We start from the raw sequence: 60,411 nt of genomic DNA, 5'->3' as shown, positions 1-60,411 counted from the left end.
GAGGTCATGACCTGAGACTAAGTCGGATGCTTAACCGACTGAGCGACCCAGGCACCCCTAAAGTTTATTTATTTATTTATTTATTTATTTATTTATTTATTTATTTAGAGATAGAGAGACAGAAGATGAGCAGGGGAGGGGCAGAGAGAGAGGGAGACACAAAATCTCAGATTCAACAATTCTATACATTTTTCAGTGCTCATCACAATAAGTGTACTCTTAATCCCCTTTATCTATTTCACCCATCTCTTCACCTACTGCTCCTCTAACAACTACCAGTTCTCTGTATTTAAGAGTCTGGTTTTGGGGTGCCTGGGTGGCTCAGTTGGTTAAGTGTCTGACTCTTGATTGCAGCTTAGGTCATGATCTCACAAACGTGGGTTGAGCCCTATGTTGGGCTCTGCACTGATGCTGTGGAGCCTCCTTGGGCTCTCTCCCTCTGTCTCTGCCTACCCCCTCCCCCCAATATAAATAACAAACAAACAAACAAACAAACAAACAAAAAAGAGTCTAGTTTTTGTTTTTCTCTTTTTTTCTTTGTTTTGTTTCTTAAATTCCACATATTAGTGAAATCATATGATATTTGCCTTTCTCTTACTGGTTTATCTTGCTTAACGTTATACCTTATAGGCCCATCCATGTTCTTATAATTGCTGCATTCTTTAAACATTCTTTAAAAAAACAAAACTAGACCCATAGCTCATCAGAAACAAAATAAAATTTTGCCTTACTGCTTTGAATAAATGTCACTTTAAAATTTTATCACAGGGGTGCCTGGGTGGCTCAGTTGGTTAAACATCTGACTTTGGCTGAGGTCATGATCTCTCAGCTTGTGAGCCCCATGTCAGGCTCTATGCTGACAGCTTAGAGCCGGAAGCCTACTTCAGATTCTGTGTCCTGCTCTGCCCCTCCCCCATTCATGATCTCTCTCTGTCTCTCTCTTTTAAGAATAAATAAACATTAAAAAAATAAAATAAAATAATTTTATCACAAATTTTGGTAAAAAAAATCAATAAAATCTTTAGTTTACTTAGTACACTTTCTGTGATAGAAGATTAGGATTTCATTCTTTAAATACTCCACATGCAGCATTCATCACCTTTTCCAATAGTAGATCATAGTTATTGGGTTTTTGGTTTCGTTTGTTTGTTTGTTTTGTGCATTTTAGGATAAATAAGTATTTATTTTTATATAGTTATGACTATGTAAATTTGGTTTACAATTAAGCCACATGAATATTAAGACTAAATTTGCCTCTTACACACATTTTTGTTTTTCCTGGAATTTACAATTGCCTTGGGTTTTTTGTTGTTGGTTTTCTTTTCATTCCCTCTTTTAGAAGTGTAAACCTCTCAAGTTGGTCAAACACAGTAGGTAGCCTATTGACCTCATGTGATGTCTAGCTGATCTGGTGGCAGGAGACCTGCTGCAAAGCTGTCTTGGCTTTCCTATATCTTCATCCAGGGAATTTCTTTGTTTCTCTTCTGTGTGGGTCAATCCTTTATTTCCTGGATACCATGTTTTGATTTTCCCTGGTTTCATGCTTTTTTTTTTTAAGTTTATTTATTTATTTTGAGAGAGAGAATGAGAGAGTATGAGAAAGGGAAGGGCAGAGAGAGGGAGAGACAAAATCCCAAGCAGGTTCCGCACTGCCAACGCAGAGCCCCATGTGGGGCTGGAACTCATCAACCATGAGTTCATGACCTGAGCTGAGATCAAGAGTTAGATGCTCAACCACCTGAGCCACCAAGGTGCCCCCTGTTTTGTTTTGTTTTTTTTTGTTTTTGTTTTTGTTTTTAAGTTTACTTATTTATTTTGACTGAAAGAGAGTGTATGCAAGTGGGGGAGGGTCAGAGAGAGAGGGAGAGAGCAAGCTCCCTGCTGTCAGTGCAGAGCCTGATTTGGGACTTGAGATCATGAACTGTGAGATCATGACCTGAGCTGAAATGAAGAGTCAGATGCTTAACTGACTGAGCCACCCAGGCACCCCACTGCTCTGTTTTAATACTTTACTATCTTACCAGCTTTGTGATGAAGGGAGCACAGAAAGTAAATTTCCTGTCTTTGCATGCCTGGAAACAGCTTAGAGGAGTATAGAATTCCAGATTAAAAATAATACTTGTTTAGAATTTTGAAGGCATTGCCCCTATTGTTTTCTAGTTTTTGGGAGTATTACTAAATCCAGTACCATTCTGTGTATGCAACTGACTATTCTGTGTATGCAACCTAATTTTCTCTCTGGAAGCCTTTAGAAGTTTCTCTTAATATTTACTTTGAAATTTCATAGTGAAAAACGCTTGGGTTTTTGATTTTCAAAAAATCTTTTCTTTTCTTTTCTTTTCTTTTCTTTTCTTTTCTTTTCTTTTCTTTTCTTTTCTTTCTTTGTTTTTTAATTTTGAGAGAGAGAGAGCAAGGACAGGGGTGGGGGGAGAGAATCCCAAGTCTCTGTACCACCAACGAAGAGCCCAGTGCAGGACTCAAACTCATGAACCATGACATCATGACATCATGACCTGAGCTGAAGTTGGATGCTTAACCGACTGAGCCACCCAGGTGCCCCCCGTTTCTTTTTTTTTTTTAATTTATTGTGTTAGGCCCTTTCAATCTGGAAAGTTCAGTTCAGGAAAATGTTACCCAGATATTTCTTTAATAATTTCCTACCAACTACTCTATTTGTTCTCTCTTTCCAAAACTCCTCTTAATCAAATATTCTATCCCCTAGATTGAACCTCTAATTTTCTTGTATTTATCTCTTATTTTCCATTCTTTGTATTTTTACCCTATATTCCAGGGTATTTCCTAAACTTATCTTAGAATCCTGTTACTAATTTATTTACTTCCATTTTCATACTTTTAATGTCTGAGAAGTCTTTTATTGTCTGAATGTTCCTTTGAAAAATAGTATCCTCTTCTTATATGATGGGTGCATTATCTTCTCTTATCTTTCTGAGGATATTCAGTTTTTTGGAACTTATTTATTTATTTATTTATCTATTTATTTATTTATTTATTTTAGAGAGAGAGGATGCATGGGTGGAGGAGAAGAGCAGAGGAAGAGAGAGAGAAATTTTTTTAATGTTTGTTTATTTTTGAGAGAGAGAGAGAAAGAGAGAGACAGAGCACAAGTGGGGGAGGGGCAGAGGGAGAGAAAGACACAGAATCCGAGGCAGGCTCCAGGCTCTGAGCTGTCAGCACAGAGCCTGATGTGGGGCTCGAACTCACGAGCCATGAGATCATGACCAAACCAAAGTTGGATGCTTAATTGACTGAGCTACCGAGCACCCCAGTGAGAGAGATTTTTTTTAATGTTTATTAATTTTTGAGAAAGAGAGAGAGAGAGAGAACGAGCAGGGGAGAGGCAGAGAGAGAGGGGGATCCAAAGTAGGCTCTATGCTGGCAACAAAGAGCCCAATTCAAGGCTCAATCCGACAATTCTGGGATTATGACCTGAGCCGAAATCAAGAGTTGGATGCTCAACCAACTGAGCCAACTTAGGTGCCCCTGGAATTTTCTTCTGATCCCTTCATTTTCCATTACTCTCTTGGTTCCTTTTCTTGTCTTTCATGTCTGAGGCTGCCTTCAACTCTCAGTTGATCCTTGGCTATCCGTTCTGACTTAAGTGTGAGGTCCAAAGAGCAATTGAAAGCTCAGAGAGGGTCCAGAAAAAGTCAGCTGGTGGGTCTTGCTGTGTGGTGGATGAGGGAGGAGCCAGTCTTTGAGTTCCCGTAAGCTTTTTCTCCTTGGTCATTGTCCCCCAAAAGGAATTTTCAAACCTCCTGACCCCGCTTTCAAAGGACTAAGAATTTCTAATTTTTTAAGTCTTTACAAGTTCTAAGGGTTCCCACTCCACACCTCATGAGTTTTAAAAATGGGTGGTTCGAGACTTGAAATCCATGACAATGACCAGAAAGCCATGGAGTATATTTGAGAAATGTGTCCCAGGGATAGGGAAGGTTGCTGACAGGGCAGGGATGAGAGTAGTGGCTGATGGCATGTGGTGGGGTGGTGATGCTTCGCAATTTATTGAATCCAGACAGTTCAGTAAACCAGTTATAACATAAAGTGCCATGCATTCATTCAACAAGTATTTACTGAATGCCTCTTCTGTGCCAGATTGTATATGAGTTTCAGGGAATAAAAATGAGCAAAACCAAAGGGATCCCTGCCCCTATGGATAGTCAAGTACGAAAAGCTTACTCTTTAAGGTGGAAACTCCACTTGGCTGCCAATAATGGAAACCAGAAATAACAGTGACTTAAATTAGATTGAAGTTTTATTTTTCTATCGTGTAAAAAGTCCATAGGTAGGTCGTTCACAGAAGCCCCATCCTCATCAGGGCCCAGGCTCCTTCTCTCTTTTTGTGTCACCATCCTCAGCCCATGGTTTTCCTTCTTGAAGCTAAGCGTCTTGTGAGGAAGCCCAAAGAAGCCTCTACAGAGAGCCACTGAGAAGCCCTGAGGATGTACGGAGAGGGTATGATGACCAGTCAGCCCTCCGCTGCTCCAGTGCCAGCGGTGTGACTCCAGCCACGTGAGACGCCCTGAGCCAGAGGACCCAGCCAAACCCTTGGGAGCCACAGACGCTGTGGCGATAATAAATGACTGCTATTTTGAAGTTTTGGAGGGCTGTGTTACATGGAAATACACAATCAGAACAACAGTGTATATCAAGTCTGGGAGGGGGCAAGGACAACCTGCCCTGACAGAAGAGTACATGCCTTAGTTGGTCTGTCTGGCTCACTTTTGTTCTGCTCCTGGGAAAATCCCCACTCTTGACCATCTGCAGAGTCCTGTGTGGGTGATAGATATCTTCTTCTTTTTTTTTAATTTTTAAATGTTTATTCATCTTTGAGATAAGAAAGAGAGAGAGAGAGCAGGTAAGGGGCAGAGAGAGAGAGAGAGAGAGAGAGAGGGAGGCACAGAATCCGAAGCAAGCTCCAGGCTCTGAGCTGTCAGCACAGAGCCCGATGCAGGGTTCAAACTCATGAACAGTGAGATCATGACCTGAGCCGAAGTGGGACGATTAACCCACTGAGCCACCTAGGTGCCCCCTAGTGATGCTCTCTCTTCTTGAGTGCTACACATCTCTGGCAGCTGCCTCTAGAGGGAGCCACTAATGTGTAGTGGGTCCAGGATGTTTTCATTTGTAGCGAGACTGTTGCCAGGTATGGATTTTTGTTTGTTTGTTTTTGTTTTGTTAACATAGTTTCATGAAATAATTATAGCTTCCAGTCCATTCTTAAACATGAGTTACTGTGGCCAAAGATATCATACTGAGGCTAGAAACTCATGATTTGCATATTGGCCTCTGTGGCCTGACCATCCCCCCAATTCTTTAAGGCTTGAAGGGGAAGGTAACCCGGCTAAGCTGATCTTTGCAGGTCTTGCACTGTTGGCAAGCACAGAACTCTTAACCAAAGGCGTTTGAAAAAGGCTTGGGGGCCACAGTGTTATCTCCTAGTGAGTGACTGTTTAGCACTTGCCATTCTCAACTGCTTCAGTTTGGGGTAGAGAAGCAATTGGCTTTTTCTTTCTTTAAAAAAAATTTTTTTTTAAATGTTTATTTATTTATTTATTTATTTATTTATTTATTTAAAATTTTTTTTTCAACGTCTTTTATTTATTTTTTTTGGGACAGAGAGAGACAGAGCATGAACGGGGGAGGGGCAGAGAGAGAGGGAGACACAGAATCGGAAACAGGCTCCAGGCTCCGAGCCATCAGCCCAGACCCTGACGCGGGGCTCGAACTCACGGACCGCGAGATCATGACCTGAGCTGAAGTCGGACGCTCAACCGACTGAGCCACCCAGGCGCCTCGCAATTGGCTTTTTCAATCCAAAAGCATCCATATAATGAGACTCAGTCAACTTTTATATTCCTGTGTGTGTGTGTGTGTGTGTGTGTGTGTGTGTGTGTGTAGGGAGAGAGAGTGCTTTCCTTAGTGGTGTTATTTCGTTTTCCTTTCCTTTCCTTTCCTTTCCTTTCCTTTCCTTTCCTTTCCTTTCTTTTCTTTTCTTTTCTCTTCTCTTTCTGTTCTTTTCTGCTTCAGACTGGTTCAAGCATAGTTTTGTGTCTCATGCAGAATTTTGCAGCAGCACCAACAAACCGGAACACAAAACCCTTGCTTAGTAGCTTTCTAAGGTACAATGAGCGACCGTTTGATCAAGTGGTTTGCAAATACCAGGCGTTTCCAGCTTTCCATATGGCAGTGGAACCAATCCTCCCCTAAACAATTGCCCAAAATACTTCCCCTAAGCAAACGCCACATTTCAGGGACTGTCGCTGACACTACTCCAACTTGCATCAAATTGGAACCGCGTCTATGTCTGTAACTGAGACTGGAAATAGCAGAGACTTAAACAAGATGGAAGTTAACTTTTCTCTCAAGAGAATGAAGTCTGGATGTAGACAGCCCGGGGCCAACATAGTGTCAGGACTTCCTCAGCTTTCCAGGTTCCTTGCAGTTCTCCATGTCTTCCATCCTCAGTGTGGCTCCAGATCACAAGATCCTTCCGTCGTCGTCAGGTCTGTGCTCCAAACAGGAAACAGAAAGTGGGGAAAGGGGAAAAAGATCAAAAGGACTAAAAAGGGTATATGCCAGCTGTCTGTTCCTTCTTGAAGGAGCGTTCTGGGAGGATCCATCCAGTAAACAGCACTCTTTTTCACGCTTATATGCATGGAATGTAGTCACATAGTCACAAGCGGCTGTAAGAGGTGGAAAATGGCATCTTTAAACCAGTTCCATTGCCACCCAAGGTAACAGATGCACGGGTAAACTTCTGGGATTGATGAATATATGTTCATTATCTTGATGATGGTGATGGTCCTATGGATGTATGCTAAGTTGAAACTTATCTAATACTTAAATTAAAAAAAAGAAACTTATCAAATTGTACATTTTAAATATGTGCAGCTCATTGTATGTCAGTTATGTCTCAGTAAATCTTTTTTTAAAATTTTTTTATAAATTTTTTTTAATGTTTATTCATTTTTGAGAGAGAGAGAGAGAGAGAGAGAGAGCAGGGGAGGGGCAGAGAGAGAGGGAGACACAGAATCCGAAGCAGGCTCCAGGCTCTGAGCTGTCAGCACAGAGCCTGATGCAGGGCTCGAACCCACGAACCACAAGATCATGACCTGAATTGAAGTCGGACATTTAACCAACTGAGACACCCAGGAGCCCCTCAGTAAATCTTTTAAAGTGTTGTATGCATATGAGAAAAGAAAATGTATTCTCTAGTGATTGACTGCAGGGGTTTATATAAGTTCATTAGGTCAAAACTTTAATTGTGTTGTTTGAATCTTCCATATTCTTAATGAAAAACATATTTATATATACTTGTTCTGTTTTCTTGATCCATCCATTAACTGAGGGATGTATGTTAAGATTGCCCACAAGTGTGGTGGGTTTATCAATCTCTCCTGGAAGGTTCTTTCAATTTTTTCTTGATAAAGTTGACACTATATTATTAAGAATACGGGGCGCCTGGGTGGCTTAGTCGGTCAAGCATCTGACTCTTGGTTACGGCTCAGGTCATGATCTCACAGTTTGTGGGTTTGAGCCCCGCATCGGGCTCTGTGCTGACAGCATGGAGCCTGCTTCGGATTCTGTCTCTCCCTTTCTCTCTCTGCCCCTTCCCTGCTCTCTCACTCTCTCTTTCTCTCAAAATAAATACATAAACCTAATTTTTTTTTTATTACAAAAGAACATATAAGGGTGCCTGGGTGGCTCAGTCAGTTAAGCATCTGACTTCGGCGCAGGTCATGATCTCACAGTTCATGAGTTTGAGCCCCGTGTTGGAGCCTGCTTTGGATTCTGTGTCTCCCTCTCTACTCCTCCCTCTCTCACACTCTGTCTCTGTCTCTCTCAAAAATAAATAAAACATTAAAAAATTAAAAAAATAAAAAAGAACATATAGACTTATAATTATCATGTCTGTGGTGAATTGAAACAAATCAATATAGTAGCTCTTTATCTGTAATTTTTGTTACAAATTTTATTTTATTTTATCTGATATTAATACATCTACACTAACTTTCTTTTGGTTAGTATTTGCCTAAATAGTATAATATATAATAGAAAATAGAATAATATTATAATAGAAAATAATATATTTTCTATTCTTCTACTTTTAACCTTTATATTTTTTATGTTTTAGGTATGTCTCTTGTAATCAATATATAGCTGGATATTACTTTTTATGATTTAGCCTAATAATTAAAAATTGCCTTTAATTGAAGAATTTATTTAAGTTGGTTATGATTATGATATCATTGCATTCATTTCTAGCAAATGTTTTTTGGTGGTTTTATTTATTTATTCTTTTAAATTTATTTTTATTTTTTGAGAGAGAGAGCAAGGGGGGGGGCAGAGGGAGAGAGAGAGAATCTTAAGCAGGGTCCATGCTCCATGTTGAGCCCAACTCAAGGCTCGATCCTATGACCCTGGGATCATGACCTGAGCCGAAATCAAGATTCAGATGCTTACCCAACTGAGCCACCCAGGTGCCCCTGTTTTTTGTGGTTTTAATCTGTCCAGAATTTTTTAAGTCTTTTACTTATTTTTCTCTTTTCTTGTCTTCTTTTGCACTATTTGGGTTCTCTTCCATTCCTTTTTTTCTCCCTACCTGCTTGGAAATGATGTACTCTGCTTCTATTTTACTAATATTAAAATGAAAAAATTTAACTTGAACATTTAATTTAACAATCAAAAAAATTAAAAAAAATTTTTTTAACGTTTATTTATTATTGAAAGACAGAGAGAGTCAGAGCGTGAGCAGGGGAGGGGCAGAGGGAGAGGGAGACACAGAATCCGAAGCAGGCTCCAGGCTCTGAGCTGTCAGCACAGAGTCTGACTGGGGGCTCCAACTCACAAACTGCGAGATCATGACCTGAGCCGAAGTCGGATGGTTAACCGACTGAGCCACCCAGGCACCCCATTAACAATCAATATTAAAACCCTAGAATAACCTTAATCAATCCATCCCAACTAATATGCAGTTATGCTCAAGATTTTAGTTCTGTCTTTTCTTTTTTTAAATTTATTTATTGAGAGGGAGAGAGAGCATGCACATGAGCAGGGGAGGGGCAGAGAGAGAGGGAGAGAGAGAATCCCAAGCAGGTTCCATACTGTCAGCACAGAGCCCAACACGGGGCTCCAACCCACAAACCGTGGGATCATGACCTGAGCTGGAGGCTTAACTGAGTGAGCCACTGAGGCGCCCAGTTCTACCTTTTCTTGTTTTCATTTTCTTTTAAGTTATACACGTGCATAATTTGGAGTTAAACAGTTACAATACTTGTCATAAACAACACATCCCAGCCCACTCTCCCCATTTTCCCCTACCTAGAAGCAACCACTTTCAAATACTGTACCTCAAAGTTTATCAATTATCTCCGCATCTCTGAATAGCATCTTACATTGTGAATACTTGATTTTTTACTTTATAATATGCATGGATTTCTAAACTGGAAGAGGAGGACTCACCTGTTCCATTTTCTCACCCTCCCTCCCCACTTCCTCCATATAATTATATAACAACTTTGGTTAAAGGACTATTCAGAATTTACATTATTTTGACTATGTAAATGCTATTCATAGATGTATCCCTATGATACTTTTCCTTCCTTGAAGTGCCTTTCTTCTTCTTGTTGCTGACTGACCCCAAACTCTTCTCCAACTGTCTGCATTTCCTCTGAAAGCACCCAATCTCACCTTCCCCCTGAAGTCTTTCCTGGAGGCTCCTGGCCTGATCCTCTCTGACTTCTTTGCTCTCTCCCCCTGTGACTTCCCTTTACTTTCATCCTGCGATTCTCCTTGCTTCTTGCCTGTGTCGGATCCCATTTCCCATATGCCACTGGACTTCATTTTTGGTTTACTTCTTGCTTTGGGCCAAAGCCTCTAGTTTTCTTTGAAAGAGTTGTCCTAGCCCAACCAACCCAACAACAAACATGAGCAGATCGGCCTGTGGTGCAGTGAGGGAGACCACAGACCAGAGGAACTGTCAGGTACCTCCCCAGAGGAAGAGATCCATGTACGACAGGACTTATGGCAAGGATAAGGCTTAGGTGAAATTAATTTTTTTAAACATTTATTTATTTTTGAGACAGAAACAGAGACAGAGACAGAGCGTGAACAAGGGAGGAGCAGATATAGGGAGACACAGAATCCGAAGCAGGCTCCAGGCTCCGAGCTGTCAGCACAGAGCTCAATGCGGGGCTCAAACCCACAAACCCGGAGATCATGACCTGAGCTGAAGTCGGACACTTAACTGACTGAGCCACCCAGGCACCCCAGGCTTGGGTGAAATTTGAATGAAACAGTGTTCTAATAGGCTCAAGGTAAATAGGGATCCGTGTAAAGAGGTCAATATCAGGGCTGGACTGTGAAGTAAACATTGATGTGGAATACTGTGTCCAGAAACCCCTTATCTGAGGCTCTACACCTGGGCTGTAAATCAAAACTGCTTCTCTGTCTCAAGGTGACTTGAATCCTTCAGGCAAAGAGAGAATGATTCACTCTCACTGACATGCTTTCAAACAGCAGTGTTTCTTTAGCCTATGTGTTTAGAGAACAGAGTTTCTCAGTGCGTGAGAAAGCAATAGTCACAGAAAGGGAGTTTTACGAACTTTATCGCTATGTACCTTGGGAGAAATAGTGTTTCTTGTTCACCTCAGGGGGTTTCTGTATCTCTTATCTCAGCCTCATGAATGGCAGGGCAGGTTTTACCTCCTCTAAGTTTTACTGTCTCGGGGTGTGTGGGAGATGATATTTTTGAGCCTTGGTGGGGAGCTGTTAGCTGTAAGGTTCTTTCTAGCATGATCTGGCCAGGCCTTTTCCTGGGGGAATCCCTGATGTCAGGATCTTTAGATCAGATCCTTCCAAGCAAGCATATTCCAGTCTCCTACTTGGAAAGTATGGTTCTGATTGCTAGCATTCTGGGTACTGAGTTTGGGGAAAGGGCTGGGGTTCTCAGAATTCAGGATGTAAATGTTCTTTTGGTCCTCCTTTTTTTTTTTAGGATGATATTCCTGCCCTCTCTGGAGCATTAAACTCCACCTTTCTGCCATGGTGGAGGAGGGACAGTCACAGAAGGGCATGGAATGGAGCAGGGGACCTCAGATACAACCCTCCTTAGAGTTTCAAATAGTTTTCCTATTTTCCACCCCGCCTTTAGCATCCCCTTCAGAAATACCTGGCGTTGCTGATTCCTGATAATCATGGGGTTCGGTACCTGCAATCTAACCAACTTGTCTTGCAGCTTTGGCCTCTGATGTAGAATTCAGTTTTCTTTGGTCTGTGCAGTCAGTTACGTATATCAATCTGCTTTCTAGCTCCCAGAATTTCACTTTCCATTCTCTTTGTCTTTGTGAACTTATGTCTTCTTAAATATTCTTTTATTATTGGGGGGCCTGGGTGGCTTAGTCAGTTGAGCGGCTGACTTTGGCTCGGGTCACGATCTCATGGCTTGTGGATTCGAGCCCCGCGTCAGGCTTTGTGTGACAGCTCGGAGCCTGGATCCTGCTTCGGATTCTGTGTCTCCCTCGCTCTCTGCCCTTCCCCCGCTCTCTCTCTCTCTCTCAAAAATAAATAACATTAAAAAAATTTTTTTAAATTCCTTTATTATCATTGCAGTAGATTTCAGGAAGGAGCAAAAACAAATGAGTATATATAACATATCCTCTACATCCAGAAGTCTGTCCTGCTTTTAAACCACATAAGTCAGGTATAGTCATTAGCTTAACCCACAAGTTTATTAATTTTTTTCTCACTGATTTTTGCTTCATAGACCTTCTTTCTGAGATAGTTTGTATTCTCCCAGAAGGCAATCCTGTAATGTCTTTCTTCTTCTTCTTCTTCTTCTTCTTCTTCTTCTTCTTCTTCTTCTTCCTCCTCTTCTTTAGGTGATTTTATTAAAGCAGAGGGACAAGACCCATGAGCAAAAAAAGAGCTGCCAATCCCATGAGAGTTCTTGTGGTGGAGATACACTGGTTTTCAATTCTCTGTTTCTGTTGGTGTAAAAATGTCTTTACTTCACCCTCACATGTGCACCCTCCAATGTGCAGGCATGTGGAGAGGATGAAGGGTTTTAAGCTTCTGAATATGATTAGCTTTGTTTTATAGAAGAAAATCCTCAGTTAGGGTAGGGCAAGGATAAGGAGTCTGTTGCAAACAACCAGGTTGGGCATGATGCTGGCTGGAACAAGGGTTGTGATTATGGGCCTGAGAGGTGGGTATGAGAATATTAAGGAGGTAGAATTGGCAGGGCTTGGTCATCATGGGTGATAGATAAGGAAAAGGGATGAGTAAAAGATGCCTCCCAGATTTCCGTGTGTGGGTTAGTAGTGTTAACTTTCCCTAAAATGTAAAACCAGGGATGAGACGTTTGGTAGAAAGAGGTGAATTTGGTTCTTATCGTGGGGTCTCGGGAGTGGGGTCTGTGACATTTCTGGGCAGCACTCTGGAACTCAGGTGGGAGATTGGAATGAGTGACACACACACAGAGCCATGGGGCCAAGGTGCTGATGCTTGTGGATGAGGTACGTAGGGGGAGGATGTGGATTGAAGAGGGTGTGTTGGCGTCAGGGAGTGTGAGGACTTCCAGTGTCTGAAGGCTGAGTCTACCTGGGTGAGTACTCTGGTGTGTAGGATGACACTGAGCAGACTTGGGCTATACTCTGCACACTCACTTATGGCCACTTCAGTGGCTCACTTTTCCCTTGGGAGCAACAGTCTAAAATAAACCACAAGAAGGCTTTTCCCTTCTTTGTCACCATAGTTCCACCTACCTGGTAACAAGGCAGCTGCTGGGAAAATTAGACAAATTTAAGCTCTAGGCAACAATATATGCACCAACACTGGGGACAAGCCTGATGAGTAGCACACTTAAGTGTGAGGGCTCGATTGGTCAGTGTTCAGTGCAAAAATCAAAATTCAATCTTAAGAAAGAAATTCAATGTATTGAATCAGGTGTTTGCAAAGTACTCAGAAAGGTTACAGGGGCAGGCTCTAGTCTGGGTTTCCAGGAATGATTCTCAGAAAATGGCGGAACCAGTCTGCCAGGGAAACTGCTATCTTTGTCATGATTAGGAAGTTGGGAGGATATCAGGAAGTTACTGGTTACTACTGGAACTATTCATTTCAAGAACACAATGCTACTACACTGCAATTTGGTGGGAGGAGAGGATGGTTTTTTCTTCTTTTCTTTCTTCTTTTTCTTTTTTTTAAAGAGAGAGACAGCACCCACGCACATGCACACACATGCTTGGGAGAAGGGGAGAAGGCAAGAGAGGGAAGGGAGAGAGAGAATCTTAAGCAGGATCCACACTCAGCACAGAGACCAACATGGGGCTCTAACCCATGACCCAGGAATCATGACCTGAGCAGAAATCAAAAGATGGACGCTTAATCCACTGAACCACCCAGGTGCCCCATGGATGGTCGTTTCAATAAATGGTGAATATTCATACGGGGCGGGGGGAACTATGATCCCTAACCTCACACCATATACATCCATTCACAATAGATCATTGAACCTAAATGTGAAAAGTAAAACAAATAAAGCTTCTAGGAAAAAAAACCACAAAAACTTCTTGACCTTAACCAGGACACAAAAACACTCACTGTAAATAAAAGGTTGATCAATTAGACTTTATTAAAATTAAGAACTTCTTGGATGAATTTTGAAAACATTCTAAGTGAAAGAAGCCAGGTATAAAAGGTCACATCTTGTATGATTCCCTTTATATTAAATAACCAGATAGGTAAATTCACAGAAACAACACAGATTGCTTGGGGGATGGGGAATGGAACAATTAATGCATACAGGGTTCTCTTCTGGGGAGATGAAAATGGCTGGAGTTAGATGTGGTGGTTATATAACATCATGGTTATACTAATGCCAGTCAATTGTTCAGTTTATTTATTTTTTTAAACAATTTTTAATGTTTATTTAAACATACAGAGACAGAGACAGAGAGATTGTGAGCAAGGGAGGGGCAGAAAGAGACAGAGACACAGAATCTGAAGCAGGCTTCAGGCTCTGAGCTGTCAGCCCAGAGTCTGATGCAGGGGCTTCAACTCACAAACTATGAGAGCATGACCTGAACCGAAGTCAGTCGCTTAACTGACTGAGCCACCCAGGCACCCCTCTATGATTTCATTTTATATGAAGTTCAAGAACACATGGAATGAATCAATGGTGATAGAAGCAGATAGTAATAATTATTCCCTGGGAAAGGCTAAGAGGGAGCTAGTAATGTACACACACACACACACACGTAGTAGTACCTTGTGATTAAACTACCACCACCTCTCTCGGTTGCAGCCATCTGTGCCCCCGCTCCCTTCCCTCTTTCCCACACTACAGTTTTCTTAATTCTTAATTTCAGTATTCTTGTCAATGAGCTTTCCAACCCTCTGGCCTCTCAGCCCCTTGATTGGCTCCTGAATGCCTATAGCTTACCCACCCTCTCCTCAAACCTCCAGCTCCTCCACCATTCTCACTGTCAGGGACGATTTTGCTTCTTACACTGCAGCAGCAACAAAAACAACTGGAGAGATTTTTACAGCTTCCTTGCCAAGCCCACTCACTCTGCCTTCCCTCCTGTCCTTATGGGTGAACTCTACATGTCCCTCCACTCGGGAACTAGACTGCGCCCCTCATCTTTTTAACCATCTGGCTCCAGAACTTTTTTCTATCTCTGCTGCAACCTCAGATTTTCCTCTCTCCAGGATCTTTCCCCTCAGTGTACTAACATAGTGAAATTCCTTCATCTTGAAGTAGTCCTTTCCTCACCTCTGTTTCCCCTCCAGTTATCACCCCTTTCCTCTCCTTCCCTCCTTGGAAAGGACTGTCCACAGTCACTGTCTCCCCTACCCCCTTATCATTCTTTTGAAACCACTACGTGCAAGCTCTTGTTGCCACTAATCCATCTAATCTGTCCTTATCGTGCTCACCCATAACCTCAATTTTGCTTAACCCATTCCATTGGTCAGTTCTCAGGCTTCATTTTATTTGATCTCTCAGTGGCATCTGACAGTTGATCATTCTTTTCTCCTCCTCCTTGAAACGCTTTTTTTTTTTTTTTTGGTGACTTTAAGGATACGATATTCTTCTGGTTCTCCCCCTGCCTTCCTCCCCACCAGATTTTATTTTTAAGTAATCTGTACACCCATTGTGAGGCTTGAATTTACAGCCCCAAGATTAAGAGTTGTGGCCTCCACTGACTGAGCCAGCCATGTGGGGCTCAATCTTATGAACAGTGTGATCATGACCTGAGCCGAGACCAGGAGTTGGACGCTTAACTGACCGAGACCCCCAGGCACCCCTGGTAACCATCAGTTTGTTCTCTATAGTTAAGAGTCTGTTTTTTGGCTTCTCTTTTTTTTTTTCTTGTTTTGTTTCCTAAATTCTACATGAATAAAATCATATGGTATTTGTCTTTCTCTGACTGACTTATCCCAGTTAGCATTATACTTTCTAGTTCCATCCATGTTGTTGCAAATGGCAAGATTTCATTCTTTTTTATGGCTGAGTAATATTCCATTGTGTGTACACACACACACACACCTTCTTTACCCATTCATGTATCAATGGATATTTAGGTTGCTTCCTGTTTGGTTATTGTAAATAAAGTTGCAATAAACATTGGGGCATGTGTATTCCTTTGAATTAGTGTTTTTGTATTCTTTGAGTAAATACCCAGTAGTGCAATTACTGGACCATAGGGTAGTTCTAATTTTTTGAGGAACCTGCATACTGTCTTCCACAGCGGCTGCACCAGTTTGCATTCCCACCAACAGTGCATGAGGGTTCCCATTTCTCCACATCTGTGCGAACACTTGCCATTTCTTTTTTATTTTAGTCATTCTGACAAGCATAAGGTGATATCTTATTGTGGTTTTGATTTGCACTTCCCTGCACATTCAACCCTTTTAAAAGTTAAGTCAGGCCACTACGTCATGTTTCCTTCGCATCCCACTCTGAGAAAACACCAAAGTCCTTCCGAAAGCATCTGGTGGCCTGACCCCACTCATCTCACCCCTTATCCCTCTGAAACATGCTCCCATCTCAAGACCTTGTATTTGTTCCTTCTTTCTGGAATGTTCTCACAGATAGCTATGCAGATAGCTGCATGGCTCAGCCACCAATTTTCTGCCTTTACTTGAATGCCACCTTCTCAGAAGGGCCATCACAATCCTCCCACACTTCCTGTACTCCTTCCATGCTTTATTTATTTATTTATTTATTTATTTATTTATTTATTATTTTTTAAGTAGGCTTCACACACAGTGCAGAGTCCAACGTGGGGCTTGAACTCACGACCCTGAAATCAAGATGAGCTGAGATCAAGAGCCAGATGCTTAGCTGACTGAGCCACCCAGGTACCCCCCCTCCTGCTTTATTTTTTACATTAAAAAAAGATTAATAGAGTATTTCTTAGAGCAGTTTTAGGTTTATAGAAAAATTGAGCAGAAATTACAGAGTTACCATATACTTCCTTCCCCCTAGTTTTTCCTCTAATTAACATCTTGTGTTAGTGCAGTACATTTGTTAAAATTAATGAACTAATATTGATACATTATTATTAACTAAAGTCCATAGTTTACAATAGGGTTTCTGACAAATGTATGATGTCATGTATCTACTATGACAGTATCACAGAGAATAGTTTCACTGCCTAAAAATCCACTGTGTTCCACCAGTTCATTCCTCCCTTTATCTGAACACTTGGCAACCACTGATCTTTTTACTGCTTCCACAGTTTTGCCTTTTCCAGAATGTCATATAGTTGGAATCATACAGTATATAGACTTTCCAGTTGGCTTCTTTCACTTAGTAATATGCAGTTAAGCTCCTCGCATTTCTTTTCATGGCTTAATAGCCTTGCTTAATTTTTCTCCTGGCAGATTCTAACATGCTTCTATTTATCTTATTTACCATATTTATTGTTTGTCTTCTCAGTATGTTTCATAAGGTCAGCAATTCTTGTCTGCTTTGTTCACTGCTGTATCCTCAGTGTCTACATTATTTTACTCCTAGATGGTGCTCAGGTATTGGTTGAATTAAAATATTTCTGGGGCGCCTGGATAGCTCAGTTGGTTAGGTGCAACATCAGCTCAGGTCATGATCTCACGGTTCATGGGTTTGAGCCCCACATCTGGCTCTGTGCTGACAGCTCGGAGCCTGGAGCCTGGAGCCTGTTTTGGATTTTGTGTCTCCTTCTCTCTCTCTCTCTCTCTGCCCCTCCCCAGCTGGGCACTGTCTCTCTCTCAAAAATAAACATTAATTTAAAAAAATAATAACAGTAACATTTTTTTATAAAAAAAATTTTTTTTTAATCTATTCATTTTTGAGAGACAGAGACAGAGAGCAAGCAGGGGTGGGGCAGAGAGACAGGGAGACACAGATTCCAAACCAGGCTCTGGGCTCACAGGCTCTGAGCTGTCAGCACAGAGCCCAACAGGAGGGGCTCAAACCCACCCACCAGGAGATCATGACCTGAGCCAAAGTCTGACACTCAACTGACTGAGCCACCCAGGTGCCCCTGAATTAGAGTATTTCTTAATTGAGTGAATAGTGCATCTAATTGAAGAACAAACTTCTATTCACAGCCCTCTTGACAAAGGAATCTGCGAAAGTGTTCAGCTTTCCAGACCTTTAGGACTTTCAACTCCACTGCCTTTGACCTTGGTTAAGGTACCTAATCTAACCTGTCTGTGCCGCAATTTCCTCCTCTGTAAAATGGAGATAATATATAGTACTTCCCTCACGCTGTTGTGGTAAGGATTATATAAGTTAATACATATAAAGTGCTTATAATAGGTCCCACACATAGTACGTGTGCATCAGTGGTAATTATTATTCCATGCAGGAAGACGCAGGGAAGGAGGTGGGAATGGAATGCAGTCTGGCCACATCCAGGAAGCTACTCTAGCTAGTGGTTCAGACATGGAAGAACACTGTGAGCCGGGGTAACTAAAAGCAGGCAAACCTCCACAAAGAAGGCGGCCGACTGGGGAGCACTGATTCCATTTGCCCATCACTTTACAAAGCACTTTTAGGTTCTGAACGGGTGTAATCCTCACAAAAACAATCATATGGGTGGATATTATAGTCCCTATTTTATCCATGAGAAAAATCGGTGCAGGGAGGTCGAGCGCCTTGCCCGATGGAACCATAGATTTCCATGGTGGTGGCCCGAAGATTTCCACTCAGAGACTCTGATTGACATCTCAATACAGTCGCTATTACCCGTGTAAAGTCTCGGGGCGCGTCGGAGAGTCCTAGGTCCAGAGGTCCAGTGACTCCTGTGCAGGATAACAGAACCGCTTTTAGTAATCGCGTCCCGGTGCTGAGCTGCTGCGTACGCGACCGGCTGTGGAGGTTCGCGGGCAGGCCAGCCAGCGCGCGAGGTGGCAGCCAGTGCTAGCATCTGTATTATGAATATCAAGGCAACTCATTTACGGAGGATCCCCACCCCTTCTCCCGCCTCCAGGGGGCGTGGCAACAAAGCGCGGGAAAACCGGCTTCGACTCCACCCCCACCCCGTGCTGGGGGCGGGGAAAAGGAGAGCCCTAAAATGGGAAATGGAAGCGAGGGTCGGTCCCATCCAGTCCCCGTGCTCAGGAAGCCTACCAGCATGCCGCTTTAAGATCCGTTTCGACATGGCTCAGGCCACGCCAGCACTCTAACGTCACCTCTCCTCCACTTCCGGTCTGCAAAGCCGTCCCGGGCTCCTGGTGCCGGTTCCTTCCACACTCATAACTAATCCCGCCCCCACTGCAAGCGCTCCTGCAGAGGGAGAAGGTAGGGGTAACGCCATCGCCCAGGAGCTGGCCCGCGCGAGAACCCCATCCGTGCAGGTTATATGACGATTTAGACAGTAGGAAGACTGCAAGGAACTGGTCAACCAGATGACGTAATGTTTTGGGTAACGTCCCATTTTGTGACTTCTGCACGGCATGACTGACATTGGGGTTTAGCTTGAGAAGACAATGCAAGCGGATCTACGCATCCGGGCTTCGTTCAGAGTCAACGAGGCGCTCCTCAAAGTGCCCACCAAATAGAAGCTGAGAGTTCTTTTAATTTGCATAAGTGAACTGCAGGCTTCAAGGATTGTGGCCAATAGGGAGTGAGGGGGCGGAGACTCACCTGGGATAGTCACCGCCTCTAGAGGGAAAGCAGGGGATCAGATTGGCTTCTTTCTAAGCGACTGTAGCGGAAGCCAGTCAGTTTTGAGATGCCCAGATGGGGCAGGTGGGCCCGGCGCAGCCAATGGGGAGAGGCATCTTCAGAAGGACTAGGTTCCTTGCCCAATGAGGCTGGGAGGACTGTGAGGGGCTAGTTCCGAGCGGCAGTACTTAAGGCCAACCCAGTGCGGGGCCGGGAGGGGCGCAGTGCTGAACGACGGGAGCGTGGGCCAATGGCGAGTGCGGAAGCGGGCAGCCCAGACCTGGAACGCGGAGGGAGCTGAAGGAGGGGGAGGCTGAACGGGAGAGAAGCAGGAAGTAGCGGCGGCCGCGGGGAGGGCGGCGGCGGTGGCGGTGGCGGTGGGAACAGGCGAGAGACCGCCGGGTCTCGGCCTGCACTTGGAGCGGAACAAGTAAGCATACCTGGGGTAATACCCGCCCTTGGCCCCGCCCCCGGGGGGGCGGGTAAATACCCCCGCCCCTCCCCCACTTGGTCAACTACCCCCTTCTCCGCGCCGCCCCCCTGGGGCGGCTTCTAGGAAGGCCCCGCCGGCGCCTCCATCCCTTGAGGCGGATGGGCGAAACTCCCAGCCTGTTGAAAGCACAGCCCCCTGCCGGGTAAACGTGGAGGGAGGGTCAGGGTCCCCAAGTCTAGGCGCCCCGAGCCCAAGAGGCGTCCGAAGCGCGGCCCGGTGACTGGAGGCTGCGGGATGTCGCGACCTAAAATGGTGTCCGTGTCCGGGGGCGGGGGCGGGGGAGCTGGGCCTGGCCGGAGCGGAGCCTGCACCCCGACTGGGTGCGGGTCAGCGTCCGGGCCCGGGCGGGACTCAGGCTCGCGCCCCGGTCCGCTGCGCGCCTTCGGCTCACTCGCGTCTCGAGGGATCCTCGGGAGTCTGCGGGAGGAGGAGGCTGTGCTGCGCCGGGACGAGGGGAGGAGGTCGGAGTTGGGACGGACCCCAGTCGGAGAGCTGCGAGTCACGCAAAGACCGTCCCCTCCCCACTCCTCTCTTTCCACGCGCCTTCCCTACTCCCGTGAAGTCCTGGGCCGGGAGGTGCTGCGCGGCAGATCCCGTGGGGCCTGGCCTGGCCGGCGCCCGTCCTTCCCTCCGCACGCTGGTGGGAGCGAGAGAAGCGCGGTGCGCCTCAGTTTCCCCCGCGGCTTTTCCTCTGTACACCCCGCCCCCTCCTCGAAACCCCGGACATCTCCCCGCGCCGGCCCTCGGCAGATGGCAGGGACTTAATTCCACCCGCTGCCCAGCTTGGCGGCAGCCTAATCGCCCCCGGCCGCCGGCCCCTCGCCCTCCTCTGCGCTGCAGGCCCCGGGCCAGGGGAAAGGGCAGTGGAGCCCCCTCCCGACCCAGGCCAGTTCACCCTCTTCCTGTTCAGCCCCTTCCTTTGGCGTTTGGGGAAGAACAGAAGGAAAGGGGTGGGGGGAGGGCCAGAGCCCAAGAGTTCAGGCACAACGGCCGCAGAAAAGGCCTCAGCCGTGGGGTGGTGGGGGTGGGGGGGAGCCTCTTTGGCCTTGAGCTCCCGCTGCTTGGTGGACTGTCCGCTCCTGGCTATCGCATGACCTCTAAGTCACTTGGACGCCAAAGGGGGAGTTGCTTGGGGAGGGTGAGTGGGCATATGTTTCCTTGTAGTCCCCAGTGATCTGTGCTTCACCAGCCCGCTTTTCTGGTGGCCAGGGTGGAAGGTAGCTCGGGTTTCTCCTGTTGGGGAGACAGCCAGGCAGAGGAGGGCCCTGGCTCTCCATCAGGGCAGAGGCAAGGGATGGAGGGCTGTGTTTAAACCCAGAAACTGCAGAATTAAGTAGGGGGTGATGAGGGGAAACTTCCCTTTCTTTCTCTAGTTGGTACCCTCTTCCTCTACCCTACCTTCCTCCCAGCATTGCCAGCTGCCACCTGCTGGGACTGTCTCCAGTTTCGGTCTAAAGGCTGGCAGGAGGTGAGAGAATTGGCCCTGGGAAGTGGCTTGCATCCTGGGCAGAGAATGTGTAAGGACAGAGACTTCTTCAGTTTCTTCCTCTTAGATATGGAAACACTTTTGAGGAGAAACTGGTGAGGAACAGACCCGGGTTCCCCACAAGCCCTAGGCTAGCCTTCTTGTTGGTTTAGTGCCACATGAGTCTTGTGGGATGTGTGTGTGTGTGTGTGTGTGTGCGCGTGTGTGTGTGCACGCGTGCGTGTGCGGGCGCGTACACTGGGCCAGGTTGGGGTTGGGCGAGACTTCCTGGACTGGTGTTGCCAAGGGAAAATGAAAAGGGGAGGAGTATGAGTTCGGAGCTCAGAGCAGAAGTGACAGGAGTGAGGGGGATTGGCTTTTCCCCTTTGTGGCGGCTGTGCTGGGTAAGTTACCCTGGAGTTTTGGCCCTGAGAGAGCAGGATCCAGGGAGAGTGGAAGGGAGGAGGGGCTGGCCCAGGGAGGGCCACGGGAGGGCAGAGGCACTCTGGGGAAGGTAGGTGAGCTAGCAGCAGGTGTTTGTGACAGGAGAGGCCTAGGCTGGGGCCCTTGTGACCAGGGTGCCGTCACGGTTTTCCCCTCTGTCTCTTTGTCTCTTTCTGTTCCTGTGTCTTATTCTTTCCATCTTGGTCTCTTGGGTGATTTCCCTCAGTCCACTTCTCCTTGGTAACCAAGCTAGATCTCCAGGTGCCAGTGATGACCCCAAGTCCCCACACTTAACCCCTGATTCTTCTCTCTGACCCCAGTCCTGGATTCTCAGTGCTTATTCCTTCCTAGCTCCTCCTTGACGTGACTAGTCCTTGTTTGTCCCAGCTGTAATAACAAATCTTCTGGGTTCTGACTCTCAGGGTTACGATTCCTATCATGCTCAGACTCACCCTGTAATGTATGGATTACTTGGCCCTTCTTTTCAAAAGTAAGGCAGTGGACAGCAGGCCATTGATAAAGCTGGAACTAGAATCATTTCTTACATCTTGGTCTAAGTCACTGTTTCTTTGTACACTGACCTTTCAGATCTCTGTGGACCCCCAGAAGATCCCTGAAGAAATTGTGAATGGGTCCCGTGCTGCCTTGAATGAGCCCTTAGGCCCAGAGCATTGTGTACATTTTGCTCCTTTATTGATTAATTGATTGGTTCTGTGCGGGGCCCAGGAGGGGCTGAGGCAGTTTTAACCAAGATGTTCACTGAACTCGTCTTTCTCTGTTGCCCTTGTCTCTCAGCTGTGTTTCTGAGAAGTGCCTTTTCCTCGGCTTTTTCTGGATCTTGATGTCTTCCCTGGAATGTGCACACTGTCTCTCTTTCAGTTTTAGGGTTTGGCAGACCTCCACCAGCTCCCTAGGATTTGCGCAGCGGTAAAGGTGTGCCCAGGTCACATTGTGCGCGGGTCTTGAGCAGGTGAAGCTGGAACTCTCCAGGGAGGAAGGCCGGGGTCCCTGCCTCCAGAGGGCTCAGTTTCTCCTCCTTTCTTCTGTTTTCATCAGGTTGGGGACCCGCTGCCATGGGGGACATGAAGACCCCTGATTTCGACGACCTCCTTGCTGCCTTTGACATCCCTGACATTGATGCAAACGAAGCCATCCATTCTGGGCCAGAAGAAAATGAGGGGCCCGGAGACTCAGGGAAGCCAGAACCCAGTGTAGGGGGTGAATCTGGAGAGGCAACAGCAGCAGCTGCCCGGGATGGCCCCGAGGTTCCAGCCCAGACCTCTGATCATGGCCTGCCACCCCCAGACATCTCAGCAGTCAGCGTCATTGTCAAGAACACTGTGTGTCCCGAGCAGCCTGAGTCCCCGGCTGGAAGTTCAGGAGGGGACGGGGCCCGGGCTGTGGGGGTGACTAAGGAAGGGCCTGTGGGACATCGTCTGATGCAGAATGGTTTTGGGGGCCCTGAGTCATCCCTTCCAGGTACACCCCACTCTCCAGCTCCTCCCAGTGGGGGTACCTGGAAAGAAAAAGCCATGGAAGGCAAAGCTCCTTTGGACCTTTTTGCTCATTTTGGGCCTGAGCCAGGGGAGCATCCTGATCCCCTCCCTCCTGCTGCACCCTCCCCGCCTCAGGAAGGGGCCATGACCCCACCTCCTTTCTCTTCTCCCTTTGAGCTGTCCCGGGAGAATGGCCCAGCCTTGCTGTCGTCTGGTTCTCCCCCACCGCTGGGGACCTTGAAGCAAGACAGCCCCATTCATCCTCCGGGCCTAGCCGGGCTAGGCTCTGGCTCTAGCCCTGAGGCCATGGACATTCCTGCTGGCACCTCCCCTCCCCAGGTTGCGGGGGTGCCCTTCTTCAAGCAGTCTCCAGGGCATCAGAGCCCTCCTGCCTCCCCCAGAGTGCCCCGCTGTCAGCCCCTGAAGGAAGAGGAGGAGGAGGGGCCGGTGGCCAAGTCTTCCCCCAGAAGTCCCCAGAGTCCCTCTAGTGGAGCCGAGGCCGCAGATGAGGACAGCAACGACTCCCCTGCCTCTTCCAGCTCCTCAAGGCCTCTCAAGGTGCGGATCAAGACCATTAAAACGTCCTGCGGGAATATCACAAGGACGGTAACCCGGGTCCCGTCAGATCCCGAACCCCCTGCCCCCTTGGCCGAAGGGACCCTCCTAGCTGAGGCTGGCCTCCTGAAGCTATCCCCTGCGCCCCCGACCCCTGAGGGTCCAAAGGTGGTGAGCGTCCAGCTGGGTGACGGTACACGGCTAAAAGGCACCGTGCTTCCTGTGGCCACCATCCAGAATGCAAGTACGGCCATGCTGATGGCGGCCAGCGTGGCCCGCAAGGCCGTGGTTCTGCCTGGAGGTGCTGCCACCAGCCCTAAGACGATGGCTAAGAATGTGCTAGGTCTGGTGCCCCAAACCCTGCCCAAGGCCGAGGGGCGAGCGGGGCTGGGGGCCGGGGGGCAGAAGGTGAACGGTGCCTCGGTGGTGATGGTGCAGCCCTCCAAGCCGGCCCCCGGGCCCGGGGTGGGCGGTGGCACGGTGATCTCGCGGACTCAGTCTAGCCTGGTGGAGGCCTTCAACAAGGTCCTCAATAGCAAGAACCTGCTGCCTGCCTACCGGCCCAACCTGAGTCCTCCGGCCGAGGCCGGGCTGGCCCTGCCTCCAACGGGCTACCGCTGCCTTGAGTGTGGGGATGCCTTCTCACTGGAGAAGAGCCTGGCGCGGCACTATGACCGCCGGAGCATGCGCATCGAGGTCACCTGCAACCACTGTGCCCGCCGCCTGGTCTTCTTCAACAAGTGCAGCCTGCTGCTGCATGCCCGAGAGCACAAGGACAAAGGACTCGTCATGCAGTGCTCACACCTGGTCATGAGGCCCGTTGCTCTGGACCAGATGGTGGGGCAGCCGGATATCACACCCCTGCTGGCTGTCCCTCCTGCCCTCGGACCTCCAGCCTTGCCTGCCCTGGGCAAGGGGGACGGGGCCATCACCGCCGCCATTACTGCAGTTCCTGCTGAGGCCCCTGTGCTGCCGCTCTCCTCCGAGCCCCCTGCTGCCCCTGCCACCTCGGCTTACACCTGTTTTCGCTGCCTGGAGTGTAAGGAGCAGTGCCGGGACAAGGCGGGCATGGCTGCCCACTTCCAGCAGCTTGGGCCCCCTGCCCCTGGGGCCAACAGCACTGTGAGTTGCCTTTCACTGCCCTTCCCCGGTGTAGAGCCCGATGCCCGGGGAGTAGGACCTGGGAGGGGGTTGGGAGCTTAGGGGAAGTCATGGGGGACAGGCCACTGCTCACTGTCTTGTTTCTACCCCCTCGACAGGTGTGCCCCACCTGTCCCATGATGCTCCCCAATCGCTGCAGCTTCAGCGCCCACCAGCGTATGCATAAGAACCGGCCTCCCCACGTCTGCCCTGAGTGTGGGGGCAACTTCCTGCAAGCCAATTTCCAGACCCATCTCCGGGAGGCCTGTCTGCATTTGTCTCGCCGCGTGGGATACAGGTGCCTTCTACCTTCTTGCCCTGTTGTCTTGAGACCATCTATCCCCGCCCCCCAAGCCCACCGCTGTGCAGCTCGACACTTTGTGGTCTGGTACCAGCCTTTTAGCCGGTCTTTCAGGGAGCGCCCCATCTCCCCTGCTGAACCCCTCCGCCTGGGATCTGCCTGCCTTTGCCCTGCCCCCATGGAGAGCAGAGAAAGCCCCAGACCACTCTCCACACGCCTCCCTCAAGGAGCAGGGTCTATTCACCCCTCCTGTCCCCACCTTGCTCATGTTCCATCGCCAATGAGCTTCTAAGTCCAGCGGCTCCGGGGATGAGAGGGCTGGGGGATAGGCTGGAGCTGCTGCACCTTACCTCCACGCTCCATGCCCCCCAGGTGCCCTAGCTGCGCAGTGGTGTTTGGGGGTGTGAACTCCATCAAGTCCCACATCCAGACGTCGCACTGCGAGGTTTTCCACAAGTGCCCCATCTGCCCCATGGCCTTCAAGTCTGCACCCAGCGCCCACGCCCACCTGTACACCCAGCACCCCAGCTTCCATGCGCAGCAGGCCAAGTGAGACCTGGGAAGGGGTGGGGCGGGCCGGAGTGGGCTTGGGGCCCTGCTGGCCAGGGTGTCTGCACTGTCCTCTCCGCCCACACAGGATGATCTACAAGTGCGCCATGTGTGACACGGTCTTCACTCACAAACCCCTCCTCTCCTCACACTTCGACCAGCACCTGCTGCCCCAGCGTGTCAGCGTCTTCAAGTGCCCGTCTTGTCCTCTGCTTTTTGCCCAAAAAAGGACCATGCTGGATCATCTCAAGGTATAGGAGTTAAGGGACAGAGGCGGGGGTGGGGGTGGGGTGGTGTGCTCAGCTGTGGTGACCTGGGGCTGGGGTCACATGGCCTTCAGAAAGTGGGGGTGTGGGAGCAAATGCCACTGGCCGAGCCAGGCCGTCCCCTGCAACAGCTGCACCCTTGTCTCCCTCTCTCAGAACACCCATCAGTCTGGGCGCCAGGGGGAGGACACTGCTGGGAAAGGGGCCGCGGGTGCCCTAACAACCCCCAAGGCTGAGCCCGAGGAGCTGGCTGTGTCTCGGGGAGGAACAACCGTCCCCACTGAGGAGTCGTCTTCATCCTCGGAAGAGGAAGAACTACCCAGCTCCCCCTCGCCCCCTCGCCCAACCAAACGGCCCCGGCGGGAGCTAGGGAGCAAAGGCATCAAGGGTGGTGGGGGCGGGGGCCCTGGAGGCTGGACCTGTGGCCTTTGTCACTCCTGGTTCCCCGAGCGAGATGAGTATGTGGCTCACATGAAGAAGGAGCATGGCAAGGTGAGTGGGGCTCCCCCTCGGGCATTGGTCTGTGTGGCCTTGGAGGGGCAGTGGCCTGGAGCCTGGCTCTGAGCTGCCCCGCCCTCTGCTCTCCCAGTCTGTGAAAAAGTTTCCCTGTCGCCTGTGTGAGCGCTCCTTCTGTTCCGCCCCCAGCCTGAGGCGCCACGTCAGGGTCAATCATGAGGGGATCAAGCGAGTTTACCCATGCAGGTAACCCTTGGCTGCTTGTCGCCTCGTCCCCCTCCTCGTTCTGCCCAGCAAGTGACCCACCCACCCCATGTCCCCAGCCCCACTAAGTACCTGCCAACCCGAGTCTTGTCTTGAGTGGACTGAAGGTTGAGGTCTCCTCTCTGGGAGGCCCCCATCCCGCCCCACCCCACCCCACCCCACCCAACCTTGAGTCCTAGGCCTTGGTTTCTGGGCTGTTCCCCTGGTGCCCACGCTCCCCACTCTCCCCCTCTAGGTATTGCACAGAGGGAAAACGCACCTTCAGCAGCCGCCTGATCCTGGAGAAACATGTCCAGGTTCGGCATGGCTTGCCACTCGGGTCCCAGTCCCCTGGCCGGGGGAGCACCCTGGCTCGGGGCCCCAGTGCCAGAGCCCAGGTAGGCAAAGGCCCGGCCCGCTGTGTTGGGGCCCTGGGGCTGGAACGCTGCAGGATTCTAGGCCTTGGCCTCGGGAAGCTAGGTGGGGGTGCCCGGGACCATGCGGGGTGATGGGGAGGCCTAGTTTCTGTACTCTCTCCTCCAGGGGCCAGGACGGAAACGCCGCCAGTCCTCTGACTCTTGTAGTGAGGAGCCTGACAGCACAACACCCCCGGCCAAGTCCCCCAGGGGTGGGCCCAGCTCAGGAGGCCACGGGCCCCTGCGTTACCGGAGTGGTGGCTCAGTGGAACAGAGCCTTATGGTGGGGTTGAGGGTGGACGGCGGTGCCCAGCAGTGCCTCGACTGTGGCTTGTGCTTCGCCTCCCCGGGCTCGCTGAGCCGGCACCGTTTCATCAGCCACAAAAAGAAACGGGGTGTGGGTGGTGCCAGTGCCCTGGGCCTGGGTGATGGGGAAGAGGGCCCTCCTCCACTGAGGTCTGATCCAGAGGGTGGAGAGTCCCCCTTGCCTGCCTCTGGGGGCCCGCTGACCTGTAAAGTCTGTGGCAAGAGCTGCGACAGCCCCCTCAACCTCAAGACCCATTTCCGCACACACGGCATGGCGTTCATCAGGGCTCGGCAAGGGGGCAGCGGGGACAACTAGGCCTGGGCTTGGGTTGACCAGCCCTCTCCCCTCCCTTTTTGCCGGGAGCCTGGGTCACTGCTGCTGTGTGGTCCCTGGACTAGGGATTTCATCCTAATTCACATTTTGTTCAGCTCCTCACCCCCATCCCCCAAACACAACAGGCTTTTGAGGATTATAGTGGTTTGCAGTCCCCTTTGGGTTTGGCCCTTGGGTCCTAGTAGAATGGGCCCTCCATTTCTCCTGAGCCCAACACTAATTACCCTCCTGCTGCAGACCCCTGAGGTGGGTCTGGGGGGTGGGAGGAGGGACTTTCCTAGGCCACTGGGGCCCTCAGGATGCTTCTCCACCCTCAAGGGCCTGGCCCTGCCCCTGTACCACCCCTCAGACTCCCTGGCACTTGAGCCCCCCCACCCCTGCAGTGCCTTTCACTTTTTTTTTTTAATCCAGAAATCCAGAGGGGGTTGGTGGGGACGAGTCTTGTCAAGGGAGGGCCCAAGGGAGAGGAGTGGACAGGCTCTCAGGAATCCTTTATTCTTGTAGTAATAATACTAACAGTGGGGAAATGGGAGGGAGAAAACCAGACCATTAAAACTGCTCATGGTTTAATCCCCATTCAGGCTCCTCTTTTTATGTGACCTAGACATTGGGGACTTGACAGGGAGCTGGTGAGAGTCAAAACCGGGGAAGCCCTTCCCAGGGACAAGGAGGCACCAATTGAGCCAAGGCAGGGAAGGAGCAGTCCTCTTTCACCTGGCTCTGTGTGGTGCCTTCTGCATCAGGGACACTGAGGGAGGCATCTGCTCAACACTTCCTCACCTATCCCCCCCACCCCCAACCCCTGAAAAAAACACAACCCAGTAATGACACAGATGGCTAACTAAGGACTTTATTTCAAACAAAAATTAAAAAGTTGAGAGTTCTTTCCCTGGATGTGGGGGAGGGATCAGGCCAAGGAATCCCCTGTGGCTAGACTGATCCCCTCACCCACAGGAGGGGTCCCAGTCCTTCCCGCCCTTGACCCCGGGACTGGGAACCACCGCGCGTGCAGGACCCTACGTCAGAGCCAGCCGCTAGGATGGGACAGAGGCAGGCAGCAGCACAGCCAAAGGCCAACCACAGGAGTCCTAAGTACCAAGAACCTACTGTCCCCACCCTCCCCCCTTCCTGGGGCCCAGAACACAGCAAGGATGGCCTAAGGGAAGAACCTTGTGGACCCTGGTGAGGAGCAGAAAGGCCCCAGTGTCCCTCCCATCTGTCGCCTCTCCTCCAGAGGGGGAGGGCATCAAGTCCTGCAGTTTGTCGGGAGGGGAGGTCCTGGCAGGTCTGGGCCCTGCCGCCGCTGGCACTCCCACTCCCAGCAAGCTCTACAGTTACCACATGATCCTCTGTATTTCTTGCCTTCCTGTTCCCATGGGCGGGCAGGGCTTCCTCCCGGGAGGGTCCCCCACCCCTGCCGGCCGGTTCACATGATGCCATTGGTGAGGTACTGGAAGCCGTCGTAGAGCTTGGTGGTGATGGACCGCATACTGCCGTCCACCATCTGCTCCACCAGCAGCTGAAGCTGCTCCTCGGTCATGCTCATGTGGAAGCGCTCTTTCAGGTTGCGGATGGTGCTGGAGCCGTGGAAGCAAGGCAGCTGAGAGCCTGGGGGAGTGGCGAGGGCGCGGGTCATGGGCTGTCTGCCGAGGCCCTCCCCTCCCACTTCAGCGCCTTCCCTGGCTGCGGGCGGACACAGTTCTGCCTGGGAAGGGGAGTTCCGTCTTGAGCCCATCTGCACCCCACACTCCTCAGGCCCTCCAGGTGCTGCATGAGGGCAGAAGGGGAGAGGACCGGCACCGTCTCGCCAAGGGCGGGACCCAGAGGGAAGGCTGGGGAGAGGGTCTGGGGAACGGGCCCTGAGCTGGGCACTTATCTGGTCGCAGGCCAATGCCTATGCTACGTCTGACACTCACAGATGATCTGGGCCACCGTCATCACGGGGCCAGACGGGGACGCTCCTGAGCAACGGCGACAACCTGTGGGGTGGGGGCAGGGGCGGGGAGGAGGAGGACACTGGCAGCTTAGCCCAGTGTGCACTGCAGCCTTGAGAAGGGAGATGGAGACAGGGCCCAGAAGAGCTGGGAGAGGAGGGATCTGGGACAGGAGGGCGAGGTAGCCAGGAGATGGCTCTGTGGGAGCAGATCAAGAGGAGAGCCGAGAGAATACTTCCAGCTCAGCAGGAGAGGGCAGTGTTGGGACAGGGAAGGGGCCTAGGGACAGGGCAGTGTGTGGTCAAGGGCCAGCAGGGGAGAAAGTGGTGACCAGAAACACCTGGGGTGGCAAAGAGAAGAGCCAGAGACATGGAAGGAAACAAGCTAAGGCAGACAAGGGACAGGAGACAGGGAGGGATGCTGTTCTTTCCCTGAGTGTGCCTAGAGGGTGGTTTCTGTGGCCTGTGCACCACCCCCCACCTCCCCTCCAGCTCTATCAGGAATCAGGAGGAATGTCCCAAAGGAAGAATGGCACTAGATCATGGGAGCTGGAAATCCTCTGGGAATCCCCCCCCTGGGAATCCCCCCTCCCCCCCCCCCCCCCCGTCTTGAGGTGGAATCCACTTTTTGGAAGTTCCATGCTCCAGGGCCCCAATATGAGTGGGAACCCTGAAGCACTATGGGCACTGCCCTGTCCCCAAACATATGGCCTCTTCCCAGCCCACCTTGCTGCATGATCTCGACGATCTGTACCACTTTGTCCATGTGCTTTCGAGCAGCAATCAGCCCCTGCAGCATCAGCATCTTGTAGTAGTTGAACATGTCGCCATCCAGGCCCCCCATCACCTGTGAAGGGACACTTGTGTGTGCACAGGGCTCAGTGTCCTGTAAGCCAGCCAGGACCCCCTCCGTCGGGGCAGACACGGCAAACTCCATGACTTCCCCGCTCTCTTATCAGGCAGGAAGCCTCCCAGGACATCCAGCCTCACCCTGACTTGCTGCCATTTCTGTTGTTTGTCCCTAATTTGGGGGGAGCCCATAGCTCCCTCTCCCAAGACAGAGAAAGGACATAGTGAGGCACCTCTCCTTCCTGACTCACGTCCACAAACTCTGTGGTCAGCTTAAAGGCTGACGTCTCAAAGCCCAGGTTTCGGGGTGAGCTGGACAGGATGAAGCCAAAGTCGATGTGGATGATGTGGCCTTCTGCATCCAAAAGGATGTTTCCATTGTGTCTGAGGAGGGGGCAGAGGAGAGAAAGAGGCAGTAGTAAGTCTGACTGAGGCGGGAGCCTCAAGCTGCAACACACTGGCCACGTGATACCAGGCAGGGGCACCTCCTGCCACGTTTGTTGCTGCTTAGAACTCTGGGCCCAACCTCCTAGGACCTAAAGCTAACAGTGGGAAGGGAAATCAGAAAAGTAAACTGCTATCAAAGGCCGTGGAATCTGAAATTGTATTATGATTATTTTTGAAATTGCATTAACAACTGAAAACAGTTTAAGAATATCCCCATTTTCCAAAAATCATGCTTCTGGCACCCAAACTGATCCCAAATAGAGCACCTGGAGGCAAGGAAAGGTCTCTAGCTCCAGCCAGCTGTCTCAGAGGCCAAGCCCTCTGCTCAGTGGGAGGCCTCCAGTCAGAACATACTTTACCTGTATTTTCATGGTAATTCCTGTCAGCCCCTCGCAGAGCAGAGCCCCACTATAAGAGCACAGGCCGAGCGGAGTGTACTTGTGTAAAACAGCGTGGGGCTCTGAGCAGGAGATTCTAACTACGTGGTAAGATCACTAACGTTAAAAGAAAAAAAATCTCCGGAGACAATTCTTACAGGCTAGCTGCAGGAAGAAGAGTTAGAGGGAGAGAAATCCCAGGTCTCCGTGATCCCCCCAAAATGGCCAGCAGAAGGAGGAACAGTTAGCATGCCAAGCATGTGAGCCCGGTCCATTCAGCCTAACCCTCTTTCTCAGTGTCAACAGAGGCTTTGGCAGGCTAAGAGCTCCTGGTCTGAAGACCCCTTCTCTAGGTCTGGTGTGACTGGCTAAAAGAGGGGAGAGAGGGGGAGCCAGTCCCACGTCAGTCCTTCCTCCTTGGGGAAAGCATTACAAATTTAGCAATATAGGCAGTCTTGGGAGCGAGAAGGGTTTTAGATGTCCTAGTCCAACCTTTCATTGTACAGGTGAGGAAACAGAGGCCCCAAGAGAAGGGACTTTCATGCCCACGGCCCCATGGCTATGGAGGGGCGGCTTCTCTCAAATGCTGGAATCCGCTCCGCTGCAAGGTGGTCCAGGGCTCTCCGCAGCAGTTAAGGAGATCTTACACCTGATTCTACCTGATTCACTGTCACCAGTTCTCTCCAGTGGCTGATCCATTCACAGATTGATGACATCTGCTCTTTATTTTACAAGGCTTATCAGCTGCCTGACCCCTCACCCTCTTTAAAGGATGATCTCTACTCTTCCAAACACACTAGTTTCCTACAGGAAAGCTCAAAGGCCTGACTAGCACCTGCCCGCCTGCCACCTACTTACTCAATCCGGGGCTCAGCTCCAGGCTCTCTGGGCCTTGGGTTCAAAATCCTTCTTCTTCAGGGATAGTCTAAAGCTTGCAACCAAAATCCTTACAAATAATCACATTTCCTGTCGGCCTGTGCATGCAGAGCCTCTGCTGGGTTCCTTTGTAGGGCTGGCTGGGTAGAATAGGCAGAGGTCCTAAAAGCTCCTGGACCCTCATTTCCCTTGGGGGAAGGGCCTGCCTCACAAGGTTTTCGTTGGCTTTTAATACGAGAATGCCAGGCCATGACAGGTACTTAACGGATGTGAGATTTCTGTTAAACATCCCATTAGTCAGATCTTCACACACTGCCATGTTACCGGGAGCCCTAGGAGCTCAGGCCACTGCATCCTGTCTTTCCAGGAGGCTGCCCTCTATCCAGTGAGAGGTGCAACTCACAGGAACATTCAGGATGCTGACCTTGAGTCACTCACTGTCCGGAGACAGACTCTCTAAGACAGACTTTCTCAGGGGTAACTATCTCTGTACAACACATTGTTCACCTATATGTGAAGTCGGACCTCACAAAGTTCAATGTGATATTGAAAGAAATGACCAGTCTGGGGGAAACAACAGACACTTAAAAGCTTTGGAAGTCATGTGTTGGAACAAGAAAGGGAGTATGGGGCTGGGAGGTACAACTTTGTGTCCACCATGTCCCTCACATGCATCTTGTCTCCTGCTCTCGGTCACCGCCACCACCACCCTCAGACCGGGCCTCAGTACCTCTTGGCTTTGTTGCTGAAGACCCGGATGAGTCCAGCCTCACCCTCAGCGCTACAGGGGCGGTCACCGAACGGTCACCGAACACAGACTGGACCCTGTCACTCCTGTACCTGTAGACTGAGGCTCCTGGGCCTCACAAGGGAGGCCCTCCGACCTGGCCTCGGCTTACCTGCGGTGCCTTCTGCTCCCTCTGCCAGGCAGTGTGGCCCCGGCTTTCAGCACACTGGGCTGGTCCCTCTCCTGGAGGGTCCCTGCCCCACAGCGCCCTCTAGCCTCGTCCTCCTCATCCTTCAAGACACTGCCTGCTCAATCCCTTGCTCCTCCCCTAGGTCCTTCAGGTCTCCGCCTCTGTATCCTAGTACTTGTCAGCCTGCCTCCCTGCTGAACCCGCGCGCAAACACGTCGCTGCTTCAACTGTGCTGTTCGTTCCACTTTGACATCTAGGCAATGGGAGGCGGGGAAGAGTGAGAACACACATGAAGGGCCAAAGTTAGGATGAGGAGTTCACCCACCTGTCCTTCACTTGTAGCAGGTAGCAGACCAAGCAGTAGCCAGCACAACTTTGCACAAAATTGCGCTGGGCACTGAGGAATGCCTCAGTGGTATAACTGCCGTGCTCCTGCAGGAAGTAATCGAGCAAGGAGAGCTGTGACTGCTTCTTCACCTGGTGAATGGACACAGCGTTGACCACTGGTTCAATCATGCCGCTGTCAGCCGAAATCACAAGGATCTTGTATGGCTTGATCCACAGGGGCACTCGCTCCTGTTCCCAAATGGACTGTGAGGAGACACAGAAGCATGCGACTATCATCTTTCCAAACTGGGGGAGGAGGTTAAAATCCCCCTCTGACCTCAACCTTGGACAGTCCCCATGGTTTTGGATTCTGGATCATCAAGTGAGTAAAAAACCCACTGATCCCACTGAGGACCAGGGAGGTTTGAAAGAAGTCCAGGGCCCGACAATACACAGGGAGGTATGTGAGAAAAGCATCGGATAGATAGAAAGCCCCAAAAAGGCAAAGAAAGGATTTAGGTGCAGAAAAGCCCTCCCTAGAAAATGACAATATTTTCAGAAAGAACTGTATGAAACAGGCGAAGCTGCTTGCAGGCAACCAATTCAAAGGTTCAGGGGATCGACAGCACACTGCAAGCCACCTGCCACAGGCCAGTTCGGAGACTAAAGGACAAACCCACCCACCAAAGTTCAGGGATCACAGCAGACAGGGGCCACGAAAAGGCCGCGAGGGGTCATTGTGGAGCTGTTCCCATGGTTGTACTTCCTGGGGAAGTGCACTGGGGAAGGAGCACCAGCTCAAGTTGTGTCTGCATCCAAGTTAGCCCCCGGGCAGAAAGATGGGCCCCAGCAAGCGCCCTGCGGGACAACCTGCACGCTCACCTCAGCTGGCTGTTCACCTTTGTCCCCCACCCCCCCGCCCCCTCTTACCTGCAATTGCTTCAACACCTGGAAGGCCAGGAGCTCCTGCCGAAGGTCATCCCCACACTTGACAATGACTGACAGGAGCCGCCAATTGGGGAGGTGGCCATAGGGGGAGCCTTCTCTGATCCGCCTGTGAAGAAAGAGGCAAAAGCAAAGGGTGATGCTAGGAAAGGACAGACATTTCTTCTGCCCGAAGTCCAGATCAAACTCCCCACAAGGCAAGGACTCAGAAGCCTGGGAGCCTGACAATTTGGGAGAGGCTGATGGACAAGACAGGGGGTGCGGTGAGTCCCGGGTCGCCTGCAAGCTCTGGGAGGGCCTAGAGACCACTCCCACCTGACTCACCTTACTTTCTCCTGCCAGGGCTCTTTGAGAGCAACTGCAGAAGGGTCTTCTGGGTCTCGTCTGAAGGCTGTGGGGGTGTGAGCCAGCTGCTCCGAGAGCCGCCGTCTAGCAGGAAGAAACTATCATTTGCTTGGAGGAGACACCCCAGAGCCTCATGTCCCTGTCAATGCCAGAATTTCCTGTACTCTTTCCTTGACTCTGGGCACACAGAGCTAGAAACCTGGCTGAGAGTGTTGCTAACCTGGTGGTTTGTAATCATGTTGCAATGCAGGTTACCAGGCCCCATTCCTCCACCAAGACTCTGAGTCAGATCAGGTGTGGCTCTGGCATCTGTGCTTCCAGCAAGCTCTCCTCCCCTCTCCCTTGATTCTGACACGTGTAGTCCTCAGACTGGGTCCGAGAAACGCTGTTCTAATTCCATCCTCTGGTGCTTTCATCCCTTTGGAGTCCTCTTAAAATGTAATGTCCTTCTGCGGTAGCCCAGTAATTTCTCAACCTGCACCTTCACTGCCTCAAGTTTTGTGGTTTCAGGACAAGGATAGAGTAAGGAAAGAGAAGAGGGAAAGACAGGCTGACACACAGGAAGGGGACAGAGACAGGCAGTGCCTGAGAGGGAGGAGGAACAAGGGGCAGGGTGGTAGCCTGGCCATACCGGATGTCCCCTGCTGCTATAAACACAGGCTCCTTGCTCTCCTGGCTGGTGATGCTGTCCACAGAGAACTGGGAGATGTTGTCACAGCTGTTGGTGTGCACTTCAGGGAGCTGAGAGAGGAGGGGACCATAAGTCAGAAGTGCCAAGCACAGGCCTCGCTTCTGTCATCTACTCCTCCAGCCACTCTGCCTGCTTGCTGCCTCTGTGTCACAATCACCCCACCACCTTATGGATGCTGTTCCAGAAAGACTGCCCTGGTTCCATGCCATCCTCACCACCTGGACCCCAAACGCCTAGGCACTCACACAGGCCTTACAGCAGTGTTTCTCTAGGCGTGGACTCTACCTGCATCAGAATTGCCTGGAACGCTGCTAAAACACAGATTCCTATTTCCTGCCATCAGTCTGAAGTAGAATTACTGGGAATGGGATCTGGAAGTCTGAACTTTTAACAAGTTCTCAGAAGACCCCAAGTGTGCTCAAGTTTGCACAGCCCCGCCACAACGGCCACAGAAAGCTGGACTTCAGGCCTTCTACTAGGTGTTGTCCACAGCTTTGGCCTCATTCTCCCTTAGGAGAGAACAGAGCCTCTCCCGACTAGTCGCCTCTGACTATTTCTTCAGTCTCAGCCATTCAGTCTTATTTCCCCATCTCTCTCAAATACAAATTATTCTACCAGACCCCAGGGTCCACAGCAAGGCCTTTCCCTTCTCCTTCCTTCGCAGTGGATCCCTTCTCCTCAACTCCACTCGGCACTTACTGCACACTGTCCTGTTGTATATCCTAAACAAAAATTTTCCCCTTAGATGTCTGTGTCCAGTCTCCCTAATTGGACTGTAAGCTCAAGGACAGAGAGTCTGTCTTCACAAAATGAAATGTGGTTGTGTCACAGTCCTCCATAAAATGTGGCTCTGGCTCTGCATGAGAGTCCAAGTTTCTTTCCATGGTTGATAGGATCCTTCCTACAACCGGGCCCATGCCAACCTCTCCAGCCTCCTTCTGCACCACTTCTCACCCACACCGCACATCACAGTCACACACAATGTCCTTCAGTTCCTCAACCGGGCCGAGCTCTCTTGTCCTCTGCCTTTGCACATTTGCTACTCCCTCTGCCAGGAGTGCTCTGTCCAGTAAATTCCTACCCATCTTCAGGCCCCCATTGACCTATTACTTCCTTAGGAAATCATCTGAGGTGTGCCCAGGCCCAAGTCTGTAGTAAGTCCTACCTCTACCCTCAGGTGCTCCCGTTAACGCCCTGCCCTCTGCAGCACAACTGGGGTCTCGCCAGACTATAGCTACCTGCTGACTGGTCTTGTTGTCTGTCTTTTCAGGTCATAACTCCTTGCAGGCAGGGGCCATTTGCATAGCACTCAAGGTTGGCACAAAGAAGGCCCATAAATATTTCTTGAATGAATGAATGTATGACTTATCATTCTCTGTTTCCATAAGACAGCTTTATATAGCAAATGTTCAATAAATACTCTAAGTTTCCCTCACTCCCTGGGGCTTAGGAATTCATCCTTATATTTAACCTAAATTCCTTCAGCAGGAAAACGAGCTCCACCTGAATATTCCAGACTAGCTCTGTCCAGAGCCTTTCCCCTCATCCCCGTTACTACCTAGCTCATTCGTATGGGCACTTGCCTCAGCCTGCCTCTCAGGGTGTGTGGTCCTGTCTCAAATATAATGAAAGCTCCTGGAGAACGGGCGCTGGGCCCCAGTACCACCTCCTGGGAGCTCCCTCACCTCCACCTGCAGCTCGCCGATGTCATCCACCGACCAGGCCTCGTCATCGTTGTCATAGTTGGGCACGGTGCTGAAGCTGCCTGCCCGCTGCTCATGGGTGATACCGCATTCGGGCAGGTTCTCCACGGACCGTGTGCTCCGAATTCGGTTCTCGGGTATCCGGGCGGGGACGTTGGTGGTGTCAAAGTTTTCACATTCGAGGACTTCCACATAGATCAGGTAGGGAGCCTGGCAGGGTTGGGTGCAGTGGGTGTGAGACCAGTATTTGCCACTTAGCTCCACCATCGTCTCCCAAATCTCCCCTCTGCTAACACTGTCCTTCTAGCTGCCCACTCCTAGCTCCAACCCTTGCCTGTCAGTCCCTTGACACTGTGAACACAACATTCAGGGCAGGAACTTGTCCTGCAAACACGCATTTCAAGAATTTGTGTGAGAGCATGCACAGGTTTTAGTTTTGTTTTTTTTTTTAATGTTTTAGCTGAGGGGCGCCTGCTGGCTCAGTTGGAAGAGCATGTGACTCTTGGATCTTAGGGTTACAGGTTTGAGCTCCATGTTGGGTGTAGAGATTACTTCAAAATAAAATCTTTAAAAATAAATAAATGAATGAATGAATGAATGAATGGTTTCAGCTGAGCTCCCACATGTACAGATGATGCACTTAGGCAAAACTATTGATTATCACCATCAAAGAGGCCTGGAAGCCTCTGGGGGCTTGTCCTAGAGATAGACAAAGAGACTAGGGAACAGCTGGGTGCTGTTCCAAGCAGGGTTCTAATCCTCAATACTTCTTCTGAAGAAGCCAAACCTTAGTACTCATTCCAATCAGCACACAAGTTCAGCTAATTCTCTCCAACGTGTGTCTGGCATCCTTCTCTCTCCTCCCTGCCCACTCTGATGAGAGAAGGTCTTAGAAACAAGAGATTTCTCTACTCCCACTGTCACTGTGCCTGGAAAGCCTAAGAGTTAAAGATGGGCTGGAAGGAGGTTGGAGAGCAACTCTCCTGACCATGGGAAGAGGAGGACTAGAAAAATTAGGCCTCTCTGGGACCAGAAAAAAGGCCCAAGAAGGGGGACAAGATGGCCCCAGGATCACAACAGCACTGAGGTAAAGTCAAGATTGACAGGCGCACATGAACCGTGAAGGAGTCCAGGATGTTGGTGCAGCATACCTGGGCATATACACAAACCTGGACAACCATGGGAGAAGAGTCAAATGTAGGGCTGGGTTTGGGCCAGAGTCCACCTACCTTGTCCTTGGAGTTGAGGACAACAGCCTGGGTGTGGGGCACTCGGACCACGTGGTGGTCAAAGCCAGCAGTGGGCAGCCAGACTCGGGCAGGGAGCTTATGGTTGAGCAGGGAGAGCTCTGAGATCAGCCGCTGTGTTTTCTGCTCTTTGGTGGGGAGCGTGGCCAGCCGCTTGCCAATTGCCATCAGGGACTTGATAAATTCTCGCTCAGGAGCCAGTCTGACGGGCTACAGGGGGGTGGGGTGAAGTAAAAGACAGTGAAGAGACCATAGAAAAAAGTGGGCCACCCACTCAGTCACTCCTGGCCGTGCAGGCCAGGGATCCGAATGTCTGAACCCTAGGGAAGGAGCTACCTTTCAGCACTGGTAGCAGATCCCACCACTCCACCCCAGACAACCTGAGCTGGGAGTATGTAGAAAAGCCAGCCCACTCCTCCACAGGCTGATTCTTGGGTGGGAGGGGGGCATGAATGTGGGTCACTGGGAGGCACCCCTCTTCTCTTGGCCCTGAGCTCCTTAGGAACTGTCCCAAGGCTTCAAGATGGGTGGAGCGGACGGAGAGAAGAGCTGATTACACCTGACATGCTTCACTCGGCTCAAGGTTCTTGGGCTGAGTCTCTGCTGCAGGGCTCTGCCAGAGCCCACATGGCTGGGGAGGGGAGCTCTGAGTCACTATGTCCCCTTGCAAAGAAGGAGGACTTACGCCATTCAAATGACTTCTGTTACCTTCCATGGCATCCCCCTGGTCCACCCCACGGTCTCTTACAAGGGGTCATTGCACATGCAGGGGATGAGGAGGGGATGGGAGTAGACTTTGCATTAATGAAGGAACAATCTATGGGGACAGAAAAAGGAGATGGAGGGAGGGAGGTGCGGGGAGGTGGGTGGAGAAAGCAATAGCTCCTTTCAGCCCTTGCCAAGGGCCCTGAAGGCCTGTCTCTTTCAGTGGTTCTTCCTTAGGTCCTCTTCCCCCTTCTCAGGGACTAGCGTCCCCTTATTAGCTCCCTGCTGTGGCCTGGCTCCGCAGGCTGGGTACTTCGTCATTCTCAGAAAGGGCAAAGTCTGTCTGGGGAGGGAGGTGGGAGTAGGAGGAAAGATGGACACAAAGAAGGGCTCTTTTCCCAGTCCAAGTCCTTCTATCATAAGGGCACTTTATCAAGGTAGCCAACCAGCAGCTCCATCCCAGCTCCCCTCAGCTATGTAAGAACAGTATCTCCTCTTCTGGTAGAAACAGTATTTCACTCACCAGGCCTTTTTCTCCCTCTCTGTGGGTCCTGTTTAGTTTCCTGAGAATTGAGAATTTCTACCCTCACTCCCTTACACTGCAAAGAAGAGCTTCTTTTGAAAGCTGGGCAGTACCAGGCCCATCTCCGCATGTGCAAAAGGCCAGGGTTCAAAGGAACAGCTCATCTCTCAGCCTCTGCCCCACAGGGGGGCTGGCTTAGGGCTCCACACAATAATGAAACAGGATATCAGAATCAATCAGGGTTGCTCTGGGAAACAGGGTTGAAAAGAGATAAAGACAGGAAGATTGCAGAACTGGGCTTCTGTGGCCCCTGGAAATATCACAGGGGCCTCATGGAGAAAGCAAAAGAAAGGATAAGGAAATTTGGAGACTCACTCCTTCATTCATCCTGATCCCCTAATCCATCCACTCAGGTGGCAAATGGTCACTGTTCCAAGGACCCTCCACCCCAACCAATTCAGAGTCATCTTAGATTAGAAAAGGCAGAATTCCTTCCCATCCTCCAATCAGCATTTGGGTTGGGGGCCCCTACATTCCTTGAGTATGTTGGAGATGTGACCCCAGGCCTCGAAAGAGGCTCTGCCACATGGGAGGAGATAGGAATCATGATTGAAAGGAAATCAGCACAGAACGGAGAAAATTGACTGGGTAGATAAATCAAAAAGAAAATGTAAAAAAATCATCCAAACTCCCAGAGGGTCCAGCATTTCCTCTCACGTCTCTGCCCAGCAACAAGGTCCAAGACCCTGTGGGATCAGAGGGTCACGGGGTTAGTCCAGAGGGAACAAGAAAGGAGAATGCAGATTAAGGAACCTCCTGGCAGTGAGCTGGGAAAGGGAAGAACTCAGACCTGGAAGAAAGGTGGTTGAAGCTAAAAAAGAAAACCAGCTGTGGGGAGGTAAAACTTTCCTTCAGGCCAAATCCTGTTTGCTTTTGGAGTCTGCTCCCCCAGCACAGGGGCTAGCATTTAGAAGGGCTGAATAAATATTTGATGGTCTGATGGCAGAAGCCATAGGGAAAGGGTTCTGGGTGGGGGAAACAGGATCCTGGGGGTTTCTGCCAAACAGTTCTTGGCGTGAATCCAGGGGAAAATTCTACCTCTCTCCCAGCTGTTTTCTCTAGAGACCCAGGAACAGGGGCTGAGTCACGCTGCATCCCAGGTGCATCTGGGAGAAGGCCCCACCTGGACTCAGGGTACTAGAGGCAAAGGACGGGGGATTCCTCCAGGCTGGGGAGGCCGGGTGGGAGGGGCAGTTCTCCCAGGAAAAAAAGGCACCTTTTAACTCCAGCCTTGGCCTGGGGACTCAGAAGACCTGGGGACGGAGAGGAAATGCGGCCACAGGGGGAGCCTGCCACCCAGTCCCAGCCTGGCCCCACTTACGGAACTGAATGAATTATCAATACTCTCGGTGCTGGAGGAGAGCTCCTGGGAAAGGGCCAGAGGGCAAAGGGAGGAGGAGGGGCAGGGAGGGAGGGGAGAGAGACAAAGGCAAAGAATTTAGCTCCAACCTGGATCATAACAGCTTCTCTTGTGATCTCTACCTTGCTGCTTTAACGGGAGAAAGTCAACCCAGAAACACCACTTGCCCCAATTCTTGACACTTGTGGGAGACACTGGAAGGCTGCTGGCTCAGACCTTCGTAAAAGAAGGGTTGAAGAGACAGAGGGTGTGCTTTTCACTTTCTGCCCTTCTCTCCTTGCCTGAACCCAGCTCTCCCTCTAACATCTGGGTGCCTCAGGGCGGTAACTGCCCTGGCAAGCTGCCTGCTTTCTCTTCGTCCACTCATGCGCTCCCACCCAGAGTCTTCTCTGTGGAAACCACCACAAAGGGACTGAATGTAACAAGCTGTGTAGCCCCCATACTGGAAAGCCCGCATTCCTCCAGCTTCTTGGAAACAGCAGGGAGGAAGGAGAAAAGCTAAATTTTCAGTGTCAAGGGTGTCTCCTCTCCAATCAGCCTCATTATCACCCTGGGAAGACCAGTCCCAACACTGAAGCAGGTGACAAGGGACACTCCAGAGCCAGGAGCATGACACCTCGGGGCTAGATGCTGCTGGGCATAAAGGAGGGGATGACTATCTACCAAACCTCCGCAGGCTTCCTATCAGGTTATTTCATGCCCCACTCAATAAATTACAATTCTTGGACCCAAGGTGGGGAGCTGGCCCTAGCTGCATCCACCTGAGAAAGCTGAGCAGCTGGGTAGCAGCCATCCAGGTCCCAGGTGAGGGGATTTGTCTAAATCTCACCCTGTGTCTTACTGGTGTCTAGAGCAAATCAGGGGAAAGGGCTAGTGGTCAAACTCTCCTCCAGCGGCTCTGTTGCAGCTCATGCACAGACCCATCCTGAGTTCTGTCTGCCAAGGTCTCCCAGGGCAGGGACAAAGGGGCAATACCTGTGCACCAACCTGCAGGAGGGCAGGGGCCTGGCCTTAGGAGACAAAGCCCTGGGAGGTCCCGGGGCAGGAGGGCAGTGGTCACTGAGCTTCTACTTTGCAATCAGGATGTCAAGCATCTACTTAATTCCATTCCATGGTTTACATTCTCTTCTAGCTGGAGGTCCTACAGGCAGATCATTCCTTGAAGGATCTGGGGAGAAGGGCACTTTGAGGGAGAAGGCAAGCCAAACACTCTGCCAAGGCAACAACTCCTCTGCTTTGGGTAGGTAGGCAGAGGTGGGAGGGAGAGCTGAGGCAGTGAGGAGGATGCCAGAGTCTGTTCTGACTTAGTGGCTCAATTTCTACCTATGAGCTGGCTGGGGAATAAACAGCAGGCAGGATATTGGCTCCGTGAGCAACGCTCCAGCTGAGTCTTCCACAGACGGGCCCTGTCTGACTCATTAACAGCCCTGGGGGAAGGGAGGTATATCTGTCCTACTCTGTAGGCTTGAGTCACTCATACTGAGTCAGCTCCAGGACAAAAGCTGAGGCCAAGAAGCTGACATCACACCGCATCAGGATGGAAGGCCCACCGGGGTTTCCAGTGTGACACGTGGCAGATTTCTCTGTACAAAGGTTGCAGTCCTGAAAAGACAAAGCTCATCTACTAGGATTGTCATTGTGTGGGGACGGGGTGTGGAGTGGGGGTGGTACCTAAATCATCTCTGCTCCCTGGGCCCCTACTCTAGGTCAGAATGTCCAGCATTTTGGTTACAAACGGGAAGGAAAACCACCTGAGCAGAGTCCTCTGGTTAGGCTGACAAAAACTGCTTTGAAGCGGTGGGTCCTAGGGGCTGAAATGGTGAGGGGTGGGAGAAATCCGCGCTAGAGCCCTTGGCTGCTGTGGTCCAGAGTGGAAAAGATCCATCATTAGAGGAAAACAGAACCCTGTGTGACATCTGGGGAGGGGACGACTGTGCAGGGAGACTCCGGGCAGGGGGACAGCTAGACCGGCAGCCCCAGGGCCGCCTCTTCTGCAGCCTCACTTTACTCTCCAGAGCTTCTCTTTAGCTAATTTCGTGCTTTGTTTAGTAAGCTGGTGACTTCCTCCTTATACGCAGGAGACAGTTTTTCAAGAGAGTCACGACCTCCACCAAAAAACTGTTAGAACCAATGAATTCAGTGAAGTTTCAGGAAACAAAATCAGGAGTCCCACACTAAATGGTCTCTCGGATAATGGGGTCTCAACATTCCAAGTTCCTGGAGGGACAGGCCGTACTTTATCCTCCAGCCCCCACTGCCTCTGGCACTGGACACTCTGCACACTGTACAACCTCATTTGTTGAGTGAATGAATGTTGCATAACAGGGGAGGAGGAGGAGGAGGCAAACCCATTCCCTTGGTATTGGACCTTGACAGATGTATCCTCAAATTGACAAAGGGGTTTGGAGAGACCTCTGTGCCAGACGCCAGTGCTTGGACCTGTAGAGACATTCATGTTTATTCTCTCACTCCTGCTCTCACGTTTCCTAAGAACGCACAGTGGGTTCAGGTATCTCATTCTGCCAGCATCAGATAACCCAGGAATGCCTAGGGATGGGGTATCTCCTTCCTTTCCTGGATCTAGTGACCCAAGATAAGGTGCCAGGTTGGAAAGAATGGCAGCCAGAGAAGCCATCCCAGAGGATTTAACAGAATACCTAGGTCTCAGAGTCATTCATGATTGCATCTTGGGAAGGAGTTAGAACCAAGGAAGAGGGATCAAGGACCAGCACAAAGTAGCCCTGAGGCCTCAGCTTTTCTGATCCTAAGATGAGGACCATCAAATGCACACAGAAAAAAGCCACGCCTGACAGGAGGCACCAAGGGGCTCACTTCCAGCTGCTCACACACACACTGCTATGGGCCTGAGCCCAAGAGGAGGAGCTCCCAAACCCTTCATGACCGTAGTCCCACCAGATCTAAATGATTCTTCTTGTTCTGTAACAACCTCCCTTCATGATTCTGAACTTCCCTGCCAAGCTCAACCAGAAAAGGAAATGGTCCATTTTGGTTCTGAGAACAGTTGACCTCTTCTGCCTGTGCACAGAACTCTGGAAACCTAGATGGCTAAGGCCTATGCCATTCTTCCCCAGGTGGACTCTGACAGCTGAGGGCCTAGGAAAACAGATGCTGAGAAGTAAGCAAGATGGCCTGGCTGAATGATGGAGGAGTATCAGCTGTGAATTGAGGCCCGGCTGAGCAGCCCTGGGCAAATCACCTCGCCTCTCTAAACCTGTCTCCCCAATGGTAAAATAATCCCCATCTCTTAGGACTTTGTGAGGATGAAACGTAAAGTACCTGGCATGATGCTTGGCACATAATAGATGCTCAATAAATGTTAGCTCTGTTAGCTTCACGATTATTAAACTATCATAACAAAATCCCAAAATTCCAGAAAGCAGGCTCTGTAGTCTCTGTCCCTCCTGCTTTCTCCCTTCCTTAGTCACTCTGATTCAAAGAAGCTGAAAGAAGTCTCATTGTATCAAAACCGTGGGTGGGTTATGTGCCCCACAGGGGCACATGCCAGCACCATGGCTATATGCATTTTCCAACAAGTGCAAATTCCTTGTTCTTTTCTCCCTTCTTTCGTAGGCTGGGCTGGCAGCCAGGATGAGAGCCGGGATGGTGGTGAGTCAGAAGGGGGTACTGGGGCACCATTGTCTGGCTGGGACACCAAGTCACTGACACTTGGTTGTCCCCTGGCAACTTCCCAAGCTATCTGTCCAGACATGGGATGGCAGTTGGGCATAACCTACTGATGTGCTTATCTCCTCCCTGCTCTGGGTCCTAAACTGGACACCCCCAGCTGCTCATGCAGCCTTCTCCTCTTTCCAGCCTTCAAGTCTCTGACAAGCCTCTGGGCATGCCCAAGATTTACTCCACACCAAGACTGCTTCCCTTTCCCCTTTGTGCTTCTCCCAAATGCAAAGTGAAAGATCCCAGCAAGACATCCCTTCTCTGGAGGAAAGGCAGGCACAAGGGCATTCTGCAGATGCCTCAGTGACAGGGAATAAACCTTACTCTTAAGTCGACAAAAAGCAGGATCACTGGGAGTGGGGCAGAGGGATTATGAGGAGGAGGGACCAGGAGAATGAAGCTAAGGCTGTATTTAACAGGCCTTCCCTCCAGCACACACACCATCCCTTTTCCTCCCCCATGGCTGCTGCTCTGAGAGGCTCTGGTAGATACCCCAGGTCTCAAGTCAGGGTGGGAGGGGTCTCTGCCACAGTTCTCAGTAAACAGTTAATGGAAAGGCAGGGAAGTTGAGTAAAAACACCCGGGCAGAGTCAGGAGTGTCAGTCTTGCTGTTAGCTATATGACCCGAGGGAGGTCACTTTATCTCTCTGGGTCTCTAAGTTCTTCCTTTGTAAAATGAGGCAGTTGGAATACATGAATCCTAAGGTCTTTTTCCACTCTGACATCCCATGCTTTTATCAGTGAAATGAAACAGAGGGAAGGAGAGAAAAGGACAGAGGAACTATATGTCTCCATGCCACCTTGCCCCACTGCCCCTTCCAGGCATTTTACCTCATCCTCATTCTCCACTTTGGGGTTGCTGGCTGTTCGTTTCAGGTTGCTGCTGAGGCTTATGCTGGCGGTGGCATCGGATTTAGAGCGCTGGTGAGTCCTTTTAGAGGGAGACAGCCCCATGTCAGGTGCTGGGCTCAGAGAGGGCAGCTCCCTCTTCCGGTGAGCTGGCTTCAGCTCATCTGAGAGGATCAGCTTCCGGAGCTTGGTCCCACGGGAGTGTCGCTGAGTGGAAATGTGCATGTCTGAAGAGTAGGCCCCGAGCAGCAGGGCGCACTGGAGGGAAAAGTTAATGCTTTGGCGGCAACGGTGGACGATGTAGGGCTTGATGGCATCACCCACATCCTCATCCATGTGGATGTACATGTTAAGCAACTGGGGCAGATAGAAATCCACATCCTCATTGCGAAAGCAGAAGAGCCGGTTGCCAATGTAGGCTTGTACTCCAGGCTCCTTGGAGTTGTACAGGTAGGAAATGGCCATGGAGATGTCGAACAGTTTGGACTCAAACAGCCTCAGGAGCCAGGACTGTCTGGCTGAGTTGTTCTGCCGCCGCTTCCTTGCTCCCTTGGCTGTGCCTGAGGCCACAGTGGCCCCCATTTCATCTTCTTCCTCCCTTATCTGGGAAGGTGGATCATCCAGGCAACGGATTGCACTGTCCAAAATATCTCCATTGACCAGCTCCAGCGGGGTGCCTGTGCTAGAGACGGCCACGCCTCCACGCAAAAGCTTGACTTGCTCCAGCACCTCCTGGCAGGCCTTCTGAGCCACCTCGCGGTCAATCACCGATAGTTCCCCAACCCCCTCCGTGATGACGCCTAGCAAGGAGCCCCCGTTATTCCCTGGTGGGCCAGGAGTGGGCTCAGAAATTGGCTTCAGAGGGGCAGGTTCCACCACCATGTCTCCCATGGCCACAGCCAGACTTCGAGCTTCCAAGCTGGAGGAGGAAGGAGAGAGAAAGGAACAGAAAGGGAGACACATACACACCAGTTAGTGGTGGCATCCTCGGGTCTTCCTTTGCCCACCATGAAACCTTCCCAGGCCCCTCCTCTTTTTGTCTTCCTGGACTTCTTCAAAATCAGACGACAAGCCATCTCCCATGGAGCCTCCCCTGCCTACCTCTATGGCTGGTCACATTACTCTTCCTTCCTTCTGCACTTAGCTACTCGGCTTAGCCTCTGTTCCTACCTTGTATTTGCAAAATGTTGCTTTACATGTTATGTTTGTATAGGTGTATACATTCTGCAGATAGACTGGGAAGCAATTCTCGTCTTACTCCCTTGTCTCTAACTCTTCAAATGTTTTTCTATCTTTGTGCTCTTCCTGGGTCTTCCCTGACATGCCTGCCCATAACCTTTTTCTTTTCTTCTTTAATCTGTTATTTCCTTACTCATATAACACTCTATACACAGGTCCTAAGCATCTCACCTTTATTTAGTATCAAAGTCTTCATATATTTTTCTAATCACAGATACTTTACCTTCTCTTTAGACTCAAAGTTCCCAAGGAATAGGGCCAGCAAATAACATCCAGGCTTCACTTAGAAGAAAACAGCTCTAAAACAACCATCAGCAACTCTGCAGAAGTGTGTCATTTCTCTGCTTGTCTGACTTCATGACACCATTCTCTCTTTCTCTAGTGCTGTGGTAGCTGAAGTAAAGTGGAAAGACTCCTGAACTTGGAGTCAAATAGGCTGGGATGGGATTCAAGATCCTGGCTCTGCCATTATGAAATGTGTAATCTTATGCAAACCATCTATTTTCTGAGTTTCAGTTTCCTCAACTGGAAAATGGGAAAAACATCTCTTTCTCATTGTTACTGTGTGGAATAACTTCATGTGTGTAGAAGGATCTAGCACAGTCCCTGGCACACATTAGCAGTCAATAAATATTAGGTGACTCCCAATCACCTAACAGGCTAGTAAACAGTGTACATGCATGCAAGTGTGTGTGTGCGCACGCATATACTGTTTGTAAGGAAAGTGAACTTGAGTTACACTCGTCTGAGAATCCTCCAAAACATTTATGACAGCTCTCTCCTACCCCGACACTACTTTCCCCATTATCACACACACACTTCAAGAACTGGAAGGGCTGAGAGAAAAAAAAGAACTTGGGCCAGAGCTCATGGGTCTATAACATGCAAACTACAGGGAGGAACAGGAATCACATCACCAAGAAGCTCTCTCTGGAGTGACAAAAGCCACTGCTCTCCTAGAACGGTTGGTTCTTCAGAGCCTCACCGAATCCACATCAGAAGAGTTAGTGCAGAACTGAAGGAAATTTCAAAACGGGGACTGGGAGAGGCACATTGTTAACGTCAGCTCAACCCAGCTCCAGAATCTGACTGTAGTAAGCAATGGGCTCAGAGGCCTCTTCATGAAAACACAGAATGAATCTAAGATAAACTCAAGAGCATGAGCAAGAGGAAGGCAGAATCTACTGTAGAGCTGGAATGCAGGTAATTTCCAACTATTAGTGACATCACCTTGGATGCTTGTGAATCTGGGGACATAGGACTTTGGGTAGGTGAAAAAAGGCTCAAGATACAAATTCTCTGATCACACTGAGAAGCCCCATTTTCCACTGCCACCCTCCCAGGGCCTCTTCTTGAACCTCTAAAACGTTAAAAGTCAAAGCTATTCTGCTCTGCCAATACTATTATAGTCCAGCTCCCTGCCTCCCAGCAGTCCCCACTGAAGTCTTGCTGGAAGACAGATGAGGAACTCTTCTGTTCTCAGAGATCACCAAAAAAGGCTTCTTCAGTTTATCTTTCTCCCACCTCTGTCAAACAAGAAGTTCCCATCCCTGAATTTAATTTCTCCGATGCAGCTTGAGCTCGGAATCAGTAAAAATTTGGCAACTTGTTCATTATCTCTCCTAAAATTGGGCAGCATCCTCTGAGCAGCGGAACCAGCATGGCTGTCTAGGTGGATCTGTCCCTACTCGCAGCTTTAGGTGACACAGGGGTAATAAGGAAGTTTCATCTCCCCTTGCCACACCTTTGCAGGGCTCTCTGCAGCAGAGGGCCATTCTAACTCAACTGAGACCACTACCTTTTAGGTCTGCTGAAAAACTCACATGACAGCTTCAACTGTTTTATGCAACTAACTTTGTTTCCTCAATCTGTCTATGAGTGGTACATCTTTCCCCTTCCCTCTATTCCAGAGACTTCCAAGTCACCAAAAGCTCCTAAAATCCACTTTTCAAAACTTCTGAGAGATGTGAAGTTCAGACAATCTCCCACATTTAGCACCACAGACCTCACCAGGATCTGCAGCAGATGCCTGCCCACATTGATCACAATTGGGATTGTTACTAGCACCAGCAAGGGAGGTAAGCCTGCCATTATTTTTTTGTAATCCCAGGGCTCAGCCAGGAATCCCACATCACAGTACTCAGGGGACTCCTCACTGAACAGATCCCCCATCTAGCAGTCTTTATTCCCTAGGGAACCAGACAGTGTCATGAGGTGCAGGAAAACTGGATTGTTCTCCTATGTAGGAGGCTCTGCCACTAGAAACTACCAAACTGGAGGTGGACCTCCCTGGCCTCTTTGAGCCTCAGGGATTGCTTGCATCTGAAGCAAGTCATGGGGGGAAGGAGGTGTTGAGTTGCCAATTTAGACAATAAGAAACAGGAAAAGGATTTTCTAAAACCTAAATCTTGATATGGTCTTCAACATCAATTCATTCCTTTTCAAAAGCAAAGACAATATAGCTTTGGTAAGTAACCATTCTAAAGAAAGGGAAAGGACTAGAAAGCTAAAGAAGAAACGAAGAAACAGTTCCTGTATTCATCACCCTTCCCCTTGTAAGAGAATTAGAAAAAAGAGGGGTGCCTGGGTGATTCAGTCTGTTGAGCATCTGACTTGATTTCAGCTCAGGTCATGATCTCAGGGTCATGGGATTGAGCGCTGACTCAGACTCCATGCTGAGAATGGAGCCTCTTAAGATTCTCTCTCCCTCTTCCCCTCTCACTTGCATGCTCTCTCTCTCAGAAGAGAGAGAGAGAGAATAAGCAAATAGAGAAGAAAATCCAAATCTTTAGTATCAAATGGCTCTTATGCTCTCAAAGATGTTCAAACAACTGAGCCCCACATTTCACACTGGGAGTCTAAACTGTCCTTCCAATTAGATAAAGGGGACTGAAAATGCCTCCCCTGCCGCAGTCTAGCAGCTGGCTTCTAGGCACTGCGATGGGAGTGGGGGGTATTAAAAACTGACTGGGCTCCAGAGCTTACTGTCTGGGCATGTAGGAATCCTCGTCTGAGCATCAGGCGGCTGTTCAGGGCAAAGCGCAGCAGGGGCAGACAGAGAGGCTATACGTGCATGTGTTCTATGTGACCTAGGATTTAAGTAAATGTCTGCAAAACCTCTAGGGGGAGGGGATGTTTAACCTGGTTTCCCACTTCTCCTCAAAAGATTCCAAGCAACAACCTTCCACCCCTCTACTGGTCTCCATTAAAGGCCTTCCTGGATTGGCCTCTGCTAGGATAGGAGGTAAAAAGCCCCAAATCAATCCTCTCACCCAGTTAACCACCATTCCCTTCTTGGGGGAATAGATAAATATGGATTGGTTCAAACCAAACCTCATGTTTTTACACGTTCCTGTATTTTCATAGAATAGTCTTAAGAGAACATCTGAATTTCCAAGCAGGTTGGCAAGCTCAATTTCCCTCCCTTTGAGATGGATCATGTGAGTTAGAAAAAAAGGTAGTGAAGCCACTATCTTAATCCTACAAGGTGAGTAGCTGAAAGGGACTGTTACAGGGGCGCCTGGGGGGCTCAGTCGGTTAAGCGTCCAACTTCAGCTCAGGTCATGATCTTGCGGTTCATGGGCTTGAACCCCGCGTCGGGCTCTGTGGTAACAGCTCAGAGCCTGAAGCCTGCTTCGTATTGTGTCCCCCCCACCTCTGTCCCTCCCCTGCCCGTACTGTCTCTCTCTCAAAAATAAATAAAACATTAAAAAAATAGAGACCCTTACAAGTTCATGGAAAAGAAAGGGAGGGTCACATATGTTATTTATAGTTACACAGGCTTCTAATAAATAAAAGTGACAATTATATAAACGAGAAGTGTAAATCCTCTAAAGTTCAATCCTCTTTTGTTACGATTAATAAATCAAGAAATAGAGGCACAAGCATTTTATCCAATGCTACAGTGCTAACCTTCAGAAACAAATTGTGATAATGAAGACATTAAAGGAATAGGAGTAGGGATGAATGGAAAGGAAATGTTGATCTCATCATAAAAGTGCCACTGGATTTGTCACCCAGTATATGTTTGCCTTTGATAATAATTTTTCAAACATTTATTTATTTACATATTTATTTAAATGTTTATTTATTTAGAGAGGGAGCTCGTGAGTGTGGGGGGAGGGGTAGAGAGAAAGAATCCCAAGCAGGCTCCACACTGTTAGTGCAGGGCTTGATCCCACAAACCATGAGATCATGAGCTGAGCCAAAATTAAGAGTCAGACGCTTAACCAACTGAGCCACTCAGGCGCCCCTAAGATTTTATATTTTTAAGTAATCTCTCTATACCCAACGCCGGGCTTGAACTTACAAGCACGAGATCAAGAGTTGTGTGTTCCACCAGCTGAGCCAGCCAGGTGCCCCGCCTTTTTTTTTTTTTTTTTTAATTTTTTTTTTCAACGTTTTTTATTTATTTTTGGGTCAGAGAGAGACAGAGCATGAACGGGGGAGGGGCAGAGAGAGAGGGAGACACAGAATCGGAAACAGGCTCCAGGCTCCGAGCCATCAGCCCAGAGCCTGACGCGGGGCTCGAACTCACGGACCGCGAGATCGTGACCTGGCTGAAGTCGGGACGCTTAAACGACTGCGCCACCCAGGCGCCCCACCTTTGATAGTAATTTTTAAAAAGAGGTTGCTCTTCCAAAGAGACTCCACATCACCCTAGGCTGCCTGTTGTGCTGTTGAGAAGTTTCTTCTTATATCTTAAAGTCTAACTCAAACCTTCCTTTAAGAAGGTCTCTGCTCATCCTTCCCCCTTGACCTCAATGGATAAGGTAGAGACTGAGTACTATTTTTCCCCTGTAGAAACTCAGGGCTGAACAGTCAAGCAGGCTCAGGCCCTAGCAGGAACCAGGTAAGTGCTTCCCCAAGGCCCCAGTGGGGAGTTGTTATCAGGGAAGAGGGCATTCTCAAGCTACCAGCAGGAGGGTAGGGAGGGCAGTGGTCGCAGGGTAGTTAAGTCAATATTGAATCAGGCTGAGAAGTCTCTGTGCAGGGCCATGGGAGCTGGTGTAGGCAGATTCCAGCCAGACAGCCCAAGCCAGCTCTGGGAGCCCCTGCTGAAAGAGACAGATGGCAAAGAAAGTAACCTGTGCACTCACCTCTCTCTGAACTGTTACTCCCTGTTGCAAGCCCCAAATGTGCTTGGACTAGGCCCTGTCTTGTCTCCTGCTAATTGCTGAAAGGTTCCACCCAAACTTCTTCCCCAAATCAAAGAATTTCAATCTGCTGCTTTGGATGGCGTTTGGCAAACATGTTCTCATGCGGCATGGACCCAGCTCTGAGAATGAAGCAGGGAAGCTAGAGGAAACAGGATTTCTCTTTGGGGGTATTTGAAAAGAGTGAAAGTCCTCCTAAAAGATGAGGAGGCTGTGCTCTGGCTCAGGAGCAAAGAGGGAGACCAGGAAGAAGGAGGAAGAGGAAGCATGATTACTTTCAGACAGCCTAGAGTCGGAAGATGAATGGAACTTCACCAGCCCTCTTCACTGTCATAGGCCGGGAGACATGGACACAGGGAGCACGTTTCCAAGTTCTTCTCCAGCCATCTCCCTCCAAGGGCTTTCCCACAAACATACTTTCCACCCATAAAATCTGGATTACGGACCAAGTCCAGGAAGAACAGCAGAGGTGGTCAGTAATTTCATGCAGTGGGGCAAAAAAGCAAGGCAAACAGAGGAGGCAGGCCTGGAGCTTGTCTTTCAAACGGACTTATCACCACAGCTGGCAACTAGAAAGACCCAACAGAGAGACCACAATGAAGGAAAAGTCTCAGGTCAGCTAAGCCACTACTAATAAGTGCCTTTTGTCTGAGAAACCCATAATGTTCTGTAAACAAATAAACCAAGTCTAATTTTCCCCTAACCCACATCCTACAAATAGCCTATTACACACCAATGCCCACAGAGTGGGCCATTCTCCCCAAAAGGTCACTCTAGAGGTCAAGTGAGGAAGTCATATGCTGAACCCAGGAATCCTGATTCCGAATGTACAACCTTTTTCTAATGTCTCATGTTCCTTTTCCCAGTTACCCCCCAACCCCACCCCAGGCCTAAGCTCTTATGGAATCAACCAAAACTATTCCAGTAAGCCACAGACAGTAAACTGACTCCTGGATCTGGACAGGGGTGGGAAGACACTCTACTCTGTGATGCCTTAAAGACAAGCCTAAAATTAAGTAATCCAAAACAAAATTTCTCACAACCTCATTCAGTCTCCATGCGGGCCTGTTCATCCCTCCTAGTGGCTGATCCTGAGTAGTCAACAAAGTGTAATCTGATAGGGACTTCTTCAAAACTTGCTCCATCCTTCAGAAACACCCTTCTGTCCAGAAAAGCCTGAGTGAGACAGCTGAGGCTCCCCCTCCTCCCAACACATTTTATCTCAGTTCAAGGTTTAGCTGATCCTGAAATAAGTGGTATGTAAAGATGAAGAATGTGACAGAGAGCACATGAAGACCACATGGAAAACAAAATCAAGTGTCACAAGGATCAGCAAAATCCTTGAAATTCGAGGGAGAAGGTGTCAAAGTTGGAAATCCCGAATGGGAAGGGGCACTGTCAGATCTTTTCTCTTCTATAGGAACAAACCTCCAGAGGTTGGGGGGTTTGAGAAGGGATGAAAGGGAAGCTAAAGAAAGTTACAGGGCTCATAAAGCACTCTAGAGAAGAAGGGTAAGAATTAAGGTCAAAGTACAATGCAAATGGTACTTTGGGAATGCCGATGAGGGCCTGAGATTCCTTAAGGAGAGAGGAAGAGACAATTCTTGGAAGCCAGGAGCTGGGTGGGTGGCAGTGAGGTAATGGAATCAGAAACAGAGGAAGAGGGCCACGGGGAAGTGGAACCCAGTGCTGGGGCTGCACGAAGACATCGGAGAAGAGGAGCAAAATAGGAAAGGGGATGAAGGCGGAGGCTGTGGGAAAGGTTTGGGGCGGGAACACAGATGACGAGGAAGGGCAAACAAGGGTGGGCATTACAAGAGGTGTCCTGATGTGGAAAGGGTTCATGACTTAATAGAAAATAACTCGGGACAGAGGCAACAGGAACGGGGGTGGGGGGTGGGTCCCCGGGGCAGAGGGAGGAGCTAAACAGAAGAGGAAGCCAAAAAAGCATAGGAGGACCCTAGGCTTGAGGGAAAAGAGTGGAGAAGACACTCGGGGTGCAGCTGCCACCAGGACGTCAGTTTTGTAGTTGAACCCAGGTGTGGGGGCGGGGAGAGGCTGTGTGGGACAGGGTGGGAGAGGGCCCCCCACCCCCACTCACAAGGGCCAGGGGGACTCACGGGGTAGGAGTCGCTTACCTCCGGGAGAACCCCGCGGAGGGGGTGCGGGCGGTCGGGGTCGGGCTGCCGACACCGCCGCCTCAGCAGCAGCGGCCGCTCCCGGGTTCCATTGGCCGCCTGCGCTTCCCTGACAGCGGCGGCGGCGGCTGAGCCAGGCCCCGGCTTCGGGGCTGCCCTCGGCGCCGCCTGAGGGGGCCTTCGCGCTGCCTCAAGTTCGACCGAGCCGCACAGCCTCCCTCCCTCCCTCCACAAAAGCAAGACCAAAAATAACAAACAGATAATAAGTAAAATCCCAGCAGGGCTCGAGTCTTCTCGTGAGTCCCAGCAGCTCTTCTTGGGATGTGCCTTCCTGCTTCTTCGACGCTCAGGACCCTATCAATCCCATAGCAATCTAAGGAGTCGGCTGAGCTGCCTGCAACATGCCTGTTCAGAAATAGAAAAGGGGGCGGGGAAGAGGCCTTTGAAAGCAGGAGAGGGAGAAGACGAAGGGAGGAGCCTACGGGTGGGAGGAGGGGTCAATCTTCCGAAGGCTAGGAGGTAGCGTATGCCAGGCTGGGTAACCGAAAAGGTCGTAAAAGTTACTGGATAAGGGACGGGACTCCCGGCCTAGAGGAGAGAAGAGCAGGCCAGCAGGCGGGTGCGGACGCCCTGTTAGAAAGGAAGTACAGACATACCGGGTATTTCCATAAGTACCTGAGCATGCAAATTATATGTAAATAAGTCCTTTTGCGTTAGCCACCGAGTTACCGTAATTGCTCTCAGTGGCTTTTCCCCCTCCCCTGTTCCACATGACTCTTAGTAAATCAGACCGTGGGATACACGCAGGGGACCCAGCCGGGAGAGGAGAAAGAGAAAGGGCGGGAGGGGAAGATAGTCACCCTCAACACCCTTTTCCAATTCATCTTTAAGGAAGCTTCCAAGACTACGCCCCTTGTCGCTTCGGAAATGGCGCGGTCCAACCGCGTCAATCTTTTCGCCGTTACCGGCGCGACTCGAGGCCGCGATTCTGCCTCCGAGGTCACCACCTGCCTGGGTCACCACCTGCCTGGGTCCCTTTGCCTTCCAGCCTCCGGACGTTGATCTCTCCAGGGAGGGGCTGGACGGGGCTAAATTGGGAGAGGTGAGTGATCATAACCCCTCTTTCCAAACCAAACCATATGCAGCTAAACAAATAAAAACGCGCCCTGCAATGGACTTATGGTGTTGGTTTTGTATATTGTCAATATTGATTGATTTGATTGGGAGCCCTTTCCCTCAGAACCTCAGTCCCAGTCGCGCTGGGACATTCGACGTTGAGGCTAGATTTCTGAGCTAGCCCTGATCTTGGATGCCACCTTCCCTGCCACTTAAAGGCTGTTTGATTTGGGAGGACTGAAGTAACCGCTTTGAACCTCAGTTTCTAGGTCTGTAAAGTGGATACAGGAATTTTAACACTTAACAGGCTTTGTGAGGATTAAAAGAGGTATAGATTACTACCATAGTACTATATATTACTATTATTTGGACAATCATATAGGATAATGAAAGAAAAGAGGGTCATTGCTTCTGTGTTTAATAGGGAAGCAGAATAAACAGTAGTCGCTTTAAAATACCTATGTAAAGCATGCAACGCAGTATGTACAAAAGTAGAACAAATTGGCTATCCAATTGCTGAAGGAACATAGAGGAGTCTGATGAATATGGAAGGCCTAGCCACTCAGTATATGGTGAACAAATGAATGGAAGACTTCTCAAAAATACTATAAGCCAGGTCTTAGAAGAGATACTGGACATGATCCAGCAGAACAAGAGAGAGCATTCTGAAGACTAAAAAATTGTATGGTGAAGAATAGAGATGGGAATTTGCTTGAGGGCAAGCTGATAAACTTGGTTAAAGCAGGAGTACAGTTATGAAAGATGAGCAGAGAAAGAGGACAAGAGTGCCATAGATAGTTTAAATTTGTCACCACTGGTCTGGAGGAGAGAATCACCAACCCACCTGTTAGGTCCTGCAACTCTTGGCCAGCTCCCAATCAGCTGTCAGGCAAGGGTCAAGAGGTGATGATCCTGCTTTAGCCTAGAGTTTAAAATGTCATACATCCCTCCCTTCCAGTGTATAGGATTCCAAAGGGCCTCAGACCAGCTTTTGAAACAGTGTGAAAAGGGATGTGAAAGCCCTACTTTTTATAGTAGGAAGTTTTTTATTTTCCAATAACAACAAAACAAGATTTCAGGAACATCTCTGTTCAAACTTTAAGTGGAACTTTTTATAGCCATAGGCAGTTATTAAGTCCTTTATTAACCAAGTGAGATCCCCACTTTTTTCCTCCCCTACAAACAATATTAAGCAGAAGTATGTTGAGTTTTCTGTGTTTATGATTCTAAGGGCTCACGTGTGAACTTCTCTGCATCTCTGTATGACTTGGTCTTTCTGACTTTCTCTGGAGTGGTTGTTGTTGTTACTCTCCTGTTTCTATGAGTCTCCAAACCCCTCTAGTCTGAACCCAAGGCAGGAAGGGATTCACCTTTGTATTCTAGCTGTATCTTTAGTTTCTACCACAGGGGCAGAAATTATATTTGTTGATATAGCAACAGATGGAATGCAGAAGCAGATATAAGAATCCAGTTAGGCATTAAAGGAATTTCCAAAAATGTAAAACAAAACCGTCTTACCAATTTTTTTTCTTTTTGGTTTGGAAAAAGTTATTTTTCATAAATGAATAAATTAAAAATGTTAACAAGTAAATATTGACTAGTTTTCTTCTCTCATCCTATTTGCTTTCAGTTGTCAAATTATAAAGCTGAATGCTATTCTGTTTCCCATATTAAATTAAAAGCATAACACTTAGGATATCTTCTAAAATTCCCCACCACATTGAACCTATTTTTGAAAATTTTCTTTTGCTAGAAAAAGTACCATTTGCCTCCTTCCTAGGTCCCAGGGAGCCACTGCAGGTATAGATGGTTGCACATGGATGATGTGACCCTATGGGAAACTGTACTGTCCTATGTGTGTGGGACACCTCTTGTTTTGATGGAAAAGTATATGTGTGTGTGGCACCTTGGAGTATAGGGAGGGCAGGAAAGTACCAACAAGGTCAGGTAATGTCATTTATTTTATTTTGTTTTTTAGAGACAGAGTGTGAGCAGGCGAGAGGGGCAGAGGCAGAGAGAGAGAGAGAGAGAGAGAGAGAGAGAGAAAGAATCCCAAGCAGGCTCGGTACTGATTGCATGGAGCCCAATGTGGGGCTCGATCCCATCACCCTGAGATTGTGACCTGAGCTAAAATCAAGAGTTGGATGCTCAACTGACTGATCCATCCCATGTCGTTTATTTATTTAAATTTAACCAAATCAGGTAAAGAAGTTGGCTTAGTCATCAAAAGTTGGTATAACTAGCGGACCCAGTTCATAATGTAACTCCTGTTATATTTTAAACACCCCTGTGGCTAAAGAAATTATAAAGAACAACTTTTTCTCCCTGAGCCACAGAAATTAGGGGGTTTTTTTCCTCCAGAGAAAAGATAAAGAAGCCCGCAGTTGTTGGCCAAGCCCCTACTGTGTATGAATACAAATATTACCTCCTTTGTTCCTCATTACAACCCTGTGAAAGAGATTTTATCCCATTTTATGGAAGCTAAGCTTCAGAACGTTAAGTCACTTTTTCAAGGTTGTTTTACTTCAACCCACAATAAGAAGTACATTTTATATCATGATCACTGAAGAACACACAGACGTACCTTCGCTGAAATAAAGGTTTCAGGAACTAATACTTACCCTTACTATATGCAAATACTGATAGTTTGTTTTACTTCATTTTTGAAAACACTGTTTTGCACCCTGCTAAATCAGTTTCACAACCCATGAATGGGCTAAGATATGAACTGAATTCATGCTCTTTTCAGCAAACAAATACTTTCTCATGAACATCTCTTAAATAATGCATTACCTATATGTTGTGCTTAGTTTTATCTCATAGGACAGAGCTACCTGGACAATCCTAGGCAAAGAAGGGATAGGCCTACTGAGGAACCATACCATAAGATGAAATACTTAGACAAATATGTGATGACATTAGTCCTTTCATTTAGTATGTGAGTAAATGTGGCATTTGCTTTGATTTCTAAAGAAAGTTAATTGTCCACAAAAATAGTAAGTTCACTTATTTGGGGCCATCGACTAGACATGTAGAGTTTATCTTGGCTTCATAGTAAACAGTTATTTCAAATCTTAGTAAATTATAAATTATCTTTAACTTAATTTATGATAGGGTTAAAATGAAAAAACATGACACTTGGGGGGTGAGGTCATGTGAGTACAGAGTAGGGTGTTGGGGAAAGAATAAAAATGGTAGAGGAAGCAGTAGGCAATCCCCAAAATCTTAGTTTAACCCTTCATCTAGTAAACTGAAGATTGCCTAAACTATAGAATAATTTGTTTCATGTTAGATTATTTTTAATTTTTTTAAAAGTTTATTTTTGAGAGAGAGAGAGAGAAAGAGAGAGAGAGAGAGAGAGAGAGAGAGAGAGAGAGAGAGAGAATGAGTGGGGGAGGGGCAGAGAGAGGGAGACACAGAATCCAAAGTAGGCTCCAGACTCTGAGCTGTCAGCACAGAGCCCGATGCGGGGCTTGAACTCACGGACCACGAGATCATGACCTGAGCTGAAGTCAGACGCTCAACTGACTGAGCCACCCAGGTGCTCCAGATTATTTTTATTTTTAAAGGTTTATTTATTTTTGAAGGGGGCAGAGAGAAAGGGAGACAGAGAATCCCAAGCACTGACAGTGCAGAGCCCAACACAGGGCTCAAACCCACAAACTGTGAGATCATGACCTGAGCCAAAATCAAAACTTAAATGCTTAATCTACTGAGCCACCCAGGTACCCCATGTTAGATTATTATTATTTTTAATATTTATTTATTTGGGGGGGGGGGCAGAGGATCTGAAGCCAGCTCTGTGCTGACAGCAGAGAGCCTGATGTGAGGCTTGAACTCAACAAACTGAGATCATGACCTGAGCCAAAGTTGGACACTTAAACAACGGAGCCACCCAGGTCCCCGCCCCCCCCCCCCATGTTACATTTTTTAAAAAGTTTTACTTATTTAAGTGATTTAAGTAATCTCTACACCCAACGTGGGCCTTGAACTCTAGACCCCAAGATCAAGAGTTGCACTCTTCAGACTGGGCCAGCCAGGCACCCCTTACATTAAATTTTTTTAATAGGTAAGTTTTAGCTCTCCTCTCTCTCTCTGTCTCTCTCTCCTCTCTCTCTCTGTCTCTGTCTCTCTCTCTGTCTCTCTCTCTCTCTCTCTCTCTCTCTCTCTCTAGCAGCAGCTTATGCCCGAGTAATGAATGAAAGGCCAGGCCAGAAAGGGGAGCTTGAGTACCTCCCAGAGTGAGACCCTGCGCCCCTCTCCCGCTCCCCGCAGGCCTTCGTCCCCGCCATGGCTGAGCTAATCCAGAAGAAGCTACAGGGAGAAGTGGAGAAGTATCAGCAGCTACAGAAGGACTTGAGTAAATCCATGTCAGGGCGGCAGAAGCTTGAGGCGCAACTAACAGAAAATAATATTGTGAAGGAGGAACTGGCCCTGCTAGATGGGTCCAACGTGGTCTTTAAACTTCTGGGTCCTGTGCTGGTCAAACAGGAGCTGGGAGAGGCCCGCGCCACAGTGGGGAAGAGGCTGGACTATATCACAGCTGAAATTAAGCGATATGAATCGCAGCTCCGCGACCTCGAACGGCAGTCAGAGCAACAGAGGGAGACCCTGGCTCAGCTGCAGCAGGAGTTCCAGCGGGCCCAGGCAGCCAAGGCAGGGGCTTCTGGGAAGGCCTGACCCCGTGGTGGGGGGAGGGGGAGGGGAGGGAATGAGGCAGCTCTAGGGTCTATACTGTAGCTAATAAAATGTGAAAACACCTGAAAAAAAAAAAAAAAAATAGGTAAGTTTTAAAAATAGGCTACTGGGGCGCCTGGGTGGCTCAGTTTGTTGAGCGTGTGACTCTTGATCTCAGCTCAGATCTTGGATCTCAGGGTCATTAGTTGAATGTGGAGCCTACTTAAAAAAAAAACAACAACCGGGGCGCCTGGGTGGCGCAGTCGGTTAAGCGTCCGACTTCAGCCAGGTCACGATCTCGCGGTCCGTGAGTTCGAGCCCCGCGTCAGGCTCCGGGCTGATGGCTCGGAGCCTGGAGCCTGTTTCCGATTCTGTGTCTCCCTCTCTCTCTGCCCCTCCCCGTTCATGCTCTGTCTCTCTCTGTCCCAAAAATAAATAAAAAAAAAAAAAACAACAACCATAAAACATAAAATAAACAAATAAATAAAATAGGCTACTTAAAAATCCCATGGCAGGGATTAGGGGTTGGGGAGGGAGTGGCGCATGCCTGGCTAGCTTGGTTAGAAGAGCATACAACTCTTGATCTTGGAGTTGTGA

The 60,411-nt window shown here is 49.4% G+C and overlaps 3 protein-coding genes and 1 long non-coding RNA gene across 13 annotated transcripts; 3 read left to right on the top strand and 1 right to left on the bottom strand.

Moving 5' to 3' along the window:
- The first annotated feature begins 18,705 nt into the window (after positions 1 to 18,705).
- On the top strand, positions 18,706 to 28,214 carry ZNF687 (zinc finger protein 687). Of its 6 annotated transcripts, XM_019432800.2 has the most exons (10): positions 18,973 to 19,604; positions 22,456 to 22,546; positions 22,633 to 24,749; positions 24,887 to 25,065; positions 25,441 to 25,617; positions 25,706 to 25,868; positions 26,040 to 26,375; positions 26,473 to 26,585; positions 26,839 to 26,980; positions 27,126 to 28,214. In XM_019432800.2, exons 3-10 carry the CDS (start codon positions 22,650 to 22,652, stop codon positions 27,618 to 27,620), a joined length of 3,705 nt encoding a protein of 1,234 aa, XP_019288345.2. In that variant the 5' UTR covers positions 18,973 to 19,604; positions 22,456 to 22,546; positions 22,633 to 22,649; the 3' UTR covers positions 27,621 to 28,214. The 6 variants fall into 6 exon arrangements, with proteins under 6 accessions (XP_019288346.2, XP_019288348.2, XP_019288345.2 ...); XM_019432801.2 differs by lacking the exons at positions 18,973 to 19,604; positions 22,456 to 22,546 and adding an exon at positions 18,706 to 18,808; XM_019432803.2 differs by lacking the exons at positions 18,973 to 19,604; positions 22,456 to 22,546 and adding an exon at positions 18,822 to 18,932.
- A 258-nt stretch (positions 28,215 to 28,472) lies between these two features.
- Positions 28,473 to 54,533, bottom strand: PI4KB (phosphatidylinositol 4-kinase beta). 5 transcript variants are annotated; one of them, XM_053889643.1, is made up of 13 exons: positions 54,022 to 54,533; positions 45,471 to 46,407; positions 40,905 to 40,949; positions 38,278 to 38,505; positions 37,031 to 37,258; positions 35,286 to 35,395; positions 34,634 to 34,738; positions 34,295 to 34,418; positions 33,363 to 33,628; positions 30,672 to 30,804; positions 30,298 to 30,418; positions 29,555 to 29,617; positions 28,473 to 29,246 (listed from the first exon to the last, which is right to left on the bottom strand). In XM_053889643.1, the coding sequence occupies exons 2-13, from the start codon at positions 46,377 to 46,379 to the stop codon at positions 29,065 to 29,067; spliced, it is 2,514 nt and encodes an 837-aa protein (XP_053745618.1). In that variant the 5' UTR covers positions 46,380 to 46,407; positions 54,022 to 54,533; the 3' UTR covers positions 28,473 to 29,064. The 5 variants fall into 5 exon arrangements, with proteins under 5 accessions (XP_053745618.1, XP_053745621.1, XP_053745623.1 ...); XM_053889646.1 differs by lacking the exon at positions 29,555 to 29,617; XM_053889648.1 differs by lacking the exon at positions 34,634 to 34,738.
- Positions 54,523 to 55,197, top strand: LOC128773042 (uncharacterized). Its single transcript, XR_008417274.1, has 2 exons — positions 54,523 to 54,680; positions 54,913 to 55,197. It is a non-coding gene; the product is annotated as an uncharacterized LOC128773042 (long non-coding RNA).
- Positions 55,198 to 59,307: 4,110 nt separating this feature from the next.
- Positions 59,308 to 59,889, top strand: LOC128773041 (prefoldin subunit 6). Its single transcript, XM_053889658.1, has one exon. The coding sequence runs from the start codon at positions 59,428 to 59,430 to the stop codon at positions 59,815 to 59,817; it is 390 nt and encodes a 129-aa protein (XP_053745633.1). The 5' UTR covers positions 59,308 to 59,427; the 3' UTR covers positions 59,818 to 59,889.
- The last annotated feature ends 522 nt before the right edge of the window (positions 59,890 to 60,411 follow it).

Source organism: Panthera pardus, unplaced genomic scaffold, assembly GCF_024362965.1.
Source record: "Panthera pardus isolate Hobbes unplaced genomic scaffold, ASM2436296v1 HiC_scaffold_11, whole genome shotgun sequence".
NCBI lineage: Eukaryota > Metazoa > Chordata > Mammalia > Carnivora > Felidae > Panthera > Panthera pardus.
The sequence above is the reverse complement of the archived record's forward strand: the minus strand, read 5'-3'. Positions and strand labels throughout refer to the sequence as shown.

Coding starts and splice junctions, on each gene's coding strand:
- ZNF687 (XM_019432801.2), top strand. CDS start 22,650: ATGGGGGACATGAAGACCCCTGATTTCGACGACCTCCTTGCTGCCTTT. Junction 25,066..25,440: donor TCTCGCCGCGTGGGATACAG/GTGCCTTCTACC, acceptor CATGCCCCCCAG/GTGCCCTAGCTGCGCAGTGG. Junction 26,376..26,472: donor TGAAGAAGGAGCATGGCAAG/GTGAGTGGGGCT, acceptor CTGCTCTCCCAG/TCTGTGAAAAAGTTTCCCTG.
- LOC128773041 (XM_053889658.1), top strand. CDS start 59,428: ATGGCTGAGCTAATCCAGAAGAAGCTACAGGGAGAAGTGGAGAAGTAT.
- PI4KB (XM_053889643.1), bottom strand. CDS start 46,379: ATGGGAGACATGGTGGTGGAACCTGCCCCTCTGAAGCCAATTTCTGAG. Junction 40,950..45,470: donor AAGTGGAGAATGAGGATGAG/GTAAAATGCCTG, acceptor GCCCTTTCCCAG/GAGCTCTCCTCCAGCACCGA. Junction 29,618..30,297: donor CGTCGAGATCATGCAGCAAG/GTGGGCTGGGAA, acceptor CCCACCCCACAG/GTTGTCGCCGTTGCTCAGGA.